General features: G+C 39.4%; 1 protein-coding gene across 1 annotated transcript; it reads left to right on the top strand.

The window, feature by feature from the left end:
- The first annotated feature begins 40,147 nt into the window (after nucleotides 1-40,147).
- Nucleotides 40,148-44,075, top strand: LOC107181026 (cystatin-C-like). Its single transcript, XM_015544019.1, has 3 exons — nucleotides 40,148-40,375; nucleotides 43,010-43,123; nucleotides 43,992-44,075. Exons 1-3 carry the CDS (start codon nucleotides 40,148-40,150, stop codon nucleotides 44,073-44,075), a joined length of 426 nt encoding a protein of 141 aa, XP_015399505.1.
- Nucleotides 44,076-72,089: the final 28,014 nt, after the last annotated feature.

Raw genomic sequence — 72,089 nt, 5'->3', positions numbered from 1 at the left:
GCTCAAGGATATAAATACTAAGAAGAACACATCATTGGGAGTCATGATCTATATACCACAGCCTGACCCCTGTGATGTGTCTGATTCATGTTGCTCAGGCATACAAAATAACTCACCCCCTTCCAAGACCCCCATAAGGCTGACTCCATCCAATTAGCTCAAACCCACCATCTTGTTCCTTAAATTGTGTTCAGGTGCTGATAACACCCATTCAGTGTAGCTTCTCTCAACCTGTGAACTAACGAGGTGAGTTATCTGCCAACACAAACACCTATAACATACCATGGGGCAAGCATGGGGTAACAGCCGACAACACTTCTATTAAAAAACAAACAAACAAACAAACAAACAAAACAGGGAAATGGGAGGAATGAGGGAATCATGGGCACAGCAGTTCTGAAATTCAGCTGGGACAATACTGGAAACATTAGTGCTCATTCTTACTCCTGCACAAACGTTATTCCCCGTGGCTATAGGTTCTGCCTTGTGGGTCCTGGGCCCAACCTCTGAGACCTTCTTCCTTTTCCATGAAAAGTAGCATGCCTTTGCAGCTAAGTGGTTTTCTCAGCTGACTCACTGCTTATAGAATTTGTGGGGACAGACTACTATGTATGGTACTATCCCAGCCCCCCTCAGTCCATGCTGACAGTGATTTACCTGAAAGAATTATTTTAAATTCTGTGACTCTTATTGGGGTTCATTTTGCTAGACACAAGTCACATATAAAATCTGTTTGAGGAGGACAGAGAAGATGGCGGCGTAGGAGGACGCGGGGCTCACAGCGCGTCCTGCCAATCACTTAGATTCCACCTACACCTGCCTAAAGAACCCAGAAAACCACCAGAGGATTAGCAGAAGGGAGTCTCCGGAGTCAAGCGCAGACTAGAGGCCCACGGAAGAGGGTAGGAAGGGCGGCGAGGCGGTGCGCGCTCCACGGACTGGCGGGAGGGAGCCGGGGCGGAGGGGCGGCTCGCCGGCCAAGCAGAGCCCCCGAGTCAGGCTGGCAAAAGCGGAGGGGCCGGACAGACTGTGTTCCGACAGCAAGCGCGGCTTAGCGTCTGGGAGGTCATAAGTTAACAGCTCTGCGCGGAAAACAGGAAAGCTGGAGGACAAAGGGAGGGAGAACTGCTGAGCCCCCGGACAGCAGAGCTCAGCTTGGCGGGGAACAAAGGCGCTCACCAGCGCCATCTCCCCCGCCCATCCCCCAGCCAAAATCCCAAAGGGAACCAGTTCCTGCCAGGGAACTTGCTCGCTCCGCGCAAACACCCAACTCTGTGCTTCTGCGGAGCCAAACCTCCAGCAGCGGATCTGACTCCCTCCCGCTGCCACAGGGCTCCTCCTGAAGTCGATCACCTAAGGAGAAGCGAGCTAAGCCTGCCCCTCCACCCCCCGTGCACCTTGCCTACCCACCCCAGCTAATACGCCAGATCCCCAGCAACACAAGCCTGGCAGTGTGCAAGTAGCCCAGACGGGACACGCCACCCCACAGTGAATCCCGCCCCTAGGAGAGGGGAAGAGAAGGCACACACCAGTCTGACTGTGGCCCCAGCAGTGGGCTGGGGGCAGACATCGGGTCGGACTGCGGCCCCGCCCACTAACTCCAGTTATACACCACAGCACAGGGGAAGTGCACTGCAGGTCCTCACCACGCAAGGGACTCTCCAAAATGACCAAACGGAAGAATTCCCCTCAGAAGAATCTCCAGGAAATAACAACAGCTAATGAACTGATCAAAAAGGATTTAAATAATATAACAGAAAGTGAATTTAGAATAATAGTCATAAAATTAATCGCTGGGCTTGAAAACAGTATACAGGACAGCAGAGAATCTCTTGCCACAAAGATCGAGGGACTAAGGAACAGTCACCAGGAGTTGAAAAACGCTTTAAACGAAATGCAAAACAAAATGGAATCCACGATGGCTCGGCTTGAAGAGGCAGAGGAGAGAATAGGTGAACTAGAAGATAAAGTTATGGAGAAAGAGGAAGCTGAAAGAAAGAGAGATAAAAAAATCCAGGAGTATGAGGGGAAAATTAGAGAACTAAGTGATACACTAAAAAGAAATAATATACGCATAATTGGTATCCCAGAGGAGGAAGAGAGAGGGAAAGGTGCTGAAGGGGTACTTGAAGAAATTATAGCTGAGAACTTCCCTGAACTGGGGAAGGAAAAAGGCATTGAAATCCAAGAGGCACAGAGAACTCCCTTCAGACGTAACTTGAATCGATCTTCTGCACGACATATCATAGTGAAACTGGCAAAATACAAGGATAAAGAGAGAATTCTGAAAGCAGCAAGGGATAAACGTGCCCTCACATATAAAGGGAGACCTATAAGACTCGTGACTGATCTCTCCTTTGAAACTTGGCAGGCCAGAAAGGCTTGGCACGATATCTACAGTGTGCTAAACAGAAAAAATATGCAGCCGAGAATCCTTTATCCAGCAAGTCTGTCATTTAGAATAGAAGGAGAGATAAAGGTCTTCCCAAACAAACAAAAACTGAAGGAATTTGTCACCACGAAACCAGCCCTACAAGAGATCCTAAGGGGGATCCTGTGAGACAAAGTACCAGAGACATCACTACAAGCATAAAACATACAGACATCACAATGACTCTAAACCCATATCTTTCTATAATAACACTGAATGTAAATGGATTAAATGCGCCAACTAAAAGACAAAGGGTATCAGAATGGATAAAAAAACAAGACCCATCTATTTGCTGTCTACAAGAGACTCATTTTAGATCTGAGGACACCTTTAGATTGAGAGTGAGGGGATGGAGAACTATTTATCATGCTCCTGGAAGCCAAAAGAAAGCTGGAGTAGCCATACTTATATCAGACAAACTAGACTTTAAATTAAAGGCTGTAACAAGAGATGAAGAAGGGCATTATATAATAATTACAGGGTCTATCCACCAGGAAGAGCTAACTATTATAAATGTCTATGCGCCAAATACCCGAGCCCCCAGATATATAAAACAATTACTCATAAACATAAGCAACCTTATTGATAAGAATGTGGTCATTGCAGGGCTTTAACACCCCACTTAAAGAAATGGATAGATCATCTAGACACACAGTCAATAAAGAAACAAGGGCCCTGGATGATACATTGGATCAGATGGACTTGACAGATATATTTAGAACTCTGCACCCCAAAGCAACAGAATATACTTTCTTCTCGAGTGCACATGGAACCTTCTCCAAGATAGATCATATACTGGGTCACAAAACAGCCCTTCATAAGTTTACAAGAATTGAAATTATACCATGCATACTTTCAGACCACAATGCTATGAAGCTTGAAATCAACCACAGGAAAAAGTCTGGAAAACCTCCAAAAGCATGGAGGTTAAAGAACACCCTACTAACGAATGAGTGGGCCAACCAGGCAATTAGAGAAGAAATTAAAATATATATGGAAACAAACGAAAATGAAAATACAACAATCCAAACGCTTTGGGATGCAGCGAAGGCAGTCCTGAGAGGAAAATACATTGCAATCCAGGCCTATCTCAAGAAACAAGAAAAATCCCAAATACAAAATCTAACAGCACACCTAAAGGAAATAGAAGCAGAACAGCAAAGGCAGCCTAAACCCAGCAGAAGAAGAGAAATCATAAAGATCAGAGCAGAAATAAACAATATAGAATCTAAAAAAACTGTAGAGCAGATCAACGAAACCAAGAGTTGGTTTTTTGAAAAAATAAACAAAATTGACAAACCTCTAGCCAGGCTTCTCAAAAAGAAAAGGGAGATGACCCAAATAGATAAAATCATGAATGAAAATGGAATGATTACAACCAATCCCTCAGAGATACAAACAATTATCAGGGAATACTATGAAAAATTATATGCCAACAAATTGGACAACCTGGAAGAAATGGACAAATTTCTAAACACCCACACTCTTCCAAAACTCAATCAGGAGGAAATAGAAAGCTTGAACAGACCCATAACCAGCGAAGAAATTGAATCGGTTATCAAAAATCTCCCAACAAATAAGAGTCCAGGACCAGATGGCTTCCCAGGGGAGTTCTACCAGACATTTAAAGCAGAGATAATACCTATCCTTCTCAAGCTATTCCAAGAAATAGAAAGGGAAGGAAAACTTCCAGACTCATTCTATGAAGCCAGTATTACTTTGATTCCTAAACCAGACAGAGACCCAGTAAAAAAAGAGAACTACAGGCCAATATCCCTGATGAATATGGATGCAAAAATTCTTAATAAGATACTAGCAAATCGAATTCAACAGCATATAAAAAGAATTATTCACCATGATCAAGTGGGATTCATTCCTGGGATGCAGGGCTGGTTCAACATTCGCAAATCGATCAACGTGATACATCACATTAACAAAAAAAAAAGAGAAGAACCATATGATCCTGTCAATCGATGCAGAAAAGGCCTTTGACAAAATCCAGCACCCTTTCTTAATAAAAACCCTTGAGAAAGTCGGGATAGAAGGAACATACTTAAAGATCATAAAGGCCATTTATGAAAAGCCCACAGCTAACATCATCCTCAACGGGGAAAAACTGAGAGCTTTTTCCCTGAGATCAGGAACACGACAGGGATGCCCACTGTCACCGCTGTTGTTTAATATAGTGCTGGAAGTTCTAGCATCAGCAATCAGACAACAAAAGGAAATCAAAGGCATCAAAATTGGCAAAGATGAAGTCAAGCTTTCGCTTTTTGCAGATGACATGATATTATACATGGAAAATCCGATAGACTCCACCAAAAGTCTGCTAGAACTGATACATGAATTCAGCAAAGTTGCAGGATACAAAATCAATGTGCAGAAATCAGTTGCATTCTTATACACTAACAATGAAGCAACAGAAAGACAAATAAAGAAACTGATCCCATTCACAATTGCACCAAGAAGCATAAAATACCTAGGAATAAATCTAACCAAAGATGTAAAAGATCTGTATGCTGAAAACTATAGAAAGCTTATGCAGGTAATTGAAGAAGATATAAAGAAATGGAAAGACATTCCCTGCTCATGGATTGGAAGAATAAATATTGTCAAAATGTCAATACTACCCAAAGCTATCTACACATTCATTGCAATACCAATCAAAATTGCACCAGCATTCTTCTAGAAACTAGAACAAGCAATCCTAAAATTCATATGGAACCACAAAAGGCCCCGAATAGCCAAAGTAATTTTGAAGAAGAAGACCAAAGCAGGAGGCATCACAATCCCAGACTTTAGCCTCTACTCCAAAGCTGTCATCATCAAGACAGCATGGTATTGGCATAAAAACAGACACATAGACCAATGGAATAGAATAGAAACCCCAGAACTAGACCCACAAACGTATGGCCAACTCATCTTTGACAAAGCAGGAAAGAACATCCAATGGAAAAAAGACAGTCTCTTTAACAAATGGTGCTGGGAGAACTGGACAGCAACATGCAGAAGGTTGAAACTAGACCACTTTCTCACACCATTCACAAAAATAAACTCAAAATGGATAAAGGACCTGAATGTGAGACAGGAAACCATCAAAACCTTAGAGGAGAAAGCAGGAAAAGACCTCTCTGACCTCAGCCGTAGCAATCTCTTACTCGGCACATCCCCAAAGGCAAGGGAATTAAAAGCAAAAGTGAATTACTGGGACCTTATGAAGATAAAAAGCTTCTGCACAGCAAAGGAAACAACCAACAAAACTAAAAGGCAACCAACGGAATGGGAAAAGATATTTGCAAATGACACATCGGACAAAGGGCTAGTATCCAAAATCTATAAAGAGCTCATCAAACTCCACACCCGAAAAACAAATAACCCAGTGAAGAAATGGGCAGAAAACATGAATAGACACTTCTCTAAAGAAGACATCCGGATGGCCAACAGGCACATGAAAAGATGTTCAACGTCGCTCCTTATCAGGGAAATACAAATCAAAACCACACTCAGATACCACCTCACGCCAGTCAGAGTGGCCAAAATGAAGAAATCAGGAGACTATAGATGCTGGAGAGGATGTGGAGAAACAGGAACCCTCTTGCACTGTTGGTGGGAATGCAAATTGGTGCAGCCGCTCTGGAAAACAGTATGGAGGTTCCTCAGAAAATTAAAAATAGACCTACCCTATGACCCAGCAATAGCACTGCTAGGAATTTATCCAAGGGATACAAGAGTACTGATGCATAGGGGCACCTGTACCCCAATGTTTATAGCGGCACTCTCAACAATAGCCAAATTATGGAAAGAGCCTAAATGTCCATCAACTGATGAATGGATAAAGAAATTGTGGTTTATATACACAATGGAATACTACGTGGCAATGAGAAAAAATGAAATATGGCCTTTTGTAGCAACACGGATGGAACTGGAGAGTGTGATGCTAAGTGAAATAAGCCATACAGAGAAAGACAGATACCATATGGTTTCACTCTTATGTGGATCCTGAGAAACATAACAGAAACCCATGGGGGAGGGGAAGGGAAAAAAAAAAAAAGAGGTTAGAGTGGGAGAGAGCCAAAGCATAAGAGACTGTTAAAAACTGAGAACAAACTGAGGGTTGATGGGGGGTGGGAGGGAGGGCAGGGTGGGAGGGAGGGCAGGGTGGGTGATGGGTATTGAGGAGGGCACCTTTTGGGATGAGCACTGGGTGTTGTATGGAAACCAATTTGACAGTAAATTTCATATATTAAAAAATAAAAAATAAAAAATAAATAAAATAAAATAAAATAAAATAAAATAAAATAAAATAAAATAAAATAAAATAAAATCTGTTTGAAATAAGCTTTGCTCCACTTTGGAATTCTGCTGAGACAGTATCCTAAACTTCTTAGAAATGCCTTTGGCTGATTGAGAGTGTCTGTAAGACACCCATACTACTAAATACCTACAAGGCCATTTGTCTGACTGAGTAGCACCCTGAATAACCACCTATAGTCTTCCTGAAGATTTAATAAATAATTTTACAGTCACCTCTTTTGCCTCATCCTAGATCGTGCTTTCCTGATAGTGTCCTGGGTTTGATCTCTGCTTGATAGACATGGCTTCATTGTAGCATCATTTCCCATCTCAAGAGGCTCCAAATCTTCACAACCAGTGATCTCCTGACTTTTTTGCTTTTTTTTTTTTAGAGCTATGTCTTTCCTCTTGCATGTTATTATAAACAAGAAAAAAGATGACACTTTCAGCACTCTTGATTGGAGACCTCTTCAGCTAAATCATTAGAAATATGTTCCACATCAGTGCAGACTTCAGTGTTGCTCAATTTTCTGTACCTACAGGACAAGGATTTTCCTCCCTCTGGTTTCCAATAAGACTCTCCTCTTTTTATTTTTTGATTTCACTGGCAACCTCCTCAAAGTCTAAATCTCTAGTACCAGTAAGGCAGGTTAGGCTTCTTCTACTGGTCTCTGCAAGTTCTGAAAATGTCCTCTTATTTCCCCATTCCAGATAAGTCCCCACAGTTTAGATTGTCTGTTATGGTGAGTTCTCATTTCCATTTAACCAAAATATGTATTAGTTATGTATTGCTGTATTAAAAAATTACCCAAAATGTAGCAGCTTCAAACAACAAATCATTTCACAGTGTCAGGAATCCAGAAATGGATTAAGTGGGTGGTCCTAGCAAAGGCTTTCTCTTGAGGCTGCAATTAAGGACGCAAGGGTATGTTAGTAGCACACAATGGCATTTCACCATTGCACATGGTTTAGTCAGCATTACATATCACAGATTTGTAATACCCTCATGTTTTCTAATAATTAATAGAGTTTTCCCGATAAATCAAAGCAGAAATGCTTTTGGGTATTTAAGTAATGGTGTTTGCAGAGTGGAGAGCAGAGGATGCTTCTCAGAACAAACTGGATAAATGCCTCCTTTCTTTCAAATGGAAAACAACTTGAGCTACATAAGGAAAAACAGCAATAAATTAAGTATATTTTTTCTGCTGGAAAATCCATGTTCAATAGCTGACATCAAGTTTCTTAAATGAAATTTCTGGGCAAATTGTAAATATAACAAAAGAGTGTCTTCTTTTTAAAGCATAATATTTCTATTTACTTCATCAGTTTCATCAGTCATTCCACTTTATTCCTTATGCACCCCACTGTGAACTGGAGTCTATGTGTTGGGATTCCATATGAAGTAAAATAACCTCTTCAAACAAGATGAACATTGATGGGAAATAAGCATCATAAAAAGGAAATTTAAACCTGAATGTCAAAAATGTGACCATGATAGTGACATTTATCTTAGCCTTTAATAGAGATGGCATCGTAGCCACTTCAGGATGTGAGCTAAGAATTTTCAACATAGTTTTTATTCTGACTCAGTCTTTCTTATTAATGACATCAAAGTCTTCTTTCATTGCTAATCACTAATATAAACTAACACTGAGTTTCTACTCCCTGAGAGCATAGGAAAGGAAAAGCAAAGGAACTGGAACAAGTGCTCACCCCTGAAATGAAAAACACCACCATGCCTCTGCTGGCAAGTCCCATAGAATTGCACAGTAGTGGAGAATTATGTCAATAGTATTCCACATATCAGTGGGATAATTAGCATGATCAAATGCAAGCATAGAAGGACAGGATGACTAGGATTCCCATTTGCTAGGTGAATAAACTCAGGATAAACAATGTAAATAATTTTGACTGAGGTCATAGGCTATTCTACCTGTCAGATTCTCACTCTTTCTGCTATGTCATGGCAGCCTAACTAAGAAAGAACATAAATGATGCCAAATAAACACACAAAATATGGATCCAAGGATCTCCATGGAAGAATTGAAGGACATGTGAAGCAGAAGATTTCATTCTTGTCTTGAGGACATGGCTCCAGCATTCCTTGGAGTGGTGTGACTATCATGGTGAGGACCTGACAGTTCTGACACTACCATAAATGTCCTCTTCTTACCTGTGATTTAGCTCTGCCTGCCAACCTTTGTATTCTGGGTAACAGGCTGATACACAAAGTCCCACCCTCAGCAAGCTCTTGCATCTCTGGCCCAAGCCACAAGCAAGACACAGTTGTTTTAAGATCTCATCTGCACTTGTTCCATTGTCCTGTTACATTTTCAGTTTCTAGATGGTAGTATGATGTTTGTTGTACCCAGTAGCACCTAAACTCAATGTACCTAAAACAGATCCTAGCACATAGCAGGCACATACTTGATAAAGACCCAGCTGCCATTGAATGAACACATGTACCATGGACCCAACACTGCTCCCGAAGTGAAGCATCCAGGCTAATGTGTTTGGAAACAGACAATCTCTTGTTGACTATATGTTATTCAAAAGGGCACATTTCTTGATCCAGAGTTCTCAGTCTGAAGTAGTATAAAAAGTGTCCCCTGGGTGTCTGGGTGGCTCAGTCAGTTAAGTGCCTGACTCTTGATTTTGGCTCAGGTCATGATCTCACGCTTCGAGACTTTGAGCCCCATGCCAGGCTCTGCACTAACAGTGTGGAGCCTGCTTGGGATTCTCTCACTCCCTCTCTCTCTATCTCTTCCCTGCTTGCATGTCCTATAAATAAATAAGTAAATAAACAAATATTTTTTTAAAGTGTCCCCTGTTTGAAATTGGGGCCATCCCAGGATAAAGTAGTAGGAAACTGTGTGGGAATTAGAATAAATAACAAGTACTCTTGACTTTTCTCCTGCATCACACACCTTGGAACAGCTACCAGCTCTCATTATTTTTCATCCTCCATACTGGGCCACTTTAGTTAGTGACTTAAAGATTGCTTTAAAAGGACAGGTGTCCCGGTTGGGGAAAGGCAAACAAAAGAATAAAACAAAAAGACAAAAACTCAAATAAGCCCTCTATCTGAGCCACTGACTGAAGGACATGTCAAGAGAAAGACATCTGAGGACAGAGTTTGGTCATCAGATTTGAGACCTTGCTTTGAAGATTTGCCTTGAACATCACTGGTTAGGCAAGGATATGGCTACGGTGCAGCTGCAGGTTTCACACATTATTTGATGAGCTGTTTTCTGAAGAACACAAAGAGCTTTTGTCTGGGAATATGCTTATTTAAGTGAGCCAGTTAGTGAGTGCTGAGACCTCTGTCAATGTCTCCTAGAAGGAAGAGGAGGGGAACCTAGGATAAATACAGTATAGCTATCTTGAAAGCTCCTCAAGTGCAGCCTCAAGCCTAGAGTACTAACCTCTGGAAGGAATAATAAGCTTCCTGATTAACAAAATGGTTTTCTAATAAATTTTACCCAAAGGGAAGTGAGGGGCAACATCGCATAATTGAGCTATAAATACTTATTATATGTAACATCAAGCATAAGACACAATGTGAAAGTGAAATAGAAGCCAACCAATAACATTTTAAGACCTAGGATATTTCTCATTTTTTCTTGATATTGATCAGAACACACATGGAATACGTACACAGACATTACACTATTTTCTAAAATGTAAACCTGGGAGCAAAGCAGTTTTAGTCTACCCCTTTTTCTCTGACTAGATATTTCTGAGAGTATAAATAAGTAAAACAACTCGCAGAGATCTAAATTTTCGTCACTATAAAATTAATGGACTATTTTTACATTAAATATATCAAATGTATCAAATTCTTCCATTTGATAAAGAGATAGTAGTTTCTTCTTCAGTGCAAGCCTTGCTCTAGGTACAAAGGGCAAAACTAGTTTTCTTTACTAAACAAAAGAGACATTTTTTTATGGAACGCGGACCCTAGTGATATAAATATTAAAACATAATCAATCAATATACCAGTAAGACACAATCATCCTAAATATGGATGAACCAAACACAAACCTAAAAACACAAAATAAAACAAAATCTGATAGAGCTGAAAGGAGAAACACACAAACCTAGAATTATAACTCAAGATGTTAACAACCCCCTCTTAACTACTGATAGAAATATTAGACAGAAAATCATCAAAGATATAGAAGACCTAAACAGGATAGACAACCAGCAGGATCTAATGGACACTAATGGATCTAATGGATCTAAAGGATCTAATACAACACTCTGTGCAACAGGTCTATAATATAAAGCTTGTCAATCACCTATGGAATAGTCATCAGGATAGAGCATATGCTGGGCCAAAAACTAACCTCAGCCAATTAGGGATAATCAATATTATACATTAAGTATAAGGATACAATTTTCGGATATTAACAGGAATGAACCAGAAATCAATAACAGAAAGAAAATGAGAAAATCTCCAAACACTTGAAGATTTAACAATAGACTTTGCAACAATCCTTCAGTCAAAGAAGAAACGATAAAGAAAAATGTAAAATACATGCAGCTTGGGGCATGTGAATGGCTCAGTTGGTTAAGTGTCTGACTTCAGCTCAGGGCATGATCTCACCATTTGTGGGTTTGAACCTGGCATCTGACTCTGCGCTGACAGTGTGAAGCCTGCGTTGGAATCTCTGTTTCCCTCTCTCTGCCCCTCCCCTGCTTGCTATCTCTTAAAACTAGATAAACATTAAAGAAAATACAGTAAAACCTTAATCTGCAAGCATAATTCATTTCAGAAACATGCTTGTAATCCAGAGCACTTGTCTATCAAGGTGAATTTTAAGAACCATTGGTTCAGTTGTGATCATGTGACATTCGGCATCACGTACTACTTATATTGTAAGACATCCCTTGTTTATCAAGTTAAAATTTGTTAGAAACCTTTGCTCTTCTTGTGGAACACTCACAGAACAAGTTACTTGCAATCCAAGGTTTTACTGTAAATATATGCAACTGAATAAAATAAAAATACAACATATCAAAATATGAAGGAGTAAGAAAAAAGTGGAAAGGAAATTTTATTATATTAGAAAACAATAAGATCTTAGATCAATAAGTTTTTGCTCAATAAACTAGAATTTAAAAAAAAAAAACTAGAAAAATAAGAGCAAAATGAACCCAAAGAAAATAAATGCTAAAGACAAAAGCAGAAATCAATGGAATTCAAAAGAAGAAAACCATAGAGAAAAATCAATGAAACAAAAAGCTTCGTGTGTGTGTGTGTGTGTGTGTGTGTGTGTGTGTGTAAAACCGGTAAATCTCTAACAAGACTGACAAAGAGAAAAAGATGGAAGACATACATCACTGATACCAGGAATCAAGTTGTAGAGTAGATATCCCTATAGACCTGCATCCATTAAAAGGATTTCTATGAATGACTTTATGCTCATAAATTAAACTTAGAAGAAATGGACCAATTCTCCAAAAGCCACTATCAAACCCCACACAACATGAAACAGAAAAAAATTAAAGAAATTTAAATTATAATATAAAATCCCCTTTAAAATATCTTCATGTTAAGATTGATCCACTGGAGTATCATAACAAAAATCTAAAGAACTAAAGAACTAATAGTAATTTTATGTACAGACAAGAACAGTACAAAATAATCCACAGACCAATAACTTTCATTAACTCAGATACAAAATTCTTCCATAAAGTACAGACATACCTCCTTTTCTTGCACTTTGCTTTATTCCTTTTCACAAAATTGTGTGTGTGTGTGTGTGTGTGTGTAGTTTATTGTTTTTTTTTTTTTTTTTTTTTTTTTTTTTTTTTTTTTTTTTACAAATTGGAGGATTGTAGCAACCCTGCATTCAGAAAGGCTATCAGAACCATTTTCCAACAGCATATGCTCACTTGTGGTTCTGTCACATGTTTTTTAAACTCTTACACCATTTCAAACTTTTTCGTCATTATTATATTTGCTATAGTGATCTTTATTAGGTGATCTTGATGTTACTATTATAATTGTTTTCTGGCACCACGAAAAAATGCTCATTCTAGGATGGAAAACTTCAATAAATGTATGTCTTCTGACTGCTCCACCACTCAGCTGTTCCCCATCTCTACCCTGCTCTTCAGGCTTCCGTATTCTCTGCGAAAGAATAATACTGAAATTTTGTCAGTTGATAACCCTAAAATGACCTCTAGTATTAAAGTGAAAGGAGGGGTGCCTGGGTGGCTCATTCGGTTAAGCGGCTGACTTCGGCTCAGGTCATGATCTTGCGGTCCGTGAGTTCGAGCCCCGCGTCGGGCTCTGTGCTGACAGCTCAGAGCCTGGAGCCTGTTTCAGATTCTGTGTCTCCCTCTCTCTGACCCTCCCCTGTTCATTCTCTGTCTCTCCCTGTCTCAAAAATAAATAAAACGTTAAAAAAATTAAAAAAAAAGTGAAAGGAAAAATTGCATGCCTCCTGCTTTAAATCAAAAGCTAGAAATAATTAAGCTCACCAAAAAAAGACATGTTGAAAGCTGAGACAGGCTGAAAGCTAGGACTCTTGTGCCAAACGTCAAATTGTCAATGCAAAGAAAAATCAAATGTGCAGAAAATCAAATGAGCAGAAATCAAATGTGATACTCAACTAAACATACAAATGATAAGAAAGCCAAACAGCTTTATTGCTCATACGGGTAAAGTTTTAGTGGTTTGGATAGAAGATCAAACCAACCACAACATTCCCTTAAGCAAAAGTCTAAGCCAGAGAAAGGTATTAACTCCTCACTTCTAGGAAGGTTGAGAGGTGATAAAGCTGCAGAAGATAAGTTTGAAGCTGGAGAGGTTGGTTCATGATGTTTAAGAAAAAAGCCATAACACATAAGTGCAAGGTGAAGCAGCAAGTGGTGATGTAGAAGCTGCAGGAAGTTATTCAGAAATTTAAGCTAAGATCATTAATGAAGGTGGCTACACTGAATAACAGATTTTGAATGTAGAAAAAAGAACCATTTGAAGGAGATACCATCAAGGTCTTTCAACACCTTGCTTCAAAGTATCAAAACAAGCTGATTCTTTTGATGATGGCTAATACAGATGGTGACTTTAAAATGAAGCCAAAGCTGATTGCCCATTCTGAAAATCCTAGGGCTTCTAGAATTATGCTAAACCTATTCTCCTTGTTCTCTTGAAATGGAACAAGAAAGCCTGAATGGCTGAACATCTATTAACATCTTGGTTTACTAGATATTTTAAGCCTACTGTAAACACTGACTGCTCAGAAAAAGATATTCCTCTTAAAATATTACTGATCATTGACAATACACCTGACCATCCAGGAGCCCTGATGGGTATGTACAATCAGATTAATGCTGTTTTCATGCCTGCTTACACAACAGCCATTCTGCAGCCCATGCATCAAGGAGCAATTTTAACTTTTATATTTTATTATTTAAAAAATATTTCATTATGCTGTCTGTAACTATCATAGATAGTAAATCCTCTGATGGATCTGGGCAAGGTAAATTAAAAGCCTTCTGGAAAACCTTGACCATTCTATATGTCATTAAGAACATTTGTGATTCATGGGAAGAGGTCAAAATATCAACATGAAATAAAGTTTAGAAGTTGATTCCAACCCTCTTGGATGACTTTGAGGAGTTCAAGACTTCAATGGGGGAAGTACCTATACATGTGGTGGAAATAGCAAGAGAACTAGAACAATTAGAAGTGGAGCTGAAATATGTGACTGACTTGTGCAATTTCATGATAAATCTTGGATGGATGAGAAGTTGCTTTTTATGGATAAGCAGAGAGTGGTTTCTTTTTTTTTAATGTTTATTTTTGAGAGAGAGTGTTAACGGGGGAGGGGCAGAGAGAAAGGGAGACACAGAATGCAAAGCAGGCTCCAGGGTCTGAGCTGTCAGCACAAAGCGCAATGCAGGGCTCTAACTTAAGAACAGCAGGATCATGAACTGAACTGAAGTCAGACGCTTAACTGCCACCCAGGATCCCTGAAAAAGTGGTTTCTTGAGATAGAATCTACTCCTGGTAAAGATGATGTGAACATTGTTGGAATAACAATGAAGGGTTTAGAATATTACATAAACGTATTTGATAAGGCAGTGGCAGGGTTTGAGGATTGTTTCCAATTTTGAAAGATTTTATACTGTAGGTTAAATATTATCAAACAACACCACATGGCACAGAGAAACTGTTTATTAAAAAATAATAATCAAATGAACTGGAAAACTTAATTATTGTCTTATTTTAAGAAACTGCCACAGCCCCCTCAGCCTTCAGAAACCACTACCCTGGTAAGTCAGCAACCATCAACAAGGCAAAACCCTGCCAGTGAAAAGATTATGACTCACTGAAAACTCATTTGATGGTTAACAACAAAGTATTTTTAATTAATGGATGTACATCCATGTATTTGTGCTCTTTCTAGATTTTTTCTTGTGGTTAACTTTGAGTTTCAGTGTTGTGGTCAAAAAAAATGCATGGTATGATCTCAATCTTTTTGTACTTGTTGAGGCCTGATTTATGACCTAATATGTGATCTATTTGGTGGAATGTCCCATGTACACTTGAAAAGAATATGTATTCTGCTGTTGTAAGATGGAATGTTCTGAATATATCTGTTAAGTCTATCTGGTCAAGTGTTTCATTCAAAGCCATTGTTTCCTTATTGATTTTCTCTTTAGATGATCTGTCCATTGTTGTAAGTGAGGTATTAAAGTCCCCTACTATTATTGTATTATTATCAATTAGTTTCCTTATGTTTGTTATTAATTGCTTTGTATATTTGGGTGCTTCCATGTTGGCTGCATAAAGATTTACATTTATTAGATCTTCTTGTTGGATTGTCCATTTATGATGTCATAATTCCCTTCATTGTCTTTTGTTACAGTCTTTGTTTTACAGTCTAGTTTGTTGGATATAATATTGCTATTCTGGCTTTCTTCTTATGTCCAGTTGCATGATAAATGTCTATCCCTTCACTTTCAATATGCAGATGTATTTAGGTCTAAAATGAATCTCTTGTAAGCAGCATATAGATCGGTCTTGTTTTTTTTCATCCATTTTGACACTTTATGTCTTTTGATTAGAGCATTTAGTCCATTTACATTCAGAGTAATTATTGATAGATATGCATTTATGGTCATTTTATTACTTGTTTTTTTTGTTGTTTCTGGAGACGTTCTCTGATCCTTTCTTGTCTTTGCCACTTTTGGTCTTTCCACTCAGAGTCCCCTTTAATATTTCTTGCAGGGATGGTTTAGTTTTCATAAATTCCTTTAGTTTTCGTTTGTCTGGGAAACTCTGTATATCTCCTTCTGTTCTGAATGTTAGCCTTGCTGGATAGAGTATTGTTGGTTGCAGATTTTTCCCATTCAGCACATTGAATATATCACGGCACTCCCTTCTGGCTTGCCAAGTTTCTGTGGAGAGATCTGCAGCTAGTCTTATGGTTCTTCCCTTGTAAGTGAAAGACTTCTTCTGTCTTGATTTTTAAGGTTTTTTTTTTCTTTATCATGATATTTTGCATATTTAATTACAATACATTTTGGTGTTAGCCTGACTTTGTGGATTTTGATAGGAGTTCTCTTTGCTTCCTCTGTCTGGATGTCTGCTTCCTTTCCCAGATTAGGAAAGTTTTTGGTTATTACTTTCTCAAATACATTTTCTGTCCCCCTTTTCTCTCTCTCCTCTTCTGGGACTCCTATAATACAAATATTATTGTATTTGATGAAGTCATACTGAGTTCCCTAAGTCTATTCTCAAGTTGCATGATTCTTTCTCTCTTTTCTTCAGCTTCATTATTTTCCATTATTTTGTCTTCCAGGTCACTGATTCATTCCTTTGCCTCTTCCACCCTGCTGTTCATTAGATAAGCCTGTTTCCAATCTCATCTATTATATTCTTCATTTTTTATTGATTCTTTTTAAATTATTTTATTTCTGTGGTAAAGATATCACTGATGTCTTCCATTCTTTTCTCAAGCCCTGTGAATCTCCTTATAATTGTCAACTTAAATTCCCCATCAGATATGTTACTTATATCTGTTTTGCTTAGATCTCTGACTGTGACTTTATCTTGTTCTTTCATTTTTGATGAATTTTTCTGTTTTTCATTTTGTCTAAGCCTCTGCCTTCTTCTTTGTATTAGTAATGCCATTTATGTCTCTTGCTCCTGAAACTAATGGCCTTATGAAGAAGAGATCATGTACAGCCCAAGGTCTGACACTTCAGGAAATGTTTCTGGCATGTGTTGCATGTGCTCTGCTGTTGTATTTTGGCTGATCTTATCCTTTAGGCCAGTAACCTTCAGAGGGTCTCCTTGCCTGATGTGGGCAGTGTTTTGTCCTTGGCCTGAATGTGGCAAGTTTTAACTAGATATATTCTGGTGTGCTTGTAAAGTGAAACCTGACAACACTTCCACCAGAACTGAGGCCTGACAGAACTCTCTGTTGGGAGACCTGGGGTGGGTGGAGATTTGTGCTGGTCTTCTGGGGGAGAGGCCTGCAGCAGTGGGATTAAGACAAACTTGACTGAGGGCAATCTCACCAGAGTACAGGGTGGTGGGGCTTCGTGTAGACAATTTAGGCAGCCTGAGCCATAGTTGCACTGCTTCCTGCAGGTGGTTTTCTGTTTATGCTAAGTGGTGGGGGAAGGAAATTAATCTGGGAGCTCCTTTGTCCCTGGAGAGGCATCTCTGTGAATGCTGCCTCTCCGGGATGCTCTCTAAGAAGAGTGAATAATCTCCACTTTTTGTGCCCCAGGTATTCTTCAGATCACTATTTCCATGCTCTCTGCTCCTGGGTTATTTACCTGCCTTCTGTCAAGGAGTAGGGCATTTCCATCCAAGCTCTATCCCATACAAGTACACTGACATTTAAAACTCTAGGCTTTAAGCCCCACTGGTTGCAAGAACTCTCAAAATTCAGCTCCTCTTGTTTTCAAGCCAATAGGTTTGGAAAACATTGTCCTTGTACATTCCCTTGTGTGCTCTTCTCTCTCTTGCCCTTTTCTGCAGCCAAGGTTCCCTACACTATGCAGCACCCATGGGCTGTTTCTCCCCTAAACCATGTCTCCATACTCCCTACCTTCTCTTCTCTCCTTTTAGTTATGCAGTTTGTTCTGTCAGTCTTCAGGTGGGTTTCTGGCATATTTAGAATGATTTGGTAGTTATTTTGTTGTGCTCTTGGGATGAAACAAGCCTAGGGTTCTCCTACTGAGCTGCCATCTTCTCACCACCTCTTGACAAATACAATATCTTAATCATGGTTTTCATTTTCTTAATTGCTAATGATGTTGAGCATCTTTTTATGTGCTTATTTGTCATTTTGTGTATCTCTATTCAGATACTTTGCCCACTTTACTTTATTAAGTTATTTAAATTCAAGTTAGTTAACATACAGTGTAATATTAGTTTCGGATGTACCATGTAGTGATTCAACACTTTCATACATTGAATTGGATTTTTATTTTTCTTTATTATTTATTTTTCTATATGTAATTTTTCTATATTAATTATTTTATGATTATTTATTTTTCTGTATGGTATAAGTTATTTACATATTCTGCATTCACTTTCTTTAATTCTGTGGGTTGTCTTTTCACTTACTGGTTTTGTTTGCAGCACAAAAATGTTTAATTTGATGAAGCCTAGTTTATCTCTTTTAACTTTTGTTGCTTATGTTTTTGATGTCATAATTTTTAAAACAAAAATCTTAACCCAAAGTCACAAAGATTTGCTGGTATGTTTTTATCTAAGGATTTCAAAGTTTTTGCTCTTACAGTTAAGTTTATGATTCATTTTGTGTCAATTTTTGTAAATGGTATAAGGAAGGAGCCCAACATGATTATTTTCCATGATTATCTAATTTTTCTGGCAGTAATTGTTGAAAACATTGTTATTTCATCCTTGGATTATCTTGGCATCCTTGTCAAAAACCAGTTGACCACAAATTAAGAGACTGTAATATTTCTGAATTTAATTCTATTCTATTGGCCTATATGTCTACCCTTGTACCACTATCATACTGACTTAATTCTGTAGTGTTGCAGTAAGTTTTGAAACTGGGAAGTGTTACTCCTTCAATTTTGCCCTTCTTTTCAAAGATTGTTTTGGTTATTCTGGTTTCAATAAGGTTGTTTGCAGACACAGAGGAGCTTATGAAAAATTTGTATGTAGGGTGGGGCACCTGGGTGACTCAGTCGGTTAAGCATCCAACTTCAGCTCAGGTCATGATCTCACGGTTCGTGAATTCAAGCCCTGTGTCAAGCTCTGTGCTGACAGCTCAGAGCCTGGAGTCTGCTTCAGATTCTGTGTCTCCCTCTCTCTTTGCCCCTCCCCCACTCGCATTCTCTCTCCCTCTTTCTCTCTCCCCCTCTCTCTCAAAGATAAATAAATATTTCAAAAAAGTTGTATGGAATAGCATAGGCTCTAGAATAACTAAGACAATCTTGACAAAGAATAGCAAAGTGAGAGGAAAAGAGGAATCACTTTACCCAGTATTAAGACCTAATGTATCCTTATGGTATTCAAGACAAGTTTGGCTAAGGGAGAGTCTTAGATCAATGGAACAATGGATCAATAGATCAATGGAACATTTTAAAGAACCCAGAAAGAGGTCCACAAATATACCCAAATGATGTACAGCCAAGGTGCTAAAGCCACTCAATGGAGGAAAAGGAGGCTATTCAACAAGTGGTGTTGGCATTAACATCCAGAGGCCAAAAGGAAAAAAAAAAAAAAACTAATCCAAACTTCATACCTTATATGAAAATTAACTCCAAACTTCATACTTTGTATGAAATCTGAAACAAAACTTCATACCTTATATGAAAATTAACTCCAAATGGATCACAGACTTAATATAAAACACAAAACTACAAAGCTTGTAGGAAAAAAAGACATAGCAGCATATCTTTGGGATGTAGAGCTACTGACTTAGACTTGCCAAAATGTATGATTTATTAAGTGAAACAAAAAAGAACTATATGGAAAATAAAAACATTTGTACTATGAATAGCCCTGTTAAGAGTATGGAAAAAAATATGTAAACCCCAATTCCTGCAAAGGATTAGCATCTAGAATGCATAAATATCTCACAAGACTCATGTCAAAAAAACAAAAATTCCAATGAGAGTATGGGCAAAATACATGAACAAACATTTCACAAAAGGTCATCTATAAAGAGTAAAACACACATGAAGAGATGTTCAACATAATTAACCATAGTAAAATGCTCATTAAAAATGCAATGAGAGGGGTGGCTGGGTGGCTCAGTTGGTTAAGCATCTGATTCTTGATTTTAGCTCAGGTCATGATCTCAAAGTTGTTGAGATGGAGCCCCACGTCAGGCTCTGTGCTGACAGGGCAGAGCTTGCTTTAAATTCTCTTGTTTCCCCTCTCCTGCCCCTCCCCCTCTCATTCCTTCTCTCTCTCAAAATAAATTAAAAAAAAATTAATGCAATGAGATATTACTACATACCTATCAGAATAGCTAAAATAAAATTCCATGTCAATATCAAGTGCTAACAAGGTTGTGTAAGAACTGGATTACTATGCAATACTGGAAGAAATGGAAAAATGATACAGCCACTCTAGAAAACAGTTTGGCAGCTTATTATCAAACTAAACATATAACTTAAATATGATCCAACAGTTGCACTTTTGGGCACTTATCCCAGAAAGATGATAATTTATGTTCACAGAAAAATCTGTACATGAATATTTACAGAAGACTACCTTATTCATAATACTCCAAAATTGAAACAATTAAATAGGTGAATTCAATAGGTGAATATTTAAACAAACTGGGGCACCTCCACATGATGGATTCCTACTCAACAATGAAAAGGAACAATTACTGATATATGCAACAATTTGAATGAATTCTCAGGGGAATTATGCTACATGGAAAAAAAAATCCCAAAAGATGACATACTGCATGTAATATAATTATTCTCTTGATACAACATTCTCGAAATGACAGAATGATGAAAAAGAGAATGGAATAAAGGTTGCAGGTATTAACAAGGAGGTGGAGGACTGAAGGAAGTCAGTGTTATTATGAAAGGTAACAAGAGGGATCCTTGGGGTGATGGAAATGTTCTGTATTTTGATGGTATCACTGTCAATATACTAGTTGTGTTATTGTACTATAAGCACAATAGGTAAAGGGAACATGGATCCCTTATTATTATTATTTTTTTAATTTAATGTTTATTTTCTTTTTGAGAGAGAGAGCACATGCAAGTGAGGAGCAGAGATAGAGGGGTATAGAGGATCTGACAGGCTCTGTGCTGATAGAAGCAAGCCTGGTGTGGGGCTCAAACTCACAAACCATGAGATCATGACCTGAGCCAAAGTCCTACGCTTAACCAACTGAGCCACCCAGGTGTCCCTCTTATTATTTCTTACAGAAACACGTGAATCTACAACTATCTCAAAATAAAAAGTTTAATTAAAAATATATAATTGGTCAGAACAGTTTGTTTCCGACACTTTTGAAATAATAGTCCCTATTCAAGGCATCCATTCATGTTTTTTATTGTTGTTAGGGTGTTTCTTCTTAATTCCTATAAGCTCCTTAGGTATAGAAACTGTCATGTATAGAAACTGTCATGTTTTGCAAATATTTTCCAAAATGTTTTTATAAGTTAATGCCACAGAACATGGTTTGTAATTTTCTTCATTGTTTTTATGCTACGAGAGACTCTGAAAGCAAACAATAAAATCTGAAACCTAAGTTGGGATAAGGAGTTGTATAAGATTTTGGAAGTATACTTTACCTACAAGAAAATTTACCCTCAGTTGTCTGCCTACCATTCTAGTTTTGACAAACACATACAATGGTAGAATCACCACAAGAAAAAACAGTACCACCACCTCCAAAAATTCCCTTAGATGCTTCTCAGTCAAACCCAATTTCCTCACACCAGTTCCTGAAATCACTGATCTGTATCTATTCCCTGCAGCTTTAGCTTTTCCAAAATGGCATGTAAATGGATCCACACAGTATGGAGCCTGGAGTCTGGCTTCTTTCACTTGACATCATAATTTGAAATTCTTCCACATAGTGTGGAAGACATCAGTTTGCCTTTAAAAAATTTTTTAATAAATAAATAGTAATACATAAATATATACATCACCATATTAAAAATCTGGGGTTTATAAAGACAGATGGAATTTGAGGACCCTTATATAGATGGCCAGGATGGGGACACACCTGTAAGGAAGCTACGTTTAAGCTGAGGTTTCAGCAAAGGGAAGGAATGAAAATGAGCAGGGCAGGAACCTACAAGACAGAGCACAGTGAGGAGCAGGATTGACAGCCAAGGAGTCATGACACAAAAGTCTTAAAAGCATTCTAATTGAGAGAAGTATATACTCAGTAGTGTTTTACAATACAGTGTCTACAGCTCGGTGGCCTGGATTCATTAGGAAGCCTCATTTAATTGTTCTGTGTGTGTTGGGGTAAGGGAGGGGAAGATGATTAATAATAGAACCTACTATGATTGTTTTTATGACTCAATATGATGAAATATGGAATATGTGATTGTGCCTGTTTGAGGGCAGCATCTCTGGGACAACTACTAGAAAGCATTTATCTCCATCCTTTCTTAAATTTTACAAATTGGATGTTGATACAGAAGTCATAGTACCATTGGATTGGAGCTGAATGAAAATAGATATTGTTCAACCTTGATACTTGTAGCAGCACAAGCTTTTAATCAGATCCTATTGGGTTGCAAATTGAAAACACATATATCTGCTGTCTGTAAGAGTCTCTTGAGAGGAGCCAAGATGCCAAAACAGTGGGGGAGATTTTTTGTGTCTCACATCCATGAAACACAGCCAGATCAACACTAAACCATCCTGCACACCTAGAAAACTGATCTGAGGATTGACACAACAATCTCAAAACTTGAACCACAGAACTCAGCAACTATGTGGCACAGAGAGGTGAACTGGGGGAGAGAGAAGCCACAGAGGGCAGGGACCTGTTTTTGCATCCAGAGAGGACAGAAATGGGGAGAGGGTGGAGAATACAGGAAAAGCACCCACCGCAAAAGCAGCTGGAGAGAAAGTGAAAAAGTGGAAACAGCCACAGGGACTGAACTAAAAAGGGGGAAAGGAGAAAGGAGAGGGTTTAAATTCCATTAAGACTATAAACAGGGGGGGAGAACAGAGTAAGAAACTCCACAGCTCGATATCTGGTGGTGGTCTGGTGGGAAGGGCAAATCCTCAGGAGCAGAGTGAAGTGCAGGGGCTTTGGGCTACATGGGGAAGGGGAGTTCCCCTGCTGACAGTACATCTGGTAGACGCTGTGTGGCTCCCCAAAAGGCAAAGGCCCCAGTGGGCCTGGGAGAACAGCCACATTTGCTGGTGCTGGAACAATGTCATTGGGGGTGAAGCCTGGTGCCGGATGAGTGTTGTAATTTGCCATAATCCCCGAAACACTGCTGTCACATGATCATGTGAACTTTTTCTGGGGCAGACTGTCACCTAGCCACAGTCTCTGGGCATCAGCAGCAGCACGATCCCATGAACGTTCCTTGGTGCAGCTGGCACCCGGCCATTGCTCAGTAAGACCCTCCCACAGAGGGGCAGAACAGGTCAAAGCCACAGTCCCTCAGAAGTAAGGGGTCAGGAAACACAGCCACATCTGACATAAAACTTAGGAGGGAGATGTTGCCTGGGGCTTGGTCACGAACAGTGTAAAAGCAGGGAGTGGACAGAAGCTTGAAGACAAAGGCCAGGTGTGTGATTGCTGCTCAGGGAGAACAGAGTTCCAATTCTAGAGACTGGGTAGCTGGGTGACGCCATTTCACCGCTGCCATGCATGCGCACACACACCTACAAATACCACAACAATCCACCCAAGAAAGCTAAGCAGTGCCGTCTAGTGGAGAATGGAGCCATTACACCAAGACCCACCTAACTGGACCAACCTCGCTCTTCAAGAAGACAAGTCTCTCTACCTGCTTAGTTTACAGACTATAAAGCGCTTCATAGTTTGACTTCTAGGGGAAAATGAAGTAATTTCAATCGTATTTCAGTCTGTTCACTGGTCAGTCTATTCAATTTTCATTTTTTTCTTTCTCTTTTTTGTTTCTTTTCTTTCTCTTGAATAAAGAAACAGAAAAAATATTTTTAATTGCAATTTTTATTAAAAATATGTTTCATTATTTTTTTTACCTTTTTTTTACTTTTGTGTAAATTTTTAAAACTCTATTTTACTTCCATCTTTTCATTTTCTGGTATGTCAGTGTATTCATATTTTCAAAATTTCAAATGAATTCCTATTTTTTTTTTCTTTCCTTTTTTTCTCTAATATATCAAGCCCCTTTCAACACCCAGACCAAAACATGCCTAGGATCCAAATAATTTATTTGATTTTTTGTGTGTGTTTGTTGTTTTTAATATTTTAATTTTATTTTTTTTCTTCATTAATTCCCTTTCTTCCTTCAAATGATGAAACAAAGGAATTCACCCCAAAACAAAGAACAGGAAGAAACAACAGCCAGGGACTTAACTAACACAGATACAAGCAAGATGTCTGAACCAGAATTTAGAATCACAATAATAATACTAGCTGGAGTTGAAAATAGATTAGATTCCCCTTCTGCAGAGATAAAAGAAGTAAAATCTAGTCAGAATGAAATAAAAAATGCTATAACTGAGCTGAAATCTTGAATGGATGACATGGCAGCAAGAATAGATGAGACAGAGCAGAGAATCAGCAATATAGAGGACAAACTTTGGAGAATAATGAAACAGAAAAAATAGGGACACTAAGGCAAAAGAGCACAAATTAAGAATTAGACAAATCAGTGGCTCATTAAAAAGGAACAACATCAGAATCATAGGGGTCCCAAAAGATGAAGAGAGAGAAAAAGGGTAAAAGGGTTATGTGAGCCAATCATAGTGGAAATCTTTCCTAACCTGGGGAAAGGCACAGACATCAGACTCCAGGAAGCATAGAGGACTCCCATTAGTTTCAACAAAAACTGACCATCAACAAGGCATATCATACTCAAATTCAGGGAAGACAGATCATGTTTGCAGCAGATCTATCCACACAAACTTGGCAGGCCACAGAGGAATGGCAAGATACATTCAATGTGCTGAATCAGAAAAATATGCAACCAAGAATTTTTTGTCCAGCAAGACTGTCATTCAAAATAGAAGGGGGAGATTAAAAGTTTCCCAGAAAAACAAAAATTAAAGGAGTTTTTGACCACTAAGCCATCCTTGCAAGAAATTTTATGGAAGACTCTTTGAGAGGAGAGAAGATTAAATAAATAAGTAAATAAATAAATAAATAAATACCAAAAGCAACAAAGACTAGAAAAGACCAGAGAACACCACCAGAAACTCCAACTCTACAAGCAACATAATGGCAATAAATTCATATCTTTCAGTACTCACTCTAAACATCAATGGACTCAATGCTGCAATCAAAAGACATAGGGTAACAGAATGGATAAGAAAACAAGATCCATTTATATGCTGTTTGCAAGAGACTCACTTTAGACCTAAAGACACCTTCAGATTGAAAGTGAGTGGGTATCTCTAAAGAAGACATCCGGATGGCCAACAGGCACATGAAAAGATGTTCAACGTCGCTCCTTATCAGGGAAATACAAATCAAAACCACACTCAGATACCACCTCACGCCAGTCAGAGTGGCCAAAATGAAGAAATCAGGAGACTATAGATGCTGGAGAGGATGTGGAGAAACAGGAACCCTCTTGCACTGTTGGTGGGAATGCAAATTGGTGCAGCCGCTCTGGAAAACAGTATGGAGGTTCCTCAGAAAATTAAAAATAGACCTACCCTATGACCCAGCAATAGCACTGCTAGGAATTTATCCAAGGGATACAAGAGTACTGATGCATAGGGGCACCTGTACCCCAATGTTTATAGCAGCACTCTCAACAATAGCCAAATTATGGAAAGAGCCTAAATGTCCATCAACTGATGAATGGATAAAGAAATTGTGGTTTATATACACAATGGAATACTACGTGGCAATGAGAAAAAATGAAATATGGCCTTTTGTAGCAACATGGATGGAACTGGAGAGTGTGATGCTAAGTGAAATAAGCCATACAGAGAAAGACAGATACCATATGGTTTCACTCTTATGTGGATCCTGAGAAACATAACAGAAACCCATGGGGGAGGGGAAGGGAAAAAAAAAAAAAAAGAGGTTAGAGTGGGAGAGAGCCAAAGCATTAGAGACTGTTAAAAACTGAGAACAAACTGAGGGTTGATGGGGGGTGGGAGGGAGGGCAGGGTGGGAGGGAGGGCAGGGTGGGTGATGGGTATTGAGGAGGGCACCTTTTGGGATGAGCACTGGGTGTTGTATGGAAACCAATTTGACAGTAAATTTCATATATTAAAAAATAAAAAAAAATAAAAAAAAAAACAAAAAGAAATGGGAAAAAAAAAAAAGAAAGTGAGTGGGTAGAGAACCATTTATCATGTGATTGCTCAACAAAAGGAAGCTGGAGTAGCAATACTTATATCAGACAATCTAGACCTTAAAACAAAGACTGTAACAAGAGATGAAGAAGAGCATTATATCATATAAGGGGTCTATACACCAAGAAGATGTAACAATTGTAAACATTTATGCTCCAAATGTGAGAGAACCCAAATATATAAATCAATTAATCACAAACATAAAGAAACTCATTGGTAAAAATATCATAATAGTAGGGACTTCAACACTCCACTTACAGCAATGGACAGGTCATCTAAGCTGAAAACCAACAAGGAAACAATGGCTTTGAATGACACACTGGAACAGAAGGACTTAACATATATTCAGAACACTACATCCTAGAGCAGTGGAATATACATTCTTCTACAGGGCACATGGAACATTCTGCAGAACAGACCACATACTGGGACACAAATCAGCCCTCAACAAGTACAAAAAGATTCAGATCATACAATGCATATTTTCAGACCACAACAGTATGAAACTCGAAATCAACCAAAAGAAAAAAATTTGGAAAAGTAACAAATACTTGGAAACTAAAGATGATCCTACTACAGAATAAATGGGCTAACCAAGAAGTTAAATAGGAAACTAAAAAGTACATGGAAACCAATGAAAATGATCACAACGCAACCCAAAACCTCTGGGACACAGCAAAGGCAGTCATAAGAGGAAAGTATATAGTAATCCAGGACTTCCTAAAGAAGGAAGAAAGGTCTCATATACACAACCTAAGCTTACACTTACAGAGGTAGAAAAAGAACGACAAATAAAACCCCAAAACAGCAGAATACAGAAATCAATACTATCAAAACCAAAAACAAACAAACAAACAAAAAAACAGAAACATTAGAACAAGATCAATGAAACCAGAGGCTGGCTCTTTGAAAATATTAACAAAATTGATAAACCACTAGCCAGTTTGATCAAAAATAAAAATAAAAGGACCCAAATAAAATCAAGAATGAGAGAGAGAAGATCACATCCAACACAACAGAAATAAAAACAATAATAAGAGAATATTATGAACAAGTATGCACCAATAAAATGGGAAATCTGGAAGAAATGGAAAAATTCTTAGAAACATATACACTACCAAAAATGAAACAGGAAGAAATAGAAAATTTGAACAGACTCATAAACAGTAAAGAAATTGAATTAGTAATCAAAAATCTCTCAGAAAACAAGAGTCCAGTGCCAGATTGCTTTCCAGGGGAATTCTACCAAACATTTAAGGAAGAGTTAACACTTATTCTCTTGAAGCTGTTTCAAAAAAATAGAAATGGAAGGAAAAGTACCAAACTCTTTCTATGAAGCCAGTATTACCTTGATTCCAAAACCAGACAAAGACCCCACTAAGAAAGAGAATTATAGACTAACTTTCCTGGTGAACATGGATGCAAAAATCCTCAACAAGATATTAGCCAACCAGATCCAACAATACATTAAAAAAATTATTCACCACGACCAAGTGGGATTTATACTTGAGATTCAGGGTTGGTTCAATATCAGCAAAACACATCAATAAAAGAAAGGACAAGAACCATATGATCCTCTCAATAGATGCAGAAAAAGCATTTACAAAATACAACATTATTTCTTGATAAAAACCCTCAAGAAAGTAGGGATAGAAGGAGCATACCTTGAGATCATAAAAGCCATATGTGAAAGACCCAATGCTAATATCCTCACTGGGGAAAAATTGAGAGCTCTCCCCCTAAGGTCAGGAGCAAGACAAGGATGTCCACTCTCACCACTGTTATTCAACATAGCATTGGAAGTCTTAGCCTCAGGAATCAGACAACAGAAAGAAATAAAAGGCATCCAAATCAGCCAGGAGGAGGTCAAACATTCACTCTTTGCAGATGACATGATAGTCTATATGGGAAACCCAAAATATTCCACCAAAAAACTACAACTGATTCGTGAATTCAGCAAAGTGGCAGGGTATAAAATCAATGCACAGAAATCAGTTGTGTTCTTATACACCAACAATGAAGCAACAGAAAGAGAAATCAAGGAATTGATACCATTTACAATTGCACCAAAAAAAAATAATAATAATAAAATACCTAGGAATAAATCTAACCAAAGAGGTAAAAAATCTATACTCTGAAAACTATAGAAAGTATGAAAGAAATTAAAGATACAAAAAAATGGAAAAATATTCCATGCTCCCGGATAGGAAGAATAAATATTGTTAAAAAGTCAATACTACCCGGGGGCGCCTGGGAGGCGCAGTCGGTTAAGCGTCCGACTTCAGCCAGGTCACGATCTCACGGTCCGTGAGTTCGAGCCCCGCGTCAGGCTCTGGGCTGATGGCTCGGAGCCTGGAGCCTGTTTCCAATTCTGTGTCTCCCTCTCTCTCTGCCCCTCCCCCGTTCATGCTCTGTCTCTCTCTGTCCCAAAAATAAATTAAAAACGTTGAAAAAAAATTAAAAAAAAAAAAGTCAATACTACCCAAAGCAGTCTACATATTCAATGCAATCCCTATCAAAATCACACCAGCATTCTTCACAGAGCTACAACGAGCAATCCTTAAATTTGTATGGAACCAGAAAAGACCATGAATAGCCAAAGCAATCTTGACATAGCAAACCAAAGTATCACAACCCTGGACTTCAAGATGTATTACAAAGCTGTAATCATCAAGACACTATGGTACTGGAACAAGAACAGACACTCAGATCAATGGAACAAACTAGAGAACCCAGAAATAGACTGACAGACATATGGCCAACTAATCTTTAACAAAACAGGAAAGAATATTTAGTATAATAGAGACAGCCTCTTCAGCAAGTGGTGCTGGGAAAACTGGACAGCGACATGTAGAAAAATGAACCTGGACTACTTTCTTACACCATACACAAAAATAAACTCAAAATGGATGAGATACTTAAATGTAAGACAGGAAACTATCAAAATTATCGAGGAGAAAGCAGGCAAAAACCTCTTTGATCTTGGCCACAGCAACTTCTTACTCAACACATCTCCAGAGGCAAGGGAAACAAAACAAAAGTGAACTCTTGGGACCTCATCAAAATAAAAACCTTCTGCACAGCGTAGGAAACAATCAGCAACACTGAAGGACAACCAATGGAATGGGAGAAGATAATTGCAATTACATATCAGATAAAGGGTTCATATCCAAAATCTACAAAGAATTTATCAAACTCAACACCCAAAAAACAAATGATCCAGTGAAGAAATGGGCAAAAGACATGAATAGACACTTCTCCAAAGAAGACATCCAGATGGCCATCCAACACAAGAAAAAATTCTCAACATCACTAATCATCAAGGAAATTCAAATCAAAGCCACAATGAGCTACCACCTCACACCTGTCAGAATTGCTAACAGTAACAACTCAGGCAACAACAGACGTTGGCGAGGATGCAGAGAAAGAGGATCTCTTTTGCACTGCTTGGGGGAATGCAAACTGGTGCAGCCACTCTGGAAAACAGTATGGAGGTTCCTCAAAAAATTAAAAATAGAACTACCCTATGACCCAGCAATTGCACTACTAGGTATTTATCCAAGGGATACAGGTATGCTGTTTCAAGGGACACATGCACCCCAATGTTTATAGCAGCACTATCAGCAGTAGCCAAAATATGGAAAGAGGCCAAATCTTCATCGATGAATTAATGGATAAAGAATATGTGGTATATATATATATACAATGGAGTATTATTCAGCAGTCAACAAGAATGAAATCTTGCCATTTGCAACTACATGGATGGAACTAGAGGGTATTATGCTAAGCAAAATTAGAGAAAGACAGATATAATATGACCTCACTCATATGAGGACTTAAGACACAGAACAGATGAACACAAGGGAAGCGAAGCAAAAATAATATAAAAACAGGGAGGGCGAGAAAAACATAAGAGACTCTTAAATATGGAGAACAAACAGAGGGTTACTGGAGCAGTTGTGGGAGGGGAAATGGGATAAATGGGTACGGGGCATTAAGGAATCTACCCCTGAAATCATTGTTGCACTATATGCTAACTAACTTGGATGTAAATTTAAAAAAATAAATAAAAACAATAAAAAAAGAACACACAAATAATTCAACAGAACACTTTGTTGGTAAAGACAGTAACATTGCAGGCCGCACCTCCTCCAGGACCATCCAGCTGAGAACCACCATCACACGAAATCAAAACTTTTATCAAATTTAAGTCCTTGGCATCTTTGTTCCTGACCGGGCACTTGGTTTCCCCATGCCAGTGACTTTTTCAATTAATTAACATTTTTTTAATTTTTTTGAATGTTTATTTATTTTTGACAGAGAGAGAGAGAGGGACAGAGAGACAGAGCATGATCAGGGGAGGGTCAGAGAGAGAGGGAGACACAGAATCTGAAGCAGGCTCCAGGCTCCGAGCTGTCAGCACTGAGCCGGATGCGAGGTTCAAACTCACGAGCTGAGAGATCATGACCTGAGCAGAAGTCGGAGGCTCAACCGACTGAGCCACCCAGGTGCCTAACAATTTTTTAAAGTTTATTTATTTTTGAGAGAGAGAGAGGCAGAGAGGACACAGAGTCCGTAGCAGGCTCCAGGCTCTGAGCTGTCAGCACAGAGCCCCACACGGGGCTCTAACTCACAAGCCATGAGATCATGACCTGAGCGGAACTCAGAGGCTTAACCGACTAAGTCACCCAGACACCGTTCAGTTAGTTAACAATTATTTAATGTCAGTTAATTACTCCCACCATGGCTCAGGATTTCAACAACAGCTTTCTGAATTCCTTGCAAGATGTAGATGTACCTGACTTTGCATGATAACAGGGAAAGCAGATTCCACGATTGCACAACAGAGGGTTTACCTGGATTGAAAAGTCATTTCCAAGTCTTGGCATTCTCCAATCCTTGTGAACCTTGAAGACATGTGAGATAATGTGTTTGGTGTCTGCAGAACCAAAATAGGAAAAGAAAATACCAGCAAGTTCAGTTGATGGGTCCAACAAGATAGTGCTCTGCATCCATTACCTCATCTACTCTTCTTGGTGAGGTGGTAACATCACTGCACCTGTTCCATTGACACCGAATCCAAGACTTATAATAACCGAGCTGTCACATGAGTAGAGTATCAGCCTTCTGAGTCCAAGCCCTCATTCCTACCCAGCCCACCTTATGAACCACCTGACTCACGAGTAGTGAGGGGCAGTTATCATCATACAATGTCATTATTATTTGCAATAATATTACCACCAGACAGAGATGCAGAATGAATCCCAATGTAATAATATGTATTTCTTTCTATAAAAAAAGACATTGCAAAGTTCAAGTCTTATCAGATTACACAAGGGTCATTGCTGTTTCTCTTTTTACTGAGTCTGACTCCCCAATATCTAATTGTCTCCATTATACTTAATAAATAATAATGGTATTAATAAACTTGATACTAAAATATTACCATTTATGACCAACATTAATTATGCAAGGCTATGGGAAGGAAAACATATAAGCGACGGTCCCAATACTCTGTAGGGTTAAATGCTGCTTGACAAAGATGGTCATGTGCTGGTGTTTCTTAGCCCTCCCAGGGTCACACAGAGGCAATCATATCCAGATAGTAAATGAGACAGCTGGTGCAGAGGCATCCAATGGCAGATTTGGGAGGCTGCCTGTACAGCTTCATAGCTGAGCCACAGGGCTGTGCTCTAGGAGAGGAGCAGGGAGAGGGAAAGCCAGAGGGTAAACAGTTTCATTTTGCTTTTCAAGCTACAGGCACTGAGCCACCTCCTGGAGCCCTCACTACTTTGGAGTAACGTAAAGGAGGACCCATCAGGTAAATATTTCAGAAATATTGTGCCTTTCTAAGAGTTACCTGAGCAAAAAATATTGTCACAAGTCAGTTGTAATATTTTGAAACTCAGGAGGTTAGAAATTCCCTCAATTTAGTGTAGACAAGTCCCTGGCAAAGGAGGCAGGAGTCCTTGAAGGACAGGAGCACAAGCAGGTGTAGTCCTTCCTTGGTTGGGTGGACATTGGGTGTGATGACCAAAGGCTGGCCAGGTGCTGCAGGGCCTGAGGGTTGGACAATTTATGGGCCGGTCTACAAAAAAAAAAAAAAAATCGCAATATTGCCAATATCAAACAAAGTGAAAAAGTTACATTAATTTAGAGGATAAAATAAATCATGGCATATTACAAATTCTAAAATGCTCAAAAGCACCACCAACATTAGAACATCCAGACCAATAACATATGTTGTAGCACAATCAGCTCACCAAAAACTAGCCTAGAGTCAACCAAATCACAATTATTGACCTGTTGCAATAAGGGAATAAAGTCACACTAGAGGAACCTGGAACACCTCACCAAGTACAGACTTTGTGGAAGGGGCTTTGAAGCAGTATTTTGAGGGACTCAGAGCAAAGCACGGCTGTGTGTAAAGGCATCAATGTCAGGTCTTCAGTGAAAAGTACACCCAGACCCTATCTTCTAGGAAAACATAAAGTGCAGCCAGATGGGGGGTGTTTTGTCCAGAATCTTTTCTCTAACGTTCTGTACCTCTGTGTGCAGGCTACTTCTCTGGGTGGAAGTGACTAAGTCCTCCAGGTAATGGGATGTTTTCCTACTGATGGACTGAAGTTTCTGATGATCCATGAATCTAAAGAACAAGGTCTTTCACTGAGAGAGAAGCAGTCATCAAAGAAGACATTGTTTTGATTTTAAGCTGCAAGATGGGGGAATTATTACTCCTGTTATTGTTGCAATGGACTTTTTCCTTTACCCATTCACCCATCCTGTGGATGAAAGGGCAGGTTTTTTTTTTCTTTAACCCATGTTATTTTTACCTTGTCACAAAATATTTTTACTAAATAACTTCCTGACACAGTTCTGTAATAATAACTGTCTCTCTTCTGTTTCCATCCTCAGCTAATGAATGACTGTTGGATTGCCTCATAACATGGAATTGATTTTGTAACATCATTTACTATAAATATAATGGAAAGATAAAACAGTGCTTCCACTAACACAATTGATCACTTTAAAATGTGATGGCATATAATGTTTTCTTTTAGCTTTAAAACTCAGAATGTGTAATTTCATGCAAATTGTTCAAATTATTATCACATTTGAGCAAGCTTCTTTAAGTTTTTTCATACATAGCTCTAAGATTTAGTATTTTCTATTTTTTTTCCTACAATTGTTAAACCTAAAAGACACTTTGTATTGACAATGCTCATTAAATACAGCATTTTAAAACTGTGTAGTCAGGGATGCCTGGCTGAACGTCTGACTATTGATTTCGGCTCAGAGCATGATCTCACGCATGGGGCTCATGCTGACAGTGCAGAGCCTGCTTGGGATTTTTTTTTTCTCTTTCACTCTGTCTCTACCCATCTCTCTTCATCTTTCCATCACTCTCTCCATCTCTCTCTCTCAAGATAAGTAAACTTAAAAAAATAAAATAAAATTGTATAGTCAAATAACATTGATTAGCTTATTAATTCTGCATGAGGATTTTGTACTGAAACAAGTGTTTCTTCAGGAGTCTTACTGTCCAGGTTTTTTACACCTATTATGTCTGTAACTGCAGGAATTCACCAGGATAAAGAGGTGTGAGAGAACAGATCCTGTATATTGGATCTATGCCACTTCACCCACACATGTCCTTGCTGTCAGTAGTTACACTCTACAGGTCTGTGGCCTACAAATGTGAAGTCTGAGAAATTGCATTTCATTCAATTCACATCAAAAATCAATACCAAGGCAAAGTGCATGAATTACTGCATATAATTCATTAGTGAGCATATTTACAACAGGAGAAAAATTCCCAGTTTGACAAGGTATCAAAAAGGAACAAATTTTCCACTCATAATTTTACCTGTCTTATGAAGGGAATAATTTGCCACAGACCAGCTTCTGGTTTCATGTATTTCAACCTGTTTTTTCTGACTGACCACATACAGGTATCCCCCACTTTTCAAAAGTTCCACTTACTTCACTGTACTTCTATCAAAGATCTACATTAGTGCTTATTTTCACTAACTAGAAAAAAATCAAAACAGATTCTTTCTCTTTAGGAAAAAATACTAAAATCAGAAATAGCATTCAGTGCTCAGTGTTTTGCTGTGAGCCCTCATAGGGGCAGAGCACACCCCAAGCAATAAGAGTGTCACCACCCAGCTCCTTCCCCCTAAACTACACTCAGCATCTCAGCATGAAACCAGCACAGACATGAACTGAGTCCGTGAGCATTAGTTCTTTATCTTGATTTATTTTGTGCATCTGTTAGCAAAATGTATTGTAAGGAATCAGAAAAGCTTAAGAGGTTATTTTTAGGGTCTCAGAATCCTCAAAAAATTTTTTTCCATATAAATTAATAGTAATTGATTTTTGCTTTATGTCATTTCAGTTTACAAAAGGTTTCACATAAATGCCCTACTTTCCTGTACAGGGAAACCTGTACTCCAAGGGTGAGGTTAGGACTGGATAGGACACTTCCCGATAAAGATCCATCTTCAGACTCTGCTCCTTTGAGTCAAAAATTACGTGGATGTAGAGCTGTGTCTAGAGGACATCCCAACACCTGGGACAGCTAAGGATATATACCTACACACAGGAGTGATAGAGACAGTCACACATATCTGAAAGAATGGTGGGAGTGGGAGCAGACTAGCATTTATCTTGTTCCTGGAAAAAAATCTGAGTGGCTTGCTCAGCTTGCATAACAGGAGATGGAGCCCTGACTTCCTCTACAACTCACCCAAGGGGAAACCCCAAATAGGAAGCTGGTTCAGGTACTAGACAGCATGAAAAAGTAAACAAATAATCTCCAAATGTCAAGTACAGAAACCTAAATTAAAATATTATGTTTGGCTACAAACGTAAACAGTTGATTGCTTTGGTAGCATATGTTAGCAAAAAGTTCACTAAGCTATCTGAAATAGGTTGGTTTTGGTTGTTGCAGTTGCTTTTTATCAATGCATTTCTGAAAGACAACCAGGATAGCTAGGTTTAAATTAACTGGAGTCTTCATATCATTGGAAATGACTAATTTACAGTTATTGCTTTTATATTATATGAAATGCATACATTTTGTACTGTGTGGTGTTGAGCAGAATTAACAGCTCCTTTCTGACTGAATGGGTGTGAGGGATGTACTGACTTTCTTTACCTCTCCATTTTGATATCTCCAAAACATGGGTAATAGACTAGGAGTGTCTGAAAATGAAATAAGGAAGATATATAAGAAGATCTGGTGCAATGTTTTGTAAACAAGAGCTTACCTTCAAAGCATTCACTTCCCTGCCTCCTCAGATCAAGCCTCCTACCCTTTATTCCCACCCTTGCCCTGCATCATCACCCTCTTCCGACACATTCTCATGGCCTCAGAGCCAGAGGGAATTAAATTTCCTAAACATGTTGGTGGTAAATTTAGGAAGAAACCCACATAGTCACAGGTTGACCTTTCTGCCACATATCTTTTGACCACACTTTTCCATTAGAGCCCTTGGACTCTTACCCACCAAAGGAATTGGGTCAGTACAGCCATGGGGCCAGAATGAGACTTCTGACTGGTAAATTATGGGTAATATTTGGTGAGTGTTCAGCTGGTCAACAAAGACAAGCAGCATTCTGAGACAATGTTTGCCTTAAGGCTGGTATTTCAGAGACTGGTCCTGACTCCCCACCCTCCCTCTGACTCCAAACAGAAGTCCCTGAGTAGCTTGCACTTCGGAGCCAAACTTGTTATGATTTTCATAAGATTTGCAGCCCAAATTCACTGAGTGCTGATTTTTGGTAAAAATAAAAATATATGGTATGATGTGAGTGTATGCATTGTAATAGGTTAGAAGGATTGACTTGTTCTGCAACTTCAGTCAAGCTCTATGTGGCATTTGGATCCAACCAGTGACCTGTAACCACAGCTTCATCCCTGTTCCATGGACACTGAGTTCACCTGCCTCTGCTGTTCAATTTCCATTACAACCAGAGGGCTTGGTAGCATCCCAAACAAAACCTCAAAGTCCTTCTGGCACAAGCTTAAAAGAAACTTTGCAGCCACAGATCCCTGGCATCCTTGATTGCAGACACCTTGGTGTGATTTTCAGACCCAGGAAGGATTAACTCCCTGACTCATGTGCTTTGACCTTTAGCCCATGGCCCTTGATGTCCATTGCTTTGTTCTAGAATCACCTGCAGACAATTAACTCTATGGATGCCTTACCCCCACCATGGAGTAGTGACTAGAAACTCTGAGGTAGTGCCTGGCTTTCAATGGCAGCTAGAGGATTCTGCTTCATGACGAGGGAGAGAACTGCTGGCTGGACTGTGAGCCAGCCTCTCAGAGACACAACTATCATGGATGTCAGCCTCAGGCAGGCTGTGTGCTGTTCCCCTTGTCCTGACCCCAAGGCTACAGAGGAGGGAGGTCCTGTGCCACAGAATGGGGTCAAGGGGCAATCCTGCCTACTTATGCAGGAGACAGAGATCAATGATTGAGAGAAGATAGAATTGGGGTGGGAAGGGAGGGAGTGAGAGAAGGAAGAAAGGCCTAAGATCTATTGCTAGGATGAGGTTCTCCTTCACCAAGTACTGCAGGAACAGTGACCCTCAAGTGTGACTCAACAGCAGGAAGCAACAGGTGAAAACATCCCAAGCTGAGTCTGGGTGGTGTGTGGGTGCCTTGGACTCTCCCATATGCTCTGCCATCAGGCCCCCTCTTGGGGACCCTCTGAGATTTGTTCTGAATCCTCTTCAGGGCCAGGCTGCCTAGACACAAGCAACCACCCATTGCTCTTAACTAGACACTTTTCAAATCAGTTACTCTGGTATAATTCAGCCAAAACACTGGCTTCTAACTGTGGACTTCAAACTAGTGTCTTGACCCATTTCACACTACCAGTGTACATATTTAATGCCCATAGACTATGACAATGGTTACATCAAAAAGCTGCCATTACAAGTTACATTTGCCAGGAGACAATCAGGTCTCAGAAAGAGGCTTCAAAACAAAACTCACAGAAAAAATGTAACATATGCTCAGAGGAAGGGAACCTGCTCTTTTCAACTTTACCTCTTTTTTCTACATCCCTGTGGATTCTCCTTCCCTGTATTACTTAAATGAATTTTCATTCTATAAGACATTAGCTATATTGACACCATTTTCTCAACAACAACAAAGACAAGCTTAAGAACACTAATCCAGTTCATGCATTAATTCAGACAATACTAACCTGCCCCAGTTATGTTCCAGCCACTGGATACTACAGTGAACAAAACAGAAAAAAAAAATCAGCTCACATTTTAATGGGAGACAGAAAGGGAGAAAAACAAACAACCCAACAAAACAGAAGTTTCAATTGAGAAATAAATAAATAAATAAATAAATAAATAAACCAACCAACCAACCAACCAACCAGGAAAGGATGAGAGGTGGAGAAGATTGCGTAGTGGTCCCAATTTTAAACGGTAATGTCAGGAATGGTCCCCTGGAGGGCTGACCAAGTAACAACCCTTATTAAAGTACAGAACACTTGAGCAATGGAGGGAAAGATAAATTCATAGTGCACTTTGGGGCATGGGTAGCTTAGGGTGTATTGGGTCACCCAAGTAAGTAGAAAGACCATCAGCTGGATTCAGAGGTAGTATCCTGGCACCAATTAATAAGATTCTAATCATCCAATTTAGATGTGTAAGTATTTATCCCACAACACCAAGCCATGCTCCAATACCAGCTGGGTGTCCTATAATTTAACTCAATTTTGACACAATCTACCTGGTAATAGCATCAGACCCAATAGGTTAAGGACTCAATCCTAAAAGACATCACTCCCCCCCCCCCCACACACACACACATACATCAGATACCAGTCACATGTCCAGGCTATCACATGTGCTTCTGACTACCCTGATAGAAATTGGAATTTCCGATGACCCACCCCTTGGATTGATTAATTTTCCGAAATGATGCATAAAACTCAAGAAACATTATCATTAAATGACTTATTATAAAACGGTATAACTCAGAACAGCCAGAAGGAAGAGATGTACATGGAAGGTGTGGAGAAAGTTCCCTGAGTATCCATGGCCTCTGCAAGTAGACTAATCTCCAATCATCAGCCCAGAAGCTCTTTGGACCCAGTTCTGAGATTTGGGGATTTTATGGAGACTTCATTATATAGTCATGATTGATTAAATCTTTGGTCATTGGAACTGATTCAGTTCCCAACTCCTCCCCTCCCTGGATGTCTGGGTGGGTGGGACTGAAATTTCCAACTCTCCAATCACAATTCCCTGGACTCCTTTGCTGTGGGTCCAAAAGTCACTTAATTAACATCACAGGAGACACTTTTGTGCTGTCATCACTTAGGAAATCTCCAGGGTTTTAGGAGCTCTGTGCCAGAATCAAGGACTAAAACCAAATACACATCCTGTTATAAATCAGAACATCACAGGACTTAAGGTGGCAGTTTTGAGCTGGAGCTATCTGGTGGCACTGTGGGTGCAGAGCTGGTATTAAAGTCACCAGACTGGACAAGACTCTGAGGGAAGGAGCACACCTAGAAAAGAAAAGAGGTACGAGGCCTGATCCTGGGTGAACCCCTTAGGAGAGGCCTGGATGAGGTTCTTGGGGATGAGGCCAGACTGGAATTTCTTCATATCTAGACCAGGAGATATAAACAATTATCCCCGTGTCTTGGAATTAAGGAAAGAATCAAGATCATACTGCCCTTTCAAATCCACCTGAAGAGAACCCTGGAGAGACAGGCCAGGCAGAATCTGGAGCCCTGGACTCTTATCTTCCTGCAATCTGAGTCAGTTTGTATTGTTGAAGTACCTGTTTATGTCTTTCTCCTCATCAGACCCAGGACTTCTGGAGGGCAGGAACTGAGCTTTTACCTTCTTCCTAAAGTCAGTATCTGACATCAAGTGTTCTGTGAGTACCTACTATATCAGTGAATGATGAATAGCACATCTCAGGAACTGATACCATTTTTCATGGAAGATGACTAAGTGCAAAGTGGATCTGCCATGGTGTGATTCAGGTACAAGACTAGTATATATAAGAAGAAGCGACCATCAGGAGACACCACCCATGGTCTCAGGCCCAGCATCACACCACTGAGGACACCTGCACTTATAGATATTTACAAACAAAATGAAGCACAAAATGCTGCTGTGAACCAAGAACATTCTCTTCACTGTTTGAACCTGATTGAGTCAGGGATATCTTTTCTTTTTTTTTTAACTTTTTATCTAAATTCAATTTGGTTAACATACAGTATAATATCAGTTTCAGGTGTACAATATGATTCAACATTTCCATACATCACCCAGTGTACATCACAAGTGCATTCCTTAATCCCCATCACCTATTTCCCTCATCCCCCCACCACCTCCCCTCTGGTAACTGTCAGTTTGTTCTCCATAGTTAAGAGTCCATTTATTGGTTTGGAGTAAGGCATTTCTTTCTTTTTTTACCACCTGTATCCAAATATCTTTGTAGCCTGAAGGAGTAATACCAATTCTAGGAAGAAAATAATCCAACATATGCCCAAAGAAATGTATTTCCTACAATAATGTGTATGACAGGATTACTTATTACAAAAACAAACAATGACAACAACAAACCTCCACTGAAACAAAAGGAAGAACACACAAATACACACAAAATGGTAACAGCCTAAAAGTCTAGCAGTAGAGAACAAAATAATAATAATAAAACAATTTAATAACAGGTTGGCTAGGGAATAAAAAAATAGGAGAGGACAGACAACAGGTCCTGACAGGGACAGATTGAAGGTGAAGTGGAAGGGAGTGGAAGAGGAGGAGCCTGGGAGGGGTGGGCAGCCCCAGGGTGGGGATGGGGGGAATAAAAGCAGGGTGACCAGAGAGGTGGTGATCACTGGCTCTAGATCTCTCCCTTCTGAGCTTCCTCTGCCTCTCGGCACGCTATGGCCCAGCGCCTGCACAGTCCCCTGCTCCTGCTGGCTGCCCTGGCCCTGGCCCTGGCCCTGGCTGTGAACTCCCAGAGAAACTCCAAAGTCGGAGCCCCATGGGATGCAGATGTCAATGACAAGGATGTGCAGGGGGCACTAAAATTTGCCCTCAGCGAGTACAACAAGGCAAGCAACGATGAGAACTACAGCCGTGTGCTGCAGGTGAAGGGTGCCCAAAAGCAGGTGAGTCCCCTCCACCACCCAAGTGCCCCTGGTAGACCTGTGGGGACTGGGCCCTGAGCAGAGGGGTGTGGCCTCATGGCATGGCCATCCCTTTCTGTCCCTGTGTCTGGCTGGAGGGGTTGCTCTCTGAAACCCTAGCAGGAGTACTGGGACAGAGGACACTCCAGTGCTTCTCAGCAGGCTGTGTCCAGTCTTTTGTGTTCACCACAGCCCTTCCCCTACAAGGACACCAGAGTGCCTGGGACCCAGGCTGCAGACCAGGTCACAGCAATGGCCTTCTTTGGTGATTTCAAGTGCCAACCTGGCCAGAGAACAGAAGTGTGAGTGTCAGGACCCCTGTCCAGTCCCCTTAGATCTGTGCCCCAGCCTCACAGGACACGGACTTCAGTGTGAGCTGTCAATTAAATGATCACAAGCAGAGGAAAATCAGGCCCCACACTTGGCTGCCCTCCTGGCTCTGCCACTGAATGAATTTTTAAGCACTTTTTCCTTTAACTTTTTATTGGAGCACAGTTTCAGACTTGCAGAGCAATTGCAACAATAGTTCATAAAATCTCTTTATATTCCTACCTAGATTATCAAATGTTGTATGTGGGATATATGCATTTGTTTTTCTGAACATTTTGAATTAACACCTCAGTGTACATTTCCTAGAAGCAAGGGCATTTTCTCACATGACCACAACAGTTTTGGAAATCAGAATCAACACTGATACAATCCTCCAATCCACAGACTTCATCCATATGTCACTGATTATCACACTGATGTCCCTTATACCCAGGACTGCCAGGTCATGTGCAGCAGCCTCTGTCCTGCAGCTTCCTTTACTCTGGAGCAGCCCCTCCATCTATGATCTTGACATTTTTGAAGGGTCTGGCCCATTGTTTTTCCTACTGGGGCTCAGTTTGGATTGGTCTGATGTTTCCCTGACATGAGATTCAGGTCATGAAGAAGTGGTTTGTCCTCCCTGCCTCCCCTCACCAGGTTCCTCTAAACTAACCTACGTTCTATGTCCTCATTGTGTAATGGAGTTTAGGGCCCACACCAATCATCCTCCATTAGGCAGGGCCCTTTGTTCCCTGAGCACCCATGTTGTCAGCAAAGACAGATAGGGTGATGAGCTAGCCTGTGGTACCCAATGTATCCCTGAGCAGAGGAACTGGCGTAAAAATCCAAACCTGTCCTCAGATCCTGGAGGAAAGGCCCAAAGTGTTGCTTCCTTTGACAGGTCACATCCATGGCAGCAGCCTCTTGGATGTGACATCTCATTCCCCATCCAAATATTGCCTCATCATCACCAACATCCAGAGGTAGAGGTGTCATGACTGGGGTAGAAAGGACCACAACTACCCTGCCTCTTCTAACCTGTCCTGGAGATCTGGTTAGATAAAGAGTATAGTCATCAGAGTCCATAAGGGGGTGAGAGGGAGTCTCAGGAAGGGCCACTGGGCTTTGCAGACTCTAAGGAGGGTGAGGATTTGGGCCAGCTGACCTGGGGCCCATTTGAGAGTAGAATAGAACCTCACAGCAATGAAAGCCTGGTAGTGCATGCCAGCATTTTGGGCTCATCCTCCTTCTCTTGAAACTTCAAAAGGTGGGCCAAGAATAGACCATTTCTTCTCCTGCAGCATTTGGCTGGCACTGTGTCCTTTGAATGGGGCATGTGCTCCCTGTTCACTGGTTCCCTGCCAGTCTGCTCCTCTTAAGTGTGACACTATCTTGGCATCACAGCTCATGGGTCTGTGTAGAAAACTGACACCAGAGGGATCCCAGGATATACCTGTGACTCCATCAGGTAGTGTGTGGAGCCTGGTCCCGGGCCCTCATCCCATGCTTCTCCAAGTTCTGATCTGCATGTCTGTGAGATGCCCTGTATGAGGACAGGATTCATTCTCTCCTGCAACCCCAAATGTAAAAGACAGGCAGGTGTGTGACACACTTTAGAAATATCCCCATCATATATAAAAGTTAAAACATACGACGGCAGGGCCAGCCTTTTATTAGCGTAAAATGTGTGTATGTATGTGTGCATGTGTGTGTGAGAGAGAGAGAGAAACAGAGACAGAGAGACAGAGGCATAGAGACAAAGGGAGAGAGGCGTCTCATTTCCTAGTGTGAACTGAGGAAATAAATAAACCGAGCTGCATTGAGGAAATGTAAATATCTATGGGGTTGACCCATGTAACTGGAATTTAGCTTACATGTATCCATTACATGACCATCTTCCTGAACCCGATCCAGAATCTGTTGCAGCACAAGAGCCCTTACTGTGGGCTTAGTCCCTGCCCTGGCTCCTGGCGCGGGAGAGGTTTATTAACCCAAGCCCTGCTGGCTCCCCAGACTGAGCCTCCCTCTCCAAACCCAGTTAACAGAATTTTGGTCCCTGGCTTCCACCTTCCATCTTACTGCTTCTTGTCCCTCTGTCAGCCTGAGACCTTGTGGAACTTCTCTGTGAATCAGTTACAAAGTTGGTTGTTTATAGCCACTGGGCCAGCCCTCAGGAGGTGGCTGTGAGTTTCTGGGGTACCTGTTTTGGCAGCATAAATGCTGGTGTGAGGGCCCGATAGCAGAAGGGTAACTGTGTATGTAAAATTATCAGGTGTTGTGAGCAAACCCTCCTCTCCCCATGTACAGGTTGTGGCTGGAATAAACTATTTTCTGGTTGTGGAGATAGGCCGAACCAAATGCACCAAGTCCGAGCCCAACAAAGAGAGCTGTCCCTTCTATGAGCAGCCAGACTTGCTGAGGGTATGTGCCTGATGGGGGCCAGGGGCAGCCAAGCAGGGAGGAGGGGTGGGAGTGAGCCTGTGTCTGTGGGGTGCATCACGTGTGACTGCTCGGGCTAGGGGTGTGCAGGTGTCAGTGTGTGGGTAGGGGAAGGGTGCATGTGTTTGCATGCTACTAATTCGAATTTATATGGGGAACTTTGCCTGGAAAAGTGGAGCTTCATGTGTTTCTGGGCCATTGCTGGTGGGACAGAGGAAGCAGCTGTGGGGTGTTTGCTGGGGAGAAAGAGGTCTTTAATCTCCACCTCAGCTGCCTGAAAAGACTGGAAATTCGAGGCCTGTGAGGGGCAGAAACCCTCTGATGCTGCCTAGGCCTGGCTGGTTCTTGGGGATCTTGTCTTTGCATGAAATTTGCACTTCTTTTGTCTGCCAGCCCCCACACCCTACTTCCTTCGCACACGCACCTGTGTGTGTGTGTGTGTGTGTGTGTGTGTGTGTGTGTTTTAGTCTTGGTCACAGTCCCTGGATCCCTCCCTCTGCACCTGTCCTAGTGTGGCCCACTGGAAGTCAGGGAACTTGGGGGCAGTGCCCTGTCTATCAGGGGCTCTGGGGCCTTCCACAGTCTTCTCCCAAAAGGGCTGTGGGGGTACATTGACCATGTAGCAACCTGCGGGTGGGGGTGGGGGCAGGATCCAACCTCCTGGATTTGAAGCCATGGGCATGGTGACTGGGAGGTAATGCAGAGCCCTGCATAGTGTTATGGGGTTTTGTAGGGTGGGAGCTGAATGTCCAACCTCCACCATTCTCCATCTGCTCTTCTGACTTCATCAGCCTGGGCATTTTCCTTTTGGACTGTAACCATAACTGTCCATTTCTTTTCCTTTTCACAGAAAAAGCTCTGCTCCTTCCAGATATACACTGTCCCCTGGCGGAGCGAGAAATACCTGGTGAAGTCCCGCTGCCACGATGCATAGAGGACCCCATGACAGGCCCCTTCACACTATCATCCTCCTTGTAGAGCTGCTAAGCTTTTGACCCTGCCCAGGTGAAAGTCCCCTTAGTGTGCCAGCACCAGGAGACAAATAAAGGGTTCTGGGGCATTTTTGGACAGCTTAGTGACTCTACCTCCTTTCTTTTAATTGCTTTCCAAATGCACCAGATGTAGTGCAAGTGTTCTGCTCTATCTTAATCAATAAACACTAACATCAGCTAATTTTGGCTTATTAATTATCTTGGATATATACACAGAAGAAGGGTTTGAGTAATTCCTTTAAAAAGAGCTCCTGGTCCCAATGGCTCTAGAAGGCAGAGTAAGAGCTGAAAGCTGACAGGGCCATGGTGGTGGGATTGTGAGGGGAGCATGCTACCATTTCTTAGGATGATTGAATCAGAGACAGGCTGGGAAACCAGCCCTTCAGCTATGGTAATCACACAGGGAAAAGGAGGGGACATAAGCTGCTCATTCTGGAGACTTGACTGCTGTGTTTGAAAAGAATTCAGAACAGGAATGGGCAGAAGGAAGAGTTCAGATAGAACCCATAGCCTACGGCCACCCTGAACAGGGCTCGGCCAAGAAATAAAGTTCAACCATGTGTGCTGAGCCTATCACACTCCTGTTGTGATTTTCACTGGTAAAATACCCTAGAGACAAAATAAATATTGATTTATGCCTACCTTTTTGCTCAGGCACCTACAGGAGACAAAGACTAAAAGTTTAAGTATGTATATGTAACTGATTGTGGAAATACCAATTAGGATCAAGGTCAATCAAGGTCAGAATCAGCTCGGTTACATTAGAAAGAGTAAAACCAACTCCACATCACTGTCTCAAGACTGTGTCCTTAGAGCTGCCTCTGGGATCAAGAAAAGCAAGAGGAACACATATCCAAGGACAGGTGTAGGTGTGCTGAGTCTTCTGAGTGCTCAAGTTCAGGTCATGGATCAATTGGTGGTCCTGTCTTTTTTATGACATTCTCCAACACTCCACCCCTCATGACTCTCTCTTACAATCTCATAGTCCTTTCTTCTGCAGTGGACACAGATGTTAGCAAGGGGTTTCATTAGCCTAGAGATGATTCTTTTGGTGGATCTCTGGCTGCATTAGAGGCAGATGCCATAGCAAAAATAGAGGCACATGCAAGGCAAAACACATTTAAGACAATAATTTCCAAAATCAATGAAGTTTTTTTCTACCAAGAGCACCAGGACCCAAATAATTTATTTATTAGGTCCCTTGAAATTGGGATTGGATCTCTCAGGCCATTAACATGTATCTTCATATGATTTAATAAAGATGATACATTAGCAGATTCATCAGTTATGAATATACAACATCCTGTTTGCATGATGACATAGGTTCCATCCTTGGAGGCAGTAATAATATCCAAGGCCATCCTACTTTGTAGGATAACATTTCTCATTAGAGTCATTTCAGTGTTCAGTAAGGACAGATGTTGCTGGCTACCATTCAGAGTTTGCTGAGTATATATCCTAAGGACTTCTATATGTGCAAGAACATCTTCCTGGCTATGGAGGCAACAAAGACAGCAGACAAATGATCATACCAGTGAAATGCAGAATGTATCCATGTAACCTTGAGGATAGGGAAATGGTAGCCACTGTTACCAAGGGACAGATGCTACTCTATACCCATGTAATGCTCAAGTGCAGTGGCTCAACCACCCAGGTGGAAACCATGTCACACAGCTTTTGAGTGCTACTGAGTAAATACCTGAATTTATAGTCAATCAATTCCAAACTAGTCACTATCCCTTAATTATGACAGAATGACCACATGGTTCCAATGAACTATGTACTAGCCCTAGTTTGTTCTTCTGCAATGTACTGCTTTACGGCATTCTAACCCTTTTCCTCAGGGAGTGATACCCACCATGGCAACCCTGATGAGCTTGAGATGGTCACCTGCTCACGTGCCCAACAGTGAGATGGATTTCTTCAGCAGGCATAGAAGTGAGTCCACCTCACCACCTTAGTGTCTCTCACCACTTAATCTCAGAAGTCCATGCCATCACGTCTTCCCTCCCAACTCTAGGACAATGTGGGAGGAAACTGCTCAGGGATATAAATACTAAGACGTATATATTAACTGGGGACCATGATATCCATACCATAGCCTGACCTCTGTGACATGTTGGTTGATACACATCATTAAGGCATGTAAAATAACTCATGCCTTTCTAGTACTCTCATAAGACTGACACTATCCCATCAGCTTACATCTACTTATTTGTCCTTTATAATTTTTTTAACGTTTATTTATTTTTGAGACAGAGAGAGACAGAGCATGAATGGGGGAGGGTCAGAGAGAGGGAGACACAGAATCCGAAACAGGCTCCAGGCTCCGAGCTGTCAGCACAGAGCACGACGCGTACCTATTTGTCCTTTAAAACAGACCCAGGTGAGAATGAGACCCCTCACGTATAGTTTCTCTCAACCTGTGAACAGAAGAGATGAGTTTTGTGCTCACACACCTGCATCATACCATGGGGTAACTACCATCAACACCTCCATTCAAAATGAGTGAAATGGATACTAGCCCTTTGTCTGATATGTCATTTGCAAATATCTTTTCCCATTCAGTCAGTTGCCTTTTAGTTTTGTTAATTGTTTCCTTTGCAGTGCAGAAGTTTTATATTCATGAGGTCCCAATAGTTCATTTTTGCTTTTAATTCCCTTGCCTTTGGAGATGTGTCAAGTAAGAAATTGCTTCAGCTGAGGTCAGAAAGGTTTTTTCCTGCTTTCTTCTCTAGGGTTTTGATGGTTTCCTGTATCACATTCAGGCTCTTTATCAATTTTGAGTTTATTTTTGTGAATGGTGTAAGAAAGTGGTCTAGTTTCATTCTTCTGCATGTTGCTGTCCAGTTCTCCCAGAACCATTTGTTAAAGAGACTGTCTTTATTTTCCATTGGATATTCTTTCCTGCTTTGTCAAAGATTAGTTGGTCATATTTTTGTGGGTCCAATTCTGGAGTCTCTATTCTATTCCATTGGTCTATGTGTCTGTTTTTGTGCCAATACCATGCTGTCTTGTTGCACAACTGAAAAACAAATAATCCAGTGAAGAAATAGGCAGAAAACATGAATACACACTTCTCTAAAGAAGACAACCAGATGGCCAACAGGCACATGAAAAGATGCTCAACATCACTCCTTATCAGGGAAATACAAACCAAAACCACACTCAGATACCACCTCATGCCAGAGTGGCTAAAATGAACAAATCAGGAGACTATAGATGCTAGAGAGGATGTGGAGAAATAGGAACCCTCTTGCACTGTTGGTGGGAATGCAAACTGGTGCAATCACTCTGGAAAACAGTGTGGAGGTTCCTCAAAAAATTAAAAATAGATTTACCCTATGACCCAGCAATAGCACTGCTAGGAATTTACCCAAGGGATACAGGAGTGCTGATGCATAGGGGCACTTGTACCCCAATGTTTATAGCAGCACTTTCAACAATAGCCAAATTATGGAAAGAGCCTAAATGTCCACCAAGTGATGAATGGATAAAGAAATTGTGGTTTATATACACAATGGAATACTACTTGGCAATGAGAAAGAATGAAATATGGCCTTTTGTAGCAATGTGGATGGAACTGGATAGTGTGATGCTAAGTGAAATAAGTCAGACAGAGAAAGACAGATACCATATGTTTTCACTCTTATGTGGATCCTGAGAAACTTAACAGAAGACCATGAGGGAGGGGAAGGGAAAAAAAAGTTAGAGAGGGAGGGAGCCAAAGCATAAGAGACTCTTAAAAACTGAGAATACACTGAGGGTTGATGGGGGGTGGGAAGGAGGGGAGGGTGGGTGATGGGAATTGAGGAGGACACCTTTTGGGATGAGCACTGGGTGTTGTATGGAAACCAATTTGACGATAAATTTCATATTTAAAAAACAAAATAAAAAATAAATGGTAAAGTTTATAACATCAAACATATGGTCTATTAAAAAAATGAGTGAAATGGGAGGGACACAGAAACCACTGGGTAATAGATCTGAAATCTAGCTGAAATAATACTGGAAGCTCATTTCTTAGTACTCAATTCTACTCCTGCCCAGATGTCATTCTACATGGCTGCTGACTCTGCCCTTTGGATCCTTGGTCCAAACTCTGAGTCCTTTGTCCTTTTTCCCTCAAAAGTAGCATCAATTTGCAGTTGAGTGTTTTTCTCAGCTTACTTCATACTGGTGGAATTTGTGGGGACAAACAGACTACTGTGTATGATACAGTCTCCATCTCATTCAGTCCCTGCAGACAGTGCTTCACCTGAAAGAATTCTCTTAAATTTTATGACTCTTATTGGGGTTCTTTTCAAATGTTAGACAAAAGTGACACCAAAAATATGTTAAAAAGAAGCCATTCTCTAATTTAGGCTTCTGCTGACAGACAATATCCTCAACTTTTTAGAGATGTTTTGGTTGATTAAAAATGTCTGTGAGATGCCCACACCACTAAACATGTACTGGGCCTTTTGTGTGACTGAGTAATACCATGAGGAACCAGCTATAGTCTTCCTGAGGTTTTAATAATTTCACGGTCATCTCCTTAGTCTCATACTTGATCATGCTTTCCTGATAGTGTCTTGGGTTTGATCTCTGCTAGGAAGACATGGCTTCATTTTAGCATCATTTCCCATATTTGGATGCTGCAAATCCTCAAAACCAGGAAACACCTAATATTTTCATTTGTTTATTTCATTTTTTTAATCCTGCACATTATGTCTTTCATCATGCATGTAATAAACAGCAAGAAAATTTCAGATGATACCTTTAAGTCTCTGGCTGGAAATATCTTCAGCTAAATCATCAGTTCATTAGATATGTCTTTGACTTTCCACATTAGTGAAGGCTTTATTTTTGGTCAACTTTCTGCCCCTGCAGGATAAGAATTTCCTCCCTTTAGTTTCCAATATAGTTTCTTATTTTATTTTTTGCCTTCCCTGGGAGCTCCTCAAAGTCTAAAACTCTAGTACCAGTAAGGCAGGTTAGCCTTCCACTATTGGTCTCTGCAAATTCTGAAAGTGTACTCTTATTTCCCAGTTCCAGATACATCCCCACAGTTTAGATTGTCTGTTATAGAAGTATCCCACTTTTGCATAATCAAAATCTGGATATGTCATCTATACCTGTGTATACATAAAAATAGACCAAAACATAGCAGTTCCAAACAACAAATCATTTCATAGTGTCAGGAATCCAGAAATGGTTTAGGAGGGTGGTCCTAGCAAAGGCTTTCTCATGACGCTGTAATTGAGTATATTTTAGTAGCATACACATGACATTTCACAATTGCATATGGTTTAGTCAGCATTACATATCACAGATTTGGAATATTAGGTTTGCTAGTAGCTGATGGAGTTCATTAGTAAGCCAGATCTGAAATATGTTTGAATATTTCAGTAAATGTATTTGTAGAGCGGGGAACAAAGAATGCTTCTCAGAAGAGACTCAATGAATGTCTTCATTTTTCCCAATAGAAAACCAAATTGATCTGCTTAAGGAAAAACATAACAATAAATTATGTGACTATAATTTTCCAAAGGAAATCCATGGTGAATAGCTGACTTCAAGTCTCTTAAATAAAATTTCTCATCATTTGAAAATCATAACAGAATAATGGCCTCTTACTAAGGTGTGATATGTCCGTTTCCTTCATTGGCCATGAAAATTAATGAGTTTCATTAACCATTCCACTTTGTATCTGAGATGTCCCATTGTGAAACTGAAGTTCATGTGTTGGAATGCTTTATGAAGTAAACTAAATTTAGCAAGATGAACATGGAAAAGAAATATGCGACAAAAAAAGGGAATTTTAAACCTGATTGTCAGAAATGCCACCATGCTGGTCTCCTAGAGAATGAATTAGGCAGACAGAGATGGGATAAAGCTCTCAAGGGCTTAGAGAATTTAGTAGAGTCTTTAGTAGAGCTGGCAAGATCCTGTCCATGTTTCAGGAAGTGAACCAAGAATTTATTTTATTCTGACTTGATCTTTCCTCTTAAGTCCTCCTTCATTGCTAATCACTGGGCTATAACCAGCTGTGAATTCTGTCTCCCTGGGAGCACAGGAAAGGCAAAACAAAGGAAATGAAAGAGGGGGTCCACACTGTGGTGAGGAACAAACCACACCTCTGTAGGCAAGTCCTAAGATTTTCATAGTAAGTGGAGAATTATGGCCAGACATTCCACATATCAGAGGATAATTAGCATGATATCCTGCAATCATAGTAAGCCAGCATGACTATGATTTCCATTTGTTAGATGGGCAAACTGAGGTTTAACAAGGTGAAATATTTTTTTTTAATTTTTTGTAGTGTTTATTCATTTTTGAGACAGAGAGAGACAGAGCATGAATGGGGGAAGGTCATAGAGAGAGGGAGACACAGAACCCGAAACAGGCTGCAGGCTCTGAGCTGTCAGCACAGAGCCCGATATGGGGCTCGAACTCACGGACCGCGAGATCATGACCTGAGCCAAAATCAGTCACCCAACCGACAGAGACACCCAGGAGCCCCAAGGTGAAATATTTTTAATGAGATCATGGCCCATTCTAACTGTAACATATATATATTTTTTTTCTTCTATGCCATGTCAGCCTAACTAGGAAATAACACAGATGGTGCCATTAAACCCAGAGAGTATGGAAACCAAGGATCTCAATGGAAGAATTAGAGGACATCTAAAGTAGGATATTTTATGCTTGTCATGAAGGACATTGCTAGAACTTTCCTTTGAGTGGTGTGGCTATCATGGTGAGCACTTGGACATTCCAACACCACCATACATTTTGTCTGTTTCCCTGTATATTAGCTCTACTTACCACTCTTTATATTCTAGGTAACACTCTAATATCCACAACCCTACACTCAGCAAGCTCTTACTCTTGTGGCCTGAGGAAGCCATAATTGTTTTAAAATCTCATCTATACTTGTTAAATTTTCCCCTGACATTTTCAGTTGCTGAAGTGTAGTAACATGTCTCTTTTACCCAATGGCTCCTGAACTAATGTACCTAAAACAGGCTAGGGCCTGTGCTAAGGCACATAGTAGACACTTGAAAAAGGCCCACTTTCATTGGGTGAGTTAACATATACAATGGACCCAACACAGCTCCCAAAGTAAAGCATCCAGGTTAACATGCCTAGGAACACACATACTCTGTTTCTTATCTGTTAGGCAAAAGAACGTGTTTGCCGACCCAGAAGTCTCCACACTAACAGTATAAGAGATGATCCCCTGGTTAAAACCACGGCCACCCAAGGTTGAAGTAGTTGGAATCTGTGTGGAAATTAGATGGAATAATAAACACTTCTGACTCTCCTCCTGTACTACACAGTGTAAGACAGCTATCACTTCTCATCATTTTTTTTTTATCCTCCATCCTGGACCACTTTGGTTACTTAGTTAAAGTTTCCCTGGAGAGGACAGATGTCCTGGGGGCAGGGGGGAACCTGATATGCAAAGGAAGAAAACAAAAAGACCAGAACTCAAAAATAAATAAAAAATAAAAGACCTCTGTTTCAGCCACTGATTGAAGAATAAGTCAAAAGAAAGACATCTGAAGACCGAGCAGCTTCTGGTCCTCAGATCTGAGATCTTCCATGGAGAATCAGTCCTGGATATCACAGTTTGGGCAAGGCCATGGCCTTAGCCCAGCTGCATCTTTCATATATCATCTGAAAAAAAAAAAGCTGTTTCCTGCAGAACACAATGTCCAGCTGCATTGGGACTCTAATTATGTGAGTGAGACAATTAGTGAAGTTTGAGACCTTGGTAGGGTCTCCATTATTGTCTCCTAGGGGAAAGGAGATATATCAGTTCTGAAGCCATGGTACATTGGCAGAAACACCTTAGTTCTCTTGAAGGCTGCCAAGTGCAGCCTCAAGCTTAGTGGTCCAACCTCTGGAGCAGCGAGCTAATTCACACAAGATAAGCACAATAGCTATCACTACAGACCTACATTCATTAAAGGGATAATAACAGTATTCTATGAATGGCTTTATGATTACAACTTTCACAACTGAGAACAAATAGACCAATACTGCAAAACCCACAAACACCAAAACTCAACCAACATGAAACAGCAACCATATATAATTTAGCCCTGTACCGTTAAAGAAACTGGGCTCAGGGGCACCTGGGTGGCTCAGTCGGTTAGGTGTCTGACTTCAGCTCAGGTCATAATCTCACAGTTTGTGGGTTTGGGCCCTGCATTGGGCTCTGTGCTAACAGCAAAGAGCCTTGAGCCTGCTATGAATTCTGTGTCTCCTTCCCTCTCTGCCCCTCTGCCACTTATGCTCTGTCTTTGTCTCTCAAAAATAAATAAACATTAAATTTTTTTTGAAGAAACTGAGTTCATAATTTAAAATCCACTTAAAATATCCCCAGGTCTAGATTGTCTCCCTGATGAATTATAACAAATATCTAAAGAATAATTAACAGTAATTTTGCACAATTTCTTCCGGAAAAAGAAAAGGAGTAAAAGCTACTCATCTACAAGGCAAAATAAGACAAGGACAATAGAAAAAAAGAAAAACACAGTCAAATAGCTTTTACAAGCTTAGGCACAAAGTCCAATACCAAGTACCAACATACCTCATTTTATTGCCTCATGCTTTATCGCACATCACAATATTGTGTGTTTTACTAATTAAAGTATTATGGCAACCCTGTATCAAGTAAGTGTATCAGAACCATTTTTCCAACAGCATATGTTCGCTTAGTGTCTCTGTGTCACATTTTGGTAATTCTTGCAACATTTTAAACTTTTTTTATTCTTAAATTTGTGATGGTTACCTGTGATCAGTGATCTTTGATGTTATTGTAATTATTTTGCGGCACCATGAACCATGCTTACATAAGATGGCAAACTTAATCAATAAATTTTATGTGTGTTCTGACTGCTCCAATGACATGCCCATCTTTCTTTTCCTTCCCAAGTTTCTGTATTCCCTGACACACAATGATACTGAATTAATTCAATAATAGTTAATAATTCTACAATGGCCTTTAGTGTTCTAGTAAAAGGAAGAGTCACATGTCTCTTGCTTTATTATTTTTTAATTGAAGTATAATTAGCATTTCAGGTATAAAATATAATGACTCAATAATTCTATACATTTTTCAGTGCTGTTAATCCCCTTCACCTATTTCACCCATCCACCCACCTACTTCCCTCTAGCAAACAATAACTTGTATTTAAAAGTCTGGTTTTTTGTCTCTTTTTTTATGTCTCTCTTTGTTTTGTTTCTTAAACTCCACATGTGAGTGAATCATGTGGTCAGTCTTTCACTGACCGACTTACCTCACTAAACATTACACCATTTAGGTCCATCCATGTTGTTGAAAATGGCAAAATTTCATTCTTTTTCATTATAGATAGATAGATAATAGATAAAGAAGATATGAGATTACATATATATACACGTACTCATTGATGGCTGAAGAATGAGGTTGCTTCTATATCCTTGTTATTGTAAATAATGCTGCCATCATTATAGAGGTGCATGTATCTCCTCAAATTAGTGTGAATTTTTCCCCTTTGGAAAAACACTCAGTAGTGAAAGTACTGCATCATGTGCTGATTCCTTTTGAAATGTTTTGAGAAACCATTACATTGTTTTCCACATTGCACCAATTTACATTCCCACCAATAGTGCAGGAGTGTTCGTTTTTCATCATACCCTTACTAACACTTCTTATAGCCTTTTTTTTTTACTTCAGTAATCTTAACAGGTGTAAGGTATCTCATTGTGGTTTTCATTTGCATTCCCCTGATGATTAGTGATGAGAGCTCCTTTTCATGTATCTGATGGCCATATATGTGTCCTCTTTGAAAAAAAAAATGTCTATTCAGTTCTTTGTTCATTTTTAATAAGATTATTGGCATTTTAGTGCTGATTTATATAAATGCTTTAAATATTTTAGATATTAACCTCTTATTGGTTATATCATTTCCCCACATGGGATAAAAAAAATGGAGAGATTTTCTTCTAAGATCAGGAACAAGACAAATTTGTCTACTTTCACCACTTTTATTCAACATGGCAAAAAAATTTTTAGCCACAGTAGTCAGATAAGAAAAAGAAATAATAAGGTTCCAAACTGAAATGTGGAAACTAAAACTTTCATATTGCAAATGACATAATACTATGTATATATAACCGTAAAGATTCCACCAAAACACTTAGAAATGATCAATGAGTTCAGTAAGTTTGCAAAATACAAAATTAATATATAGGAATCTACTCCTGGTGAAGAGTCTGTGAAGACTGTTGAAATGACAGCAAAGGATTTAGAATAACATATGAATAGACTGATAAAGCAGTAGCAGAATTTTAAAGGATCAACTCCATTTCTAAAAGTTTTACTGTGGGTAAAATGCAATCAAACAGCATTGCCTGTTACTGAGAAATTGTTCATGAAATTAATAGTCAATCAATGTGGCAAACTCCCTTGCTGTCCTATTTTAAGACATTGCCACAGCCACCCCAACCTTCAATAACCACACCCTTATCAGTCAACACCAAGGCAAGACCCTCCACCAGCAAAATAATTATGACTCACCACAAACTCAGATGATGGTTAACATTTTTTAGCAATAAAGTACTTACTTGTTAACTAAAGTATTCTAATTGCTTTTCTTTAGACATAATGCTATTGCAGACTTAATAAACTGCTGTAAGCATAAACACAACTTTTATGTGTAGTAGAAAGCCAAATATGTATATAATTGTTTTTTTTTTCATATTTATTTTCTTGCCATGGTGTGGAAATGAACCTGCCACATTTCTGGAGTATTCCAATATTAGCATATTTTACCCAACGATGTAGGAAAATATATTCACCGTGAACAAATGAGATTTATCCCTGGTATGTAAGCTGATTCAACATTTGAAAATCAATCCATCCATTACATTAACAGATTAACAAATAAAATCATTACTATCACATCAACTGATGCAGAAAAATCATTTGACAAAATATAATGGTGCTTCATGAGAAATTCTCTCTAGTAAATCAGAAGAGGAAATTTCTTAACTGGATTAAAAAAAATCTATTAAAATTAACAGCTAATATCATGCGGAAAATGAAAGACTGAATCTTTTCGTCTATGTTGGGACTAAGGCAAAAGTATCTGCTCTGATGACATTTATTCATCACAGTAATGGGAATTTACCTACAACAATTAGACAAGGAAAAGATGTAAAGGCATACAGATCAGAAAAGACAAAATACAACTAGCCGTGTTTGCAGATAATATCATTGGTTACATCAAAAAATCCAAGGAATCTACAACAAACAAAAATGCACACATGCAAACAATCAAACACCAAAAGTAACAGGTGAGCTCAGCAATGTTGCAGGACTCAGGATCAATATCCAAAATCCATAGCACTGCTAGGAATTTACCCAAGGGATACAGGAGTGCTGATGCATAGGGGCACTTGTACCCCAATGTTTATAGCAGCACTTTCAACAATAGCCAAATTATGGAAAGAGCCTAAATGTCCACCAAATGATGAATGGATAAAGAAATTGTGGTTTATATACACAATGGAATACTACTTGGCAATGAGAAAGAATGAAATATGGCCTTTTGTAGCAATGTGGATGGAACTGGATAGTGTGATGCTAAGTGAAATAAGTCAGACAGAGAAAGACAGATACCATATGTTTTTATATGGTAAGACCATGGGAGAGGGGAAGGAAAAAAAAAAGTTAGAGAGGGAGGGAGCCAAAGCATAAGAGACTCTTAAAAACTGAGAATACACTGAGGGTTGATGGGGGGTGGGAGGGAGGGGAGGGGGGAGGGTGGGTGATGGGTATTGAGGAGGGCACCTGTTGGAATGAGCACTGGGTGTTGTATGGAAACCAATTTGACACTAAATTTCATATTTAAAAAAAAACCAAAACAATCACATACTAACAAGGACCATATACAAACAAAAATTTTAAAAATACCACTTACAATCACTTCAATGAGAATACAATACTTAGATGTAATCTTAACACAACATATCCAAGATCTGTATTCTGAAGATTACAAAATTGGTGTGAAAGAAGTTAATAATAAGAAGACTTAAATACATGGAGAAATATGCTAAATTCCTAGATTAAAAGGTTTGACATAGTAAAGATGCCCATTCTCACCAAATTAATCTATAGTTTTAATGCAATTCCTATCAAAATCACAGCAAGCTTTATCCATTCATCCATCGATGGACATTTGAGCTCTTTCCATACTTTGGCTATTGTTGATAGTGCTGCTATAAACATGAGGGTGAATGTGTCCCTTTGAAACAGCACACCTGTATCCCGTGGATAAATGCCTAGTAGTGCAATTGCTGGGTCATAGGGTAGTTCTATTTTTAGTTTTTTGAGAAAACTCCATACTGTTTTCAGAGTGGGTGGATGAATGTATAAAGAAAATGTGGTATATATATACAATGGAGTATTACTCGGCAATCAAAAAGAATGAAATCTTGCCATTTGCAACTGCATGGATGGAACTGGAGGGTATTATGCTAAGTGAAATTAGTCAGAGAAAGACAAAAATCATATGACTTCACTCATATGAGGACTTTAAGAGAGAAAACAGATGAACATAAGGGAAAGGAAACAAAAATAATATAAAAAGGGGAGGGGGACAAAACAGAAGAGACTCATAAATATGGAGAATGAACTGAGCGTTACGGGAGGGGTTTTGGGAGGGGGGATGGGCTAAATGGGTAAGGGGCACTAAGGAATCTACTCCTGAAATCATTGTTGCTAACTAATTTGGATGTAAATTTTAAAAAAATTAAAAAAATAAAATTAAAAAAAATACAGCAAGCTTTTGGGCAGTTTTACCAATGTATAGTTCAATTATACATTGAATTCAATTATTATTGAATAATAATTCAATTACCCCGTCATCTTCCCAAAGTGTGCAGTCCAATCATTTGTAGTATATCCAGAGAATTGTACAACTAACACAATAATCTAATTTCAAGAGATATTTTATCACTCAAAAAGAGACCTAGAACTCATTACTTTTCATTCCACTTTCTCCACTCCCAAGTCCCAGGTAACCACTAATTTGTTTTCTATCTCCCTAAATTTGTCCATTCTGAAGATTTTATATATATATAAAATCATATAATATGTGGTCTTCAGTGACTTGCTTATTTTAACTTTGCAAATGTTTTTAAGATTTATCCAAGTTATATCATATATCAGAACTTCATTCCTTTCTCATCATGAAAAATATTCTATCACATGGAAATAACATATTGATGGGTCATATGGCTACCCTATGTTTAACATTTTGAAGAACTGAGAAACTAGTTTCCAAAGCACCTGCATCATTTTACATTCCCACTAGCAATGTACCAATTCCCCCATACCCTTGCCAACATGTCATAAATATATATTTATAATGTCCTATTTAGTGTAGGTACATAGTGGTATTTCTTTGTGATTTTGATTTGTCTTTTTTAATGGGTAATAATGTTGAGTTTCTCTTCATGTGCTTACTAGCCATTTGTATATCTCTTGGAAGAAATGTATATTCAGAACTTTTGCTCATTTTAATTGGATTTTCTATATTTTATAACTGATCAATACAAGTTAATATATTCTGGATACATTCTTTTCATTCTATGGGTGGTCTTTTCAATTTATTATTGGTTTTGTTTGCAGCACAAAAACATGTTTAATTTGATGAAGTTTTGTGTATCTATATTTCCCTGTGTCGACTGTGTGTGTCATATTTTTAAAAATAACATTCCTAAACCCAAATGACAAAGATTTATGGCTATGTTTTGTACTAAAAGATTCAGTTTTAGCACTTATATTTGGGTTTTTGATTCATATTTTTATATGAAATTTATTATCAAATTGGTTTCCATACAACATTCAGTGTTCATCCCAACAGGTGCCCTCCTCAATGCCCATCACTCAATTTCCCCTCTCCCCCACCCCCCATTAACCATCAGTTTGTTCTCGGTATTTAAGAGTCTCATGGTTTGCCTCCTGCCCCCTCTATAACTTTTCTTCCCCCCCCTTCCCCATGGTTCTCTGTTAAGTTCCTCAGGATCCACATATGAGTGAAAACATATGGTATCTCTCTTTCTCTGCCTGACTTATTTCACTTAGCATAATACCGCCCCCCCACTTCCATCCATATTGCTATAAATGGCCAGATTTCATTCTTTCTCATGTTAAATTAATTCTTGTATGTAGTATAAGAAAGGAGCCCCAAATTATTCTTTTGCATCTTTATCTAGTTGTTCTGGCAATATTTGTTGAAAAAATGTTCTTTCACCTTTTGGATAGTTTTGGTACCCTTGTCAAAAGCCATTTGACCATAAATGTGGAGAATGTAACATTTCTGGCCTCATTTTTATTTCATCTAACTATATGTCTTTCTTTCTGCCAGGACTACCCTGTCTTAATTCTGTACTTTTATAGTAAGTTTTGAAACTGGGAAGTGTTAGTCCTCCAATTTTACTCTTCTTTTACAAAGATTGTTTTGGCTATTCTGATTTCAGTATGGTTTTTTATAGGCCCAGAAAAGCTTATTGTAAATGTATAAGAAATAGCTCAGAAGAAGTAGGAGAACTAAGACACTCTTGACAAAGAATAGCAAAGTGAGAGGAATAACTCTGTACAAAATTAAGGATAAATTTATACCTAAGGTATTCAAGACAGGTGTTGGTTGAGGGATAGACTCATAGATCACTGGAACACAATAGAGAACCCAGAAAGAAACCCAGTAAACATGCCCAACTTATGTACAGCAAAGATTCAGTCCATGGAGGAAAGAGAGTCTTTTTCAAAGTGGTGCTCAAATTGACATTCAGAGGTCATAAAGGAAAAAAGAAAAGAAATCAAACAAAAGAAAGGAAAAGAGCCTTAACCTGAACCTCATAACTTATACAAAACTTAACTCCAAATGGATCACATATATAAATATAAAACATTAAAAGTACAAAGTTCTTAGAACAAAAAAACAAAAAAACATAGTGTATCTTTGGGATCTAGAACTAGTCCTACAATCCAGCAATTACACTACTAGGTATTTATCCAAAGGATAAAAAATAACTGATTCAAAGGGGCACATGCATCCCAGTGTTTATAGCAGCATTATCAACAATAGCCAAATTACGGAAAGAGCCCAAATGCCCATTGAATGATGAATTGATTATATATATATATATATATATATATATATATATACACCACATCTTCTTTATCAATATTTGAATATTACTCAGTGATTAAAAAGAATGAAATCTTGTCATTTGCAACAATGTGGGTGGAGCTAGGGTGTATTATGCTAAGCGAAATTAGTCCAGGACTTCTTAGCCTTTACACAAAAAGTACAGACTACAAAAGATCAAAAAACAGACAGTAGGGAAATTAAAAACATTGGATATGTGAATGATTCAGTTAAGAGTATATCTTGCAAAAGACTAGTATCTAGAATATATAAAGAACTCTCAAACCCCACACTTACAAAACTCAAACAATCCAATGAGAATATGGGCAAGATACATGAACAGGCATTTCACAAAAGAGCATCTTTAGAAGGCAAAAAAGCACAGGTAAAGACGGTCAAATTATTAACCATATAAAGTGCCCATTAAAACCACAATGATATATTACTACACACCTATAAGAGCAGCTATAATATATTACAGACAATAGTACCAGGGTGGCTTTGTTGGTTGAGCATCCAACTTCTGCTCAGGTCATGATCGCGTGGTTCATAGGGTTCTCTGCTGTCAACACAGAGCCAGCTTTGGGTCCTCAGTCCCCCCCCCCCGCCTCCCCCGCTCACACTATCTCTCTCTCAAAAATAAATAAACATTTAAAAAATTACTGACAATATCAAGTGTTTACAAAGATGCATAAGAATTGGATTACCCATACAGTGCTGGTGGAAATTGAAAATAATTTAGCTGCTCTGGAAAACAGATTGGCAGTTTCTTATAAAAGCAAGCATACAACTTACATATGATCCAACAGTTGCACTCTTTGGCCCTTATCCTAGATAGATAAACATTTATGTTCACAGAAAAAAAATTGTACATGAATATTTATGGCAGACTTACTAATTCACAATATCCCCAAACTGAAAAAAAAAAAAGTCTGTCCTTCAACAGGTGAAAGTTTAAACAAACTGAGACACTTCCACATGAATTCCTACTCAACAATAAAAAGAAGCAATTACTGATATATGAAACAATTTAAATAAATTCTCAAGGGAATTGCGCTGTATGAAAGAAACCAATCCCAAAACATACCATATCCCTTATAATATAATGATCCATTGATATAACATTCTTGAAATGACAAAATCAGAGAATGAAATAATGATAGCCAGGGGTTAAGGAGGAGGGGAAGGACTGAGAGTAGTCAGTGTGCTACAAAAAGGCAACAAGAGGGATCCTCAGGATCATGACATATTCTGTATCTTGACCTTATCAATGTAAGATCCTGAGTGTGATATAGTACCATAAGCACAATAGATGCAGGGAACATGGAACTCTCCATATTATTTCTTATAGCAACATGTAAATTTAAAATTATCTACCATGCACTGATTCTTTTCTCACACACAATCACAAACTACAAAACCACCAGTTACAAAGTTGTGCATGAACTCTAACAACAGGAGTGGTTCACATCCCTAATGATGACTCATGAACATGATGACCTAACATGATTAGGAGTCTCATAGGTATAAAAAAAGCCCCTTTGAAGTCTGTTTGTTTCTCTGGGAGATGAGAAAAAGCTGCCAAAGTAAAACGTATCTCCCTTGAACAAACTAGATGTTGACATTGAAGTCAAGGTACCACTGGATTGGAACTGAAGATAAAGAAGACATCATATTGTTCAGCCCTGATACTTATGGCAGCACCAGTTTTTAGTCACATCCATCCGGGTCGGAAATTGAAAACTCAAATATCTAAACAGAATACTTTGTTAGGAAGGGAGGATGACTGCATCAAGGCAGCTCCTCCTTCAGGACCCTCCAGCTCAGAGCCACCTTCACACACCTGAAATCAGGACCTTATCTGGATCTGAACCACAGTTAAGACCTTGACATCCTGGGCCCTGCCCGGGCACTTGGTTTCTCTGTTCTGGTGACCTTCTCAATTAATTAATGAGTATTTAATGTTAGTTAATCTCACTATGGCTCAGGATTTCAACAACAGTTTTCAAAATTCCTGCATGAAAGTAGAAGGCACTAGAGGGAAGTTAATAGCATCGATATTCACCTGATTAAAAAAAAAATGCCACAATATTGCCAATATAAAACTAAGTTCAAAAGTTATATTAATATAGAGGATAAAATAAATCATAGAATATTACAAATTCTAAAATGCTCATAAATACCGCAAACGTCACCACATCCAGAAAAATAATAATATGTTGTAGCACAATCAGCTCACCAAAAACTGGCTTAGAGTCAACAAAGTCACAATTACTGACATATTCCAATAAGCGAATGAGGTTGCACCAGAAGAATGTGGAACACCTCACCAAGCCCAGGAGAAGAGAGTTATTAAAGGCTATGGGGAAGGGGCTTTGAAGCAGTATTTTGAGGGACTCAGAGCAACGCATGGCATGTAAAGACATCTGTATTGGGTGCACCCAGGTCCTATCACCTTTTCTGTGTACAAAATTTTCTGTAGCAATGCTCTATTTTCCCATACCAGGAAGCCTATATTTCCTTTATGAGGTGCTACAGAGTACTTCCCCATCATGATCCATCTTCTGACCCTGCGCCTTTGGGTCAAAACCCTGTGTCTGGAGGATATCCCTACATTGGTACAGCTAAAGATACATAACTATAAACAGGAGTGATAGAAACACAGAAATATATTCTAATAACCGTTAGTTAAATGCATCCCCAACTCAACTCGAAACTAGATGCCAACAATGCCTGTGACCACCTCAGGAGAGGAGAATTTGATGGGGGAAGTCAAAATGGAAATACACTGTTCTTAATTGACTGCAGTAGAAATATCTCACCTTTTTAAATTGTAAACAAACAAACAAACAAACAACAACAACAAAAACCCATGCTGGAGGAAATCTGCTGCTCAGGCCCCTCTCAGCCTCACTGAGGTTTGTGAGGAACCATGCCCTTCAACACCATTAGCTTCATGGACCATGCTGCCGTGACAATAATAACAGACTCTGCTATTTTGCAAGAGTGGGGCAGGCAGTGGAGATACAAGTGATGATGCATATCCACCAGCCACAAAAGTGGGAAGAGACCTGAGGAAGAAGTAAGGGCAGGAAAAAACCTTGCAGAAGAGAAGCTCACAGGCATCAGACCAGGTGAGAGGCATTTAGGTGCTTGCAAAAGAAACTATGTGTGTCTCCTGAACCAGAGCTGGGTCACATGATTGCCCCCTAAATTAATCACTATTAGGGATGACATCACAGATATTATCACCAGCACTCAATAACACCTGTGGGTCAGGACTGCAACGTCATTGTAAAATGACGTTATCACTGGGGCCTGGTTAAGGAAATGAAGCTTCACACATATGCTAGAATAGTACCCAGCCATTGGGAAGAATTAGATAGCGATATACATGTCAAACTGGGAAAAATTGTTAAATATTTTATTGAATCCAAAGAGCATAGAATGTGTTAATATAACATATCTGAGAGAGTGGGCTGGGGCAGGGGTGGTAAAATAGCATTTGTCATTTCCTGGAAGAAAGCAGATGGAATTATCAAAAGTGCACATATTTGAAGACAGGTAGAGTGGTAGGAGAATGGGTGGCAAGATTTTCTTTTCAAATCTTTTGCCCTTTTTGCTCTTCTTTGAAATTTATAGCAATTCATATGTATTTTTATTTATTTTTAATATGATTTATTGTCAAATTGGCTTACATACAACACCCAGTGCTCATCCCAACAAGTGCCGTCCTCAATGTCCATCACCCATTTTCCCTGCCCCCCTCTTTCTACCCTTAGTTTGCTCTCTGAATTTAAGAGTCTCATGGTTTGCCTCCCTCCCTCTCTGTAACTATTTTTCCCCGTCCCTTACCCCATGGTGTTCTGTTAAGTTTCTCAAGATCCACATTTGAGTGAAAATATATGATATCTCTCCTTCTCTGACTGACTTATTTCACTCAGCATGATACCTAGCTGGAATGTATATGTATTTTTAATTCAACCATGGTGTTTGGGTGATGACATTATATGTTATTGTTCATCTTATTCTTTGTATGTCTGTATTTTACAAACTAAACAATGCTGCAGCTGAATGCTCTGTCTTGCATGTTTGATATGCCTGAATATGTTTAACAGTGTCTTAAATTAACTAGAAATTAACCTGTGGGTTGGTTTTTAACATAAGGTATTTACACCTTACATAATGTGCTCCTTAAATTATGGCATCCATTTAGTGTTCAATACAACTCTTCTTGTTTTAGTGGCACTGAATGTTTTAGGGTATATCCTTTCTTGCTGATCCTATATGCCCCTGGGGGAAAGGGAGCCTGTTCACAATCCCCACATTGCCCATCTCAGCAAGGAGCACATAATTGCTGCTGGCTAAATGGCTGGAATTAGCAGGTAGTCTCTTACGTGACTCCACAATGCTCAATTTCATCCTTTTTTATCCCCTTATTTTTACTTATGTTGAATGTTAAAAGGAAATTACCTGTTGCCCAATGAATTTGAAAATAAAGGATATACATCTCCAGATGAGGTCTGCATTTAATTTCAGGGCAGGCTTAAGGTGTTACATCTACATTTCAGTATTGCTACCTAAAAATGGTCATAGTTTGTTGCCATGATCCTATCAGGAATCTGATTAAAGCTGTGGGACATCATCTTTGAACCGTGTGTATGTGTGCATATATGTGTGCACACACACATGCACTCACAAACATTCAAAATTCTCAGAATTCAATGGTGCTTCTAGATGCACTCTGTGGACCTTAATACTAAGAAACTGATTTTGAAAACAATTCAACCATTCCCAAGTTCCTTTTTCCTGCCTGCCTCCTAGTGCAAAGGCTGAGAGCACGAGACAATTATTTATAGCTTTCCTCTCTCTTAAGGACCTAGGATCCAGTTCCAGCCAATGACACCTAGGATGTCTTCTGGGGCTTTTCTAAGAAAGTGTCTATTCTGGATAAAAAGAGAGAGGCCCTGGGGTAAATCTTTTTCTCTTCCCTCCCTCTGTCCCCATGATCACCCCCTCCTCCTCCTCCTGGCCTGTGGATAGGATGCCTGGGGCTATGACAACCATCCTTCAGCCATGTGCATTGTGTCAGGGGCAGAGGACCAAGAAAGCTGGAGTAGGTGAAAAGAAACAGCCTGGACTCTACTGACCTCATTGCCCCTTCTGCCCAGCTCTGTGGCCATGCATTCCCATGGGCTGTTGGTCAATGGTCAGTGTCCTCAGGGAAGAAGTCAGTTTTTCCAAAATTCCTGCCCTTGGAAGCCAGGATGTTCCTATGAAAGATGAAGGCGACACACCCTAGGTTACTGTCCCAGTGCCAGAGACTCCACTGAAACTCACTGTGCAGTGGGGGAATAGGGTCTTAATTTAAAATCACAGGCCTTGCCTCAGCCTCCCTTGCACTTATTTCCTCATGAGTGAAAGGGGTTTGAGGTACTTATCCAGCCTTCTTCTGTGCATAGATCAAAGATTAGGTAAGTGAAATTGTCCCCAAAGCCCAATGCAGATGGAAGCTTTGGTTATTGTTTTACAGAGGATATAAGAGGGGAAAACATCCAGAATGAGTGACTTTTGAAAACAGGTAACTTCCCAGATGAGGCACTTTCCCTTGAGCAAGTCTCAAGTGTGAGAACATTTGGATCATCACACCTATCATCCTTAGAAGGGAAATATGGAATGGCCTACAAAAAAATCACCCTCTACTCAAAGGGTTTACAGACCAAATACACACTGTAGTTAAAAGGGCTGTGGGACACAGTTTAGGTCCCGACTTCTGCCACACTGTCAGGGTTCCCTGGAGATGGATTCTGGGGTGGAGCTCAATGATCAGGAGGCTGATGGCAGAGTGTGCTCTGGATGCAGGGACCCAAGGATGCAGCTCCACAGAGGCCACAACTAGCCTCACAGAGAGTCTAGAACTTCAAGGAACCGGACCCTCAGACTTGTTACATATGCAGGCAGAAGAGTCAGGCTTTGTTCCCCCATATAGACCACTCATTGGAGACAAAGACATGATCTTGGCAAAGCAGCTTTATTCAGCTCAGATCAATGCCTACAGAAAAATTCAGCTGTGAGTAACCAGTAGCCACACTCCCAGCAGCTGAGAGAATGAAGACTGGCTGATGAGGAGAGAGGGCAACACGAGAGACAGATACAGAGAGAGAGAGAGAGAGAGAGCACGAGCAAGTGGGGAGTGGTAGAGGGAATGAGAGAATGAAAACCCCAAGCAGGCTCCGTGTTGTGTGATGTGGGGCTCAACCCCACAAACCTGAGATCATGACCTAAGCCAAAATCAAGAGTTAGATGCTTAACCTACTGAGGTACCCAAGTGCCACAACTCATCTGTATAATGAAGGCAGTTATAACTATTACTGCATATTGTCATTTAAGAAATAAATGAAGGGCACCTGGTTGGCTCAGTCAGTCGAGCATCCATCTTCAGCTCAGGTCATGATCTCACTGTTACTGAGTTTGAGCACTTCCAGCAAAGGCTCTGCCCTGGCAGTGCAGGGATTGCTTGGGATTCTCTATCTCTTCTCTTTCTCTGCCCCTTCCTTGCTCATGCTTTCTCTCTCTTTCAAAATAAATAAAGACTTTTCAAAAAATGAAATAATGTTTTTGAAAATGGAATTGAATAATAAGTGATATTATATAATTGTTGTTAATTAAAAATGCTCAAGGCAAAATAAATAAAATTGGCATCACATGACATTTAACATGCCCCCATGTGAGGCACAGAATTACTCTGTGAATGCTTGTTAACTGGCTCTACTTGCCTTTTGTGTTTCTAAGTCCTGGGAATAAATAGACACATAAGGCATGGTCTTCTGCAAATGCAAACAAATGTATAACACAGTTAGCTACAAATGTGGGAAATGAAAAGACAAATAGATGATCCTTATCTTAGAAGATTTTTTCTCCTATGTCTGGAAAACTCAGAATAATCAACTTAAAAATTATGAGAATTAATGTAGTTGTTGTGCAACATGGCTGAATCAATAACAAAAATCTAGACATCAATAAACACCTTTCCTAGATACTAGAAAAAAATTAGAATTTATAAGGAAAAAAATCTACTTTTAGAGTCAACAAAACGCCTAGCAATATCCTTAAAAAGAAATCTTCATTGCACAGAAATTTTGATAACATCACTGTTCACAATAAACTAAAAGGTGGGAACATCCCAGGTGTACACCAGCAGATATACATATATGTATGCGCATATATGTACACTGAATATATTATTCAACCTTAAAAAGAATAAAATTATGAGACATGTTGTGACATGGCTGAACCTTGAGGACATTATGCTGAAATAAATCATTCAGAAAATGATGACTACAGTATGATTCCACTTATATGAGGTTGCTAGAGTAGTCCAGCTCATGAGGGGCTGGGGGAGGAAGGTTAAAGGGGGATAGAGGATTAGTGTTTAGTGGATATATAGTTTCAGGATGGGGAAGAAAATAGTTCTATAGAAGAATTGTAGTAATAGTTGCCCAACAATGTGAATGTAATTAATTCCACTGAGCTATACACTTTAAAATGGTTAAAATGGCAAGTTATATGTTATATATATTTTACCATAATAAAATTTCTTAAAGAAACATGTGAGTTCTTTATGAAGAATAAGAGAAGAAAGATACAATGATCTATATAACTCTTCACTGAGAAGAAAGATAAAATGATCTATATAACTAGAGCTTCACAATATTTTTATGATAAGGATAAATATGATAAAGATGTTCACTTGTTTCAAATTGTTCCATTCATAATACATTCAACCATTTTTAAGATGCTAAGAGTCACTTGGAAGAACAAACAGAAATAGCTAAGAACATTTAGAAAATATCTGTCATAATGTGTCATATTATACAATTAAACCATATAGTAATGATGCAAAAATAAACACTAGACACAATCTGTTTTCTTGTCCCACATCTTGGCCATCAGTTCATACTCCCTTCTAAGAAATCCTACCTATTGTGTGCCAGGCATGGCTCTGGGGAAGCTGAAGACAGACAGCAACAGTTACAAGGTCCTGAGCTCCCCTTGTGGCAGGGGCCACAGATGGGGCACCTATCCCACCTGTGCTGCAATTTCAGGCTAGGGGATATAATGACAAAGAGAACCAAGGCAGATATTCCCGCCCAAGATAAGAAAGAGGTTGGGGAGAGTACAGTATACAGGAACCTGTAGGGATTCCATTGTGGGAAGTGTCATACTGGAGAAGGAACAGTGCATGTGTGACAGTAGGTCTATAAGCCACACCAGTGAGGTCAGAGGTTGTTGTCCCAAACAACTTTTAAGCAAAGAAACAAACTATTTAAACATGTAGTTAAGAGACATCACTGTGAGGTTTGGAGAAATGAAAGAGAGAGGGGCAAGTGATCAGATTCCAGATCATGGCCCCACTTTGAGGTTCAAGGGCATTGGTTGGAGTCATGCAGCTATCTATAAAGTTATCCTGTCCCATGGTCTAAGCCAGCCTACTTGGCCTGCTCTGAGTAATCTGAGCAAGTAGTCCAGTGACAGCTACAAAAAATAACATGGAACATGTAGGTGAAGTGGTATAATGACACGACTTTCATTCCACACCAATGGCTTTGAATATCAGCATGCAACCCTCACTTTGTAGATGCTTTCATTGGAACACCAACGGTGTGCAATGATTCAGAGAAGGGTAATCTACACCCCAAATGTGAGAAATAATGTACATTATTCCCCCTCCCTGCTTTTGTAGGGTCACCAAACTTTCCCCAACGACTAAAAGCTCTCAATGATCTTCTACAGGAATGAAAGATAATTTATTTTGTTTATGGAAACATTTCTCAAAAATCCATGATCATAAGAGATTTCATTTACATAAAACTTATTGGCAAGCATGCACTAAGTGTAATTAAACAATAAATAAAAATTCCTTGGATCATATCTAGGGTGGGGGGGGGGACAGCTCATGGAAGTAGACAATAATCAGAAGTCATTTAACAGAGCAGGTATGATGTGATCTTCTATATTAGATTGTATCATGGATTCTTAATCATAATGAGCAGATTGTATTATGATTTCCCAACCATCCGTAGTAGATTGTACTGAGTTCCCAAGTCTTCACTCCTCCCTATATTTGAGCATTTGCCATGTGACATTTAAAGGACCCCTACCAGAGATAGGATGCTGAGTTTGACCAATGATGTGTAGGTACACATGGTGCAAGCAAAGACTTGAAATGTTCTCACACATTCTGCCATCGTCACTAGAACATGCCCTGGGTATCCCAATGCTTCAAAGAGGCTGAGAAACACAGAGGCACTGATATGGGTCCAACTAGCACCTCAAAACTGTGCCCAGCACACCCAGAATGGATTAGGCTGGAACAGTCAGCCACCCTCAGACATATGAGTCAAAATTAATGGTTGATGAAGACTGTTTATGATTGTGGATGAGTTCTTGTGTTGTATCTTATGCTATTTGTGTAACAAAGTAAACCAACTGCTGAATTAAAATTAGAGATTACTAATATGCATCTAATCTTGCTCCTTCCTGAATCCCCAAAAACTGAGAACAATGTCCCCCACATATTTTTTTAAGAATAAATCCACAAGGATGAGTAGAAGATAAAATAGTACCAAGGGATTTTGGAAACTGAGAAGAAAGTGTATGAAAGTAATTGACTTACTCCACAGGAAACAAAATCCTGGCCAGAAGTAGAAAAATGTTAAAAAAAAAAAAAAAAAAAAGAACAACACAATTTTACAACATGAAAACTGATCGTGTCAGTTACCTCTGGAGTGAAGGGGGGAAAAAGGTAAAATACATTTGGTTGCAAATTGAATAAGAAACAATGAATCCACAGATCCCTGCCCCAGACTTAAGAGGTTTATTTTCTGGAGTATGTAAGTCCAGAGGTGGACTCGGTTGTACTGACTGCATGCAGATGGATATTGACATAAAGTTCTCTTTGGTGTGGGTACATAAACATTTCTTATACATTTCTCTATTTCTTAAATTAAGACGAATAAAACATCTTTTTAAAAATTTATTTATTTAAATGCAACCTAGTTATCATACAGTGTAGTATCAATTTCAGGAGTAGAACCCAGTGATTCATCACTTACATATAACATCCAGTGCTCATCCCAACAAGTGCCTTCCTTAATGTCTATTGCCCATTTAGCCCATCCCCCCACCAACCTCCCCTCCAGCAATCCCCACTTTGTTCTCTGCATTTAAGAGTCTCTTATGGTTTGCTTCCCGCTCTGTTTTCATCTTATTTTTCCCTCCATTCCCCTATGTTCATATGCTGTGTTTCTTAAATTCCACATGAATGGAATCATTTGTTTTTCTCTGACTGACTTATTTTGCATAACATAATACACTCTGTTTCCATCCATGTTGTTGCAAATGGCAAGATTTCATTCTTTTTTATCACTGAGTATCACTCCGTTGTGTGTGTGTGTGTGTGTGTGTGTGTGTGTGTGTGTGTAATAAGGAAGATGTGATCTTCTTTATTCATCAGTCAGTGGGCATTTGGGCTCTTTCCAGAATTTGGCTACTGTTCATAGTGCTGCTATAAACCCTCAAGGAAACAGGGTTAGAAGCAACATGCCTCAACATCATAAAGGCCATATATGAAAGACTCACAGCTAATATCATCATCAATGGGGAAAAACTGAAAGTTTTCCCCCTAAGGTCAGGAACATGACAGAGATGTCCACTCTCGCCACTGTTGTTCAGCATAGTACTGGAAGTCCTAACCTCAGCAGTCAGACAACAACAACAAGAACAACAAAAACAAAAACAACAACAAAAGCCATACAAATTGGCAATTAAGTCAAAATTTCACTCTCTGCAGATGACATGATACTCAATGTGGAAGACCCAAGACTCCACCAAAAAACTGCTAGAACTGATACACGAATTCAGCAAAATTGTAGGGTATATAATCAAAGTACAGAAGTTAGTTGCATTTCTATACACCAATAATGAAGCAGCAGAAAAAGAAATCAAGGAATTGATCCCACTTACAATTGCACCAAAAACTATAAGATACCTAGGAATAAACCTAACCAAAGAGATAAGAGATCTTATGCTGAAAACTATAGAAAGCTTATGGAAAAAAAAATTGAAGAAGGCACAAAGAAATGGAGAAAAATTCCCATGTTCATAGATTGGAAGAACAAATATTGTTAAAATGTCTATACTACCCAAAGCAATCTACCCATTCAATGCAATCCCTATCAAAATAACACCAGCATTCTTCACAGAGATAGAACAAACAATCCTAAAATTTGTATGGAACCACAAAAGACCCCAAGGAACCAAAGTTTACTTTTCTTGAAAAAGAAAACCAAAGCTGGAGGCATCACAATTCCGACTTCAAGCCATATTACAAAGCTGTAATCATCAAGACAGTATGGTACTGGCATAAAAACAGACGTATCTATGGAACAGAACGGAGAACCCAGAAATGAACCAACAAATATGTGGCAAACTAATCTTTGACAAAGCAAGGAAGAATATCCGATGGAACAAAAGACAGTATTTTTATCAAATGGTGCTGGGAAAACTGGACAGCGACATGTGGAAGAATAAAACTGGACCATTTTCTTACACCATGCACAAAAATAAATTCAAAATGGGTGAAAGACCTAAATGTGAAACAGGAAACCATCAAAATTCTACAGGAGAAAACAGGCAACAACTTCTTTGACCTCAGCCACAGCAACTTCTTACTAGAAATGTCTCCAGAGGCTAGGGATACAAAAGCAAAAAAATGAACTATTGGGACTTCACCAAGAAAAAAAGCTCTTCATAGCAAAGAAAACAGTCAACAAAACTAAGAGGCAAATGACAGAATTGGGATAAGAGATTTGCAAATGACATATTGGATAAAGGGTTAGTATCAAAAATCTATAAAGAACTTATCAAACTCAATACCCTAAAAATAAATAATCCAGTTAAGAAATGGACAGAAGACATGAATAGACACTTTTACAAAGAAGACATCCAGATGGCTAAGAGACACATGAAAAGATGTTCAACATCATTCATCATCAGAGAAATACAAATCAAAAAAAAAAATGATATGCCAACCCACACTTCTCAGAATGGCTAAAATTAATAACTCAGGAAACAACAGATGTTGGTAAGGATGCAAAGAAAGGCTCGTAGACTGTTAGACTGTTAGACTGTTGATGGGAATGCAAACTGGTGCCTCCACTCTGGAAAACAGTATGGAGGAGCCTCAAAAAAATTAAAAATAGGACTACCCTATGACCCAGCACTACTAGGTACTTATCCAAAGGATACAAAAATGCTGATTCAATGGGGCACATGCATCCCAACACCTTAAAGTAAGCAGAGATTCAGAGTGCTTCACTATTGAGCTATGGTAACAGTATAAACTTGGTATAGAAGAGCCTAGTGCTTGGACCAGGGAAGGGGACCTGACAGATGCAAGATACTTGGAGGCCATATCTGCCAACTATGTGTGATAGCTAAATGTTACAGCTTCAATTCTGCACCTGGCTGGTGATGATATTATTAAGTGAGATAATGAGCTCATTTGTGGATGTTTTGAATTTGATTTAAGCTTCAGATAGTTGGATGGACATGTCCAACAGAGAGCTGGGAATATAGATATGAAGTTTAGGAAATGTTGGGGCATATTTATATAGTTTTACCTTAAAATTCATAAAAAAGAATGCTAAAATGAAAAAATACTCTGAGTTGGAGCTAACAAAGAGTGAACTTTTGGTAAAT

This window comes from Panthera tigris, chromosome A3 (genome assembly GCF_018350195.1).
Source record: "Panthera tigris isolate Pti1 chromosome A3, P.tigris_Pti1_mat1.1, whole genome shotgun sequence".
Classification (NCBI taxonomy): domain Eukaryota; kingdom Metazoa; phylum Chordata; class Mammalia; order Carnivora; family Felidae; genus Panthera; species Panthera tigris.
This window is presented reverse-complemented; position numbering and strand designations above follow the sequence as displayed.

Excerpts from the sequence above, each read along its gene's own strand:
- LOC107181026 (XM_015544019.1), top strand. The coding sequence starts at position 40,148 with ATGGCCCAGCGCCTGCACAGTCCCCTGCTCCTGCTGGCTGCCCTGGCC. Across the intron at positions 40,376-43,009 it reads TGAAGGGTGCCCAAAAGCAG|GTTGTGGCTGGAATAAACTA; the intron begins GTGAGTCCCCTC and ends CCCCATGTACAG. Across the intron at positions 43,124-43,991 it reads AGCAGCCAGACTTGCTGAGG|AAAAAGCTCTGCTCCTTCCA; the intron begins GTATGTGCCTGA and ends TCCTTTTCACAG.